Here is a 72,089-nt window from a genome sequence, read left to right as displayed (position 1 = left end):
TTTAACAAAAAAATGAAAAAAATAAATAATTAAACTCTTTTAGATTTCATCAAATAGACTTAAATACCCTTTAAAATAAATAAAACATATCCATACTTTTGATAATTATCTTATACGATTAAATTTAAAAATATTTTAACAGTTATGAATTTTTTATTGTAAACAATCATATCAACAGATGTTATAATATGTTATTCTTCATCTACAAAAATAATATATATTTAGAGAAAGTTACTAAACTAATTTAGACCCATAATGATTTAGCCAATTGTAGGAAAAAAATACACATTTATCTCAAAATAACCCACGAAACAGTAGATAATTACGATTGTCTACGGTCAAACACAGTTTGACTACAATCAACGGAAAATTTTGAAGTTTGACTACTGTTTCGGGCAATAGGCTACTCTTTCATGGCCTGTCTACTCTTTCAGGGCCCCACGGCTCATAATATATAATTGTTTATTTTCAGATCAGGTTATTTTACCTACTTTTTTCTTGGTTTTATCTATTATTTTCTCTCAATGGAACATTCAAAGAACAACGAGGTATCTATCGGTTTTTGCCCAAATTTTAATGTATTCTTCATTAGGATTGGTTTTTATACATATAGTTTCTTTTTATGAAAAAAAAAACCCCCGAAAAAATATGAAACTATAGGCTTCGTACGAAACCTACGTTGTACAAATATACAATGCACAGATTGTGCATTGTGTACTTGTACACCATAGGTTTCGTATGAAGCCTACATTTTTTAGTTTTTTTATTCGATTTTCGATTTAATTTGCTTGTAAGTTGTATATAAATGTATTATGGTTCACATTTGATGCTTTTTTTTAAAACAATAATAACAAACAAAAAGGAAACCATAGCCCAACCGAGAGAATATCGTAGGTAAAATAATACCTACGGTTTTAGTCCAAAAAAAATTATTGTAAACCCGAAACAGTAGACGAAAATGTGAAACAGTATGCGAAAAGATGAAACAGTAGACAAGTCTAAAAGTCTACAGTTTTAGGGGCTATTTTGGTCCATTGCTAATTTTTTGTTAAAAATTGATAAGTAATTAGCATTTTTGGCTAGTTTAGTAATTTTCTTATATATTTATTATATGAACTTATAAACCAAACCTATTACTATACAATAATATTGTTTCTTTTAAAACGTCAAGACACTTGTAAGATGTAAAAAAAATGTTTGATCTTGGTTCTTACAAATTTGAAAAGTCTTATTTACTTTATTAGTGAAAAAAATTCACAATTTACTAATATGTATAAGAAAACGTTTTTACCCATTAAGAACCTTAACTGGTGTATTTGATATTAAATCTAGATCGTTTTTAACTTTTGATAATTATAATTTAGAAAAATTAATTTATCGTCGCTATATTCCAATTTTAGTTTATATACATATGTTTTTTTATATAAATTTATATATGTTAAAAGCTTTCAACTATTTGTGGTGAACACTTTTATACAAATAAAAAGTTAAGTTTCCAACTACCAGTTATCAGTTTTCAATATCCTGCTACTAGCTAACAACTACCAACTTACAATCAGGGCGGTCCAAACATATATGGGGCCCGGGGCGAAAAGAAAAAAAGGCCCTTCAAAGACAAATATAATAAAGATTAAAAAATATTATTTATTATTCGGTTAGACGTGTTCAATTAGCAATAACAAACAAGTCAAATTGTTTATCTTTTGAGCTAATTTGAGTTTGAATCAACTTTACGCCCTAAAAATCATTTAAGTAATATATATATATATATATATATATATATATATATATATATATATATATATATATATATATATATATATATATATATATATATATATATATATATCCCATAAATTTTGAACCCCTGGAGACGTGGGCCCTCGGCGGTCGCCCGGGTTGCCCACTGTCTGGACCGGCCCTGCTTCCAACTTTCAACTTTTGATTATTTTTGGCAGAGACGTTCTATATCTAAAATAATTGTTTCACTATACAAAGACATCTCTATTGCTAAATAAATAATTATTGTATGTTATAACTCATAAAAATCATATTTTATTAATTGTAACCTCCCCATATGTGATCATTTTTGGATTTATAATATCATCAAGTTTAATAAATAAGTTTGTTGGTAAGGAATGAATTGGAAGTTGGGGTAAAAAGAAAGTGGGTCCAAGCTTTTGCCACATGAAGAGAAAAGGCCTATCCGACGTGTCAAAGCCGGAAGAGCTGGTGGTATGATGGTGGGGTCCAGTGTTTCTTTTCCTTTTCATCAATCCATCTTTTGGTGCTTTTCCCCTTTTATGAGTTTTATGTTTTCTTCGTATTCCTAACCGCATCACCACTGTATGTATTTTCACACACAAACACATAAAACACATATACATACACACAAACACATATAGCATAAAAATTGCTAATATTCTTCCATTTGCCTCCACATGATAGCTTTTGGATGGACTTGATGTAGATCGTTTAGATTCAAGTTATCAAAATTTAATTTTTCACATTGAAGTCTGAAGATCATAAACAAGAATAATTATGGAAATCGGGGATAATAATAGTAATTGTTGGTGCAACAAATCACTTATAGCATTCATAATGTATGGCTGAATGAAACTATTCAATATGTTGAAACTTGAAATACCTAACTCATTTAAAATAGATTAAATTCTACCATAATACCGAGTCCACAACCAAAGAATTTGAAGGTCAAGTCATGGATTTGTATTTAGAGTTCACTTCAAAAAAAAAAAAAAAAAAAAAAAAAAAAAAAAAAAGCCCACATTCTTCATTATATATTTTGAAAATATGTGATATTGAAATCTTTAAAGTTAAATAGATTATATAAATTTAAAAAAAATTATAAAAAAACTAATAAAATAATAAAACAATAATACGGAAAACAGAGTGTTGATATTACAAAACATAACAGAAATTAATAATTTAAACTTAACAGAAATTAATAAAGTTCAATGTATAATAAATAACTTTTTGTATAAATATAACTAAATTGTTAATTGGATTTCTTTTTATTAATTCAACAAAGCTTTTTATTAGATTTTTATATTCGTTATTGACTAATTCAAGTTTTGGTCCATGTGGTTTAGTCTGATTTTAAAAATTTTGATAAAATGGATCTATATAGTTTTAAAAAATTACATTGCACATTCCTAATTCATAAAAAAAAATTAATTATTTCAAATATTTTTTTTTGTATGTTTTTATTTTAGTTTTCAAGTTTTTTTATGAAACTGAGTTCTCAAAAGATCATAAATAAATAAATAAATAAATAAATATATATATATATATATATATATATATATATATATATATATATATATATATATATATATATGCTGAATATTTTTTAATAAAAAAGAAATTCATTTTTAAAAAAAAAATCAACGAATTCCTATAAAAATGAGCCACTTTTACGTTTCCAAAGTTAAAAAAATTAGATATCTTAAGGCATTTTTATTTTTATGTTTTTAAGTTAATTCTCGAGTTTTCATTATTGGAGTTCCCAAAAGGTAATACTCATATATATATATATATATATATATATATATATATATATATATATATATATATATATATATATATATATATATATATATATATATATATATATATATATATATATCAATGCTCTAAATAACGTTAGCTATGACTTAATGGAAATATCAAGCCTTAAGATTTTACGAGTTGGTGCATGCTGTGTCGTTTGTAATTAATAATTATGTATATATTTTTTCTATTACTATTTATTTTTTTATACATATATGACTTATGATGACATTTTGTTAAATCTTGGCGTCAAATACAAGCATTGGAATGATACGAGCTTTTTAAAACATTGACATATATATATATATATATATATATATATATATATATATATATATATATATATATATATATATATATATATAACTCGTAAACAAACAAAACTTCCAAAAAGACTGAACTCGAAAACATTAACACCTGTTTTCGAGTTATACATATTCTGATTAGCCAGTGTATAACTTGTCACTCGTTTCGAATTTCGGTTGGCTTATATATTAATGATATTAAAATATATAAGTTTATTCCTAATCTATGTTAATCATATTCACACTTAACAAACTTTTTAATATATTTTTTTACAAAAAGTATTTATAAACAGCTTTACAAAAATAATAACAAACAAAACCTCAAAAAATATTAAATATGTATCCAAACAAAACCTCAAAGAAACTAGAAAAAATCATTCAAACAAAACATAAAAAAAAAATATATAAGCAAACAAAATGTAAAAATACGTTAAACAATATATGCTAACAAAACATTATAAAAGATCTAAATCATAAAAAATATAATGAAACAAAATAAAATTTAAGTTAACAAAATTGAATATATATATATATATATATATATATATATATATATATATATATATATATATATATATATATATATATATATATATATATATATATATATATATAAAAGACAAAATGATAAAAATAATAGTAAAATAGTTTTTAAAATAGACCAAAGATGTATAATGTAATTTTTTTAAATCATAAGGATACATGTTATCAAGTTTCACAAATTTGGTAAAAATCTGATCAAACTGAAGGAACCAAAACTTTAACTTACCCATTTATTATTTTATACAAAAGCTTGTAGGAAAGCATAATTCTATAACTTATGGATGAGAAAAAGAAATTAAAAGATAAACGTGTGGGAACAAACAAATGCAAACGTAAATACGTAACACTGATTGATTACTTATTATAATAATTCAGAAAGCCAATCATTAAATGAGATATAGTTAATAAATTAAAAGATATAATGTTTTTAAATGAATAAACTAAATAAGAAGAAAACAATAGTTTTCGTTGATTCATTGCCGAAAGATTGTCGGCCCTATGTTTCTCTTCTGCTTATAAAATCAAGATCAACTGAATCTTTGCCCACAAGAAGAATAAAGTTGAGATTTTAAAGTATTCAGATAGAATAAGATAAAGTAATCGTGAAACAATTTTAATATTATAAGATAATAAAAAAAGGTAAACAATTCTAGATTACATCCATTGATACAATTCTATATTAGTACATAACATTTTGTTTTATACATAAGAATTTAAGTTTTATATGATTGTAAACTATAACTTTTTGAAACATAAATTGTTACACGTAGATCGGCTCCAATTCTATAAAACAAAGAAAAACTCATTTTTTTATCCACCAAAATTTTGTCATATCGTTATTTTTGTGTAACGTCATCATAGTTTGACAAAATTAGTAGTTACTTAAAATAACAACAAAATGATATCTCGTTGCCATACTAATCAATTACACTCTTTATTGAAGATTGGTTATTTGGTTAAAAGTTTTATACGGAGTGTTAGATTTTCCAACAATTAGGAGTTGTGAGATATTAACTCAATTATCTAAAACTAGTTTAATTACTTATAACAGCTCAATTAATAAGTTTAAACTTAAAAAATTATCAAAAATTCAAAATGGAACAAATTGGTTAACTTGGTTAAATTGATCATATGAATTAACATAACATGAATTAAAAGTAGACCTAGCAATTTGATATATGATACGACTTTCATGACACGGGTTTACCGTATATGAGTTTTATAGAAATTCTTGTTACGTGTCTATTCGTGTCGACACTAATAGATTGCAATAATCTTGCTTGCCTTTCTCACCCATATGTACACAAACATATATACATAACATAATTATAATTGGGCTTATGCAATACAATAATGGGCTAATCATTAATATACACTAATACACTCTTGGTGTTCGAGGGGTAGATAAAGATCAAGCACTGAGACTGGATCTGCAATCAGAAAATAGTGAATATGGAAGTGATACGGAATAGTAATATGGGGTTTCTATAGTGGGATTATTGCCTGCAATCGAGCCCTAGAACACAAGAGACAAACTCGGCAGCAGTTCTCCCGGAGGACGCTCCGACTATTAAGTAAGTATCCGAGGGAGGTATTGTGAGAGTATTAGCCTTAGGGAACTTACCATTGAGAGTGTGGTTGTTGGCTTATATAGTGATGCATGAGCAATGACTCCACTTTCGGGAGACATGAGCATCAATCCTGATAGGAGACAATGACGCTCATTGATGGAAGTGTCCTCTGCTCCCTGTCCTGGATTATGATTGGTTCAGGGAGGATGTTGGTAGTAGTGCGTGCAACACTAAAGTTATCGACTAAAACCTCTTTGTCGCCAAGCAACTTTCCCACCATAAGCCCGCCTGGAGAGAGTGTTGGAAAGCTACCACTATGGGCGTTTCTTTCCATGTAACGCGTGGTTCATTGTGCATTCCGGTTTAGACCCTGAGGGGGTGTATTGTATTGCAATTTGGTCTTTAAGGTAGTACGTGGGGCGTACCATTGGGTACGCTTAGCGTACTAGCTGAGAAACCGGTACGCGGGGCGTACCACATGGTACGCTTAGTGTACTAAGGAGGGATGATCACGGATATGAGGCCTCATACGCAGGGCATACGAGGGGTTTATGGAAACCCTAATTTGGGGTGTCGCACCCTATATAAGCTCCTTAAGTTCCTAGGGCCGACCTCTTTATCTGCCTCCATTGTCCTAAAACCCTAATAGCATCTTTGAGTGTTCTTGAGCCTTGGTCTTGATTTTGGTGGTTTATTCTCCTTGAAGTGATAGAGAAAGAAGTTGGAAGACTCATTCATTAAGGGGGGGAGCTAAGAGATCCAGATTTAGCTCCACATTTTGGTGACTTTTGAGGTGTAAAGTTTATACCTTGGCTACTCTTTGTTTTGGTCTCTTCATGTTATGGTTTTATGCTTCTTTGTCCCTTTTTGGTTGGTCTTGATGGGTTATGTCCATTTTAGAAGCTAAATCTTGTAGATATGGATGTTTGAAGAGCTCCTTAAGCTTAAAGGTGCAAAATTTATGGTGTTTATGGCCTCATGCATGCATTAAGTCATCTATTAAGTCGTTTTGAGATTTAAGAGTTTCATTAAGCCATATATGCACGTAAAGTTGGCAAGTTTACATGGTAAACCACCTCAAGGATGTCAGATCTAAGTTTTGGAGTGAGTCTTAATCAATTAAGAGTTGGATGATGCAAGTTGGCCAAATGAAGGAGTACGTTGGGCGTACAAGCAGGTACACTTAGCGTACAAGCCCTAAAGCGAGTACTTTACCCGTACGTGCTAAGTATGCCCCACGTACTCAGCCAGTTTGGGCTTCGGTGTTATGGGCTTCTCGGTTATGGGCCATGTTGGATTTTGGTTGCTTTGGGCCTTATTAGGCCATCCGAATTCAAGTGTTTGGGCTAGGAATATTTTTGGACCTTGGATTAAGGCCCATGAAAGGTTTTGGGCCCAATTTGGAAAAGTGGGCCATATTTGGACCTTGGGTGTTTATTTGGAATTTGGGCCTCTGGATTGTTGGTTTTGGCCCTGGCTTTGGACCAAGTTGGGCAAAAGGTAAAAGGGTCTTTTACCCTAGTTTAGACTCTTAGTATGAGTTGAGATTCAATTATTAACATGATGTTATTATAATTAATAGCTCGGGGACTTGTCGGACCAACATCCATAGATTTATCAGTATGATTCAGCAGTTCGAGGTGAGTTTCCTCACTGTACTTAATGGGTCGAAGGAACCAATGTCGGCCCATGGTTTGTTATGTAGGATGCTAGATGTATGCATGACTCTTATAGGTGTATGTGCTTGTATGCTTACTGGGAAGGGCCCCAATGGTTATTCTATATGCTAGTATTTGGTTATGCATATATGATTTGTATGTGGGCAGGGCCTGTTATGCGAGTTTGGGTGGGGCCCGTTATACTCCGTGGTCGGGGACCGATGACTGTATAGTATGCTATTATCTTTGTGATTTTCGCATGTGTTTTTACGTTTATATAATTATATGTTTTATATGTTTACTGGGCGGGGTTCGATGGTTATTCTACATGCTAGTATCTTGTTATGCTTATATGATTTGTATGTGGGCGGGGCCCATTATATGAGTATGGGCGGGGCCTGTAATACTCAGTGGGTGGGGACCGTTATATGAGTTTGGGTGGGGACCGTTATACTCAGTGGGTGGGGCCCATTATATTTAGCGGGCAGGGTTCGTTATGCGAGTGTGGGTAGGGCCCGATATACTCATTGGGAGGGGCCCGTTATGTGTTTAGATATGTATGGTATGTGGTATTTTGGGGAAATCACTAAGTGTTATTCTTACGGTTTTCAGTTTATGTTTCAGGTACTTCTGTTTTCGAAGGGAAGAGCTCGGGATGATTGCAGGGCACACACCACTCGACTTTGCATTATGTAATTTACTTTGATAATGATGATGTATTAATAAAACTTTGATTACCTTGTATTTATGAAATGATATGATTTAATGGTTTATTAACTTAAAAATAAAAATTTTCAGGTCTTATTTTTCGGACGTTACATTCCAAGTTGGCGCGAGATCGTTCCTGCCCAGTCTCCAACGTATGTTCTAAGTCATCGCCACCTGGCATGGTTTGGTGTGGCCCTATGGGCCGTTATCAAGTCTCTCTAGTCTTAGCCATTATGGTGTATACTTTCTTAATCATGATAGGTAGGCTAGTATGTGCAGGTGTCATTAGATGGTTGAGTTCCCATCTGGCGGTTTTCCAAGACATGACTGTTTTTCAGGGTGACTTCGGTTGTGATCATTATTTAGCGTTATCCCACCTCCTTTTAATAGCCATTATATTAGCCCATCATTCCTTCTTTGTTACCCTTTCGTTCATGTTCCCTCTTCGCATGCTCTCTTGGTACGATTTCTTGTTCAAGTTTTTCATGGAGTCTCCAGTCGGTATCTTGCCTACTCCTGACCAATTCAATGGGTTTCAGATTGTTATGGGTTTCAGCCTGATGACAACGTTATGATTCCAGTAGAGGGTTCCATCATGATTGCTCCTACGCCTGGTAAATTCGGGATTTACATCATGTACTTCGACGTCAGCTATTGTTTTCCATCTTCTGACTTTCTCTTAGAACTTTTGAATCATCTTAAGATCCATATTGATTCTCTTGTTCCCTTTCGAGATGTTATATTGGTGTAACGGGAAAGTGTCTGATCTCTAGGTATTCGGATATTTTTTCACCTATCTACTTTATCTATTGGTGGTAACTATAATTTTTGTGTGAGGAAGTGTATTCAGATCCTGGTAACAGATCGGAAAGGTTCTCCCAAGAACTAGCAAAATCATTGTCTATGGGTTACAATGAGCGGGTTGGTTGCATGAGCCGTCGTTTTAAATCTTCATCTGATATTGTGATCGATATGTTCCCTAAGAAGGAGAATGTTGCTAAAGTTCTGAGGAGCTTCAAGGTTGTTGCGGATGATTTCCCCAAGTATGTCATGGTTGGGGCGGGTATGAGTACATCCTAGCGTCTTCATGGGAAGATGCCTGAATTCTACATTATTGACACTGGTGCATTGCTTCCTTTTGGTTCTTTTTTCTTGGCTTCTATTCTTCGCTTCTCATATTTTGTTCCTCCCCCCCCCCTTTAGAAGAAAGAATCATATGGAAATTGTCTGGTACTTTGTTGTTTAGGGAAATTGCTTTGGTGGATAAGGTGCGTCCTTCTTTTTACTTTCAAACTGAGCAGTTTATTGTGCGGGCTACTGTTCTTCAGGAGGCTGAACGTTTGGTTGTCGTGGTGTCATGTACTAATGCTCTGGAGTCCATTCTTTAAGAGGTTTTTGTGGAAGGTGCTTCTAAATCTGAGTCCGTTGAGGATAGTAAAGAGGGTGTATTAACTATGGCTAGTAAGAGAAAACGTATGTGGCTGGGCACTTGGTGTCAGATGGATTTTTCTAGGATGGTGTGTCATCTCCATCCCCACAAATGGCATTTTGGAATTGGATGTAGTTCTAGGCAGGCAGGGGTGGGGACGTAGCCATTGATTTGTCATATGATCCACCTATGGGGGTGATGATGATGTTACCAGGGGTAATGTGGATGAGCCGGATTTGACTAAGAATGTTGTGTTGGTTTCAGTATTGGGTGAAGCTAATGTGGATAATGTGTCTAGTGATGATCGAGGGAAGAGCATCGAGGTTGCCAGGGGAAAGTTCAAGTTGATGAGTGGTTTTTTGGAAGTTGTGGTCTTGTTTCTCTTGGTCTCATGGGGATGAGTGTTGCTGGTGGTTTGAACCCATTTGGTGAGGGTGGTTTTTGGAAGGGGCTCGTTTTTTTTCCTACAATGGAGTTTGGGTGACAGTTCTATGTTTTTTGTGTGCTATGTTGTGGCGCAAAGTTCTTGTTTTTCAGCTGAGGCAGCTAGGCGACCCTACGAATTTGTTAAGGTGGATGTGGAGTGTACGCAGCTTCGTAAAGAGTTACAAAATTATGTTACAGAACATGGTAAGAAGCATGCTGCGAAGAGTGGATTACGTGTGAAGTTGACTTCTCTATAGTCTGATTCTCGAAAATTTGCATTGAAAACAGAGGTCACTGCTGCAGACAAGGCTAATATGGAGGAAAGGGTGGCATTTTTGGAACAGGAAAATACCTATGTGAAGGAGTTAGCTAAGAAGATAAGGAGAGAAAATGAGGGTTTGGTTCTCCAACTTGAAAGTGTTGAGAGAGATATCGTAGAGCATGATCACCTTATAGTTGAGAAAATTATTACCTTAGAGGAGGCTCTTTGGGATCGACAATGGTTGTTAACAGGAATTGTTAATGTCATTGACAAGGTTTTGGATAGTCTTGAATTTATGTTTGAAGTGAATCGTTTTCAGGGTGCTTGTTTAGCTACGGGTCGCCAGGATGGGCAAAGAGCTTATCAAGAGGCACTGATTAGAAATGTGAATATGGAGGATGAGAATTTGGAAGTTGATTTCTCGGATGATATGATCAGGGTGGTGGAGCTAGTTTCTACTACTGGTTTCGCCTCCTTATTCTGCCTAGGTCCTAAGCTATCAGTTGCGCGCTATAGCGGTGCTATAGCGGCGCTATAGCGTTTTGCGGAGGTCAGGAACCGCTATTTTCAACTTAGCGTTTTCATTTCGTGGTACCGCTATTAGCGGCGCTATTCACCGCTATTTACCGCTATTTCAATAACCGCTATAGCGGCGCTACGGGCGCTATTCCATTTTCGTTCACATTTGGGTCATTTGGTTACTTTGTCAATGAAAAACTAGTTTTAATGATCTCACTACACTTTCATTTTAAAATGCCCAAACAACTAACATAACTAAAAGCATTCAAAGCAACTACGTCTACCGACAACTCTCTTTCTCATCTCTTTCTGTACTCACGACAACTTGAACTGCTATGGTCGGACTCCATTAATGCTTTTTGTAAATCAAACCACACCTATGAGGCTACGACTTGGGACTTAACTCTTTATATCAACCATGACCTACTAATACGATATTAAACACGAACAATACAATTAAGCTCTATTTGACACTTTGACACTACCTAGTTTCCATATTACCATAATAGAATATTATGTTATGTTTTTATATGATTTTTTAGGTTTATGATATTAATTCTATATAGACTTATAGTATTAATACTCAAATATATATATATATATATATATATATATATATATATATATATATATATATATATATAACTTTTATATAAATATAATATAAAATTATAAATTATACATAATATTAAAAAACCACTATATCACCGCTATACCACCGCGATAACCGCGATCTCAAATAGCGGCATGTGACCGCTATTGAAATTTTGACCGCGATAACTGCATAGCCTAGGTCAACTTAGGTTGGAGGAGCTGAAGCAATTTGTTCATCTATCCAATGAATAAGTCCTCCTTTTGCTATTTTTTCAAAACATTGTTTATGGGTTGTGGGCCGGTTTGTCCGCTTGAACAATTATCTTTTGATTTTGATGGGTTGTAGGTTGTTTTGGCCATGGAACAATTATTTTTGTATGTTTGGTAGTCTTTTGGATGTTTTCTTGTATGACTTTTTGGTTGTTTGCTTCTTTGTTTCATGTTTGCTTGTTATTGATGATATGTTTCAAAATTTGCATAATTGTTGTATTGTTTCCGACCTCCACATCAAGAGCTATTTGGGCTTTTTTCATCGACCAGGATTGGGGATTTCACATCCTTAATTGATTTTTCAATGCTAGGACCTGGGGTTACTAGGATTTTCTTTGAAGGTTAGGACCAAGTGTTGTGTTAACTGAATTGGTTTTCTAGTACTAGGACCAGGGGTCACTAGGTTTTCCATCGAAGGTTAGAACTAGGGGTCGCGTAACCTGAATTATTTTCTAGCACAAGGACCAGGAGTTGCTAGGCTTTTCGTCAAAGGTTAGGACCAAGGGTCGCGTAACCTGAATTGTTTTCTAGCACTAGGACTACGGTTCACTAGTCTTTTTGTCGAAGGTTAGCACCAAGGGTCGCGTAACCTAAATTGTTTTTCTAGCACTAAGACAAGGGTCGCTAAGATTTTCATAAAATGATAGGACCAAGGGTCACGTAACCTGAATTGTTTTCTATCACTAGGACAAGAGGCTTTTATTCAAAGGTTAGGACCAAGAGTCGTGTAACCTGAATTGTTTTTCTAGCACTGGAACCATGGGTTGCTAGGATTTTTGTCGAAGGTTAGGACCAAGGGTCACGTAACCTGAATTGTTTTCTAGCACTAGGACCACAGGTCGCTAGGCTTTTAGTCGAAGGTTAAGACTAAGGGTCACGTAACCTGAATTGCTTTCTAACACTAGGACTAGGGTTTGCTAGGGTTTTCAACGAAGGTTAGAAACAAGGGTCGTGTAACCTAAATTGTTTTCTAGCACTAGGACTAGGAGTCGTTAAGCTTTTCGTCGAAGGTTAGGACCAAGGGACACGTAACCTGAATTATTTTTTTAGCACTGGATTGTGGGCATGAGGCCTATATGACCGTCTGACCACTTTCTTCGGTTCCATTCCCATAAATATGTTGATATAATATATGAAAAAGGTGGAAAAGAAATTTTTTTGTATTAAATATTAATAATAAAACTTCAAAATTGAATGTGTGGTTGGGAGATCAGTGCAACCATGTAGTACATGTTTTTAGGAAATGAATATATATATATATATATATATATATATATATATATATATATATATATATATAATAGATAAGTAAATTACTGAAGGTTGTTGTGGGATATCGGTTGTATGAATTGCTTTACACTTGTCGATTAGTAATAGAAACGTCTTAGGTTTTGGACATTCCAACTCCTTTGGATTGGCCTTCTTTTTGGAGTTTCCATGATATAAGAACCTTTGTGGAGTACTTCAACAATACAATAGGGGCCTTCCCATGTTTATCCTAGTTTGTTACTCAGTTCTTGTCTGTTGGCTTCTTCTTTCCTCAGCACCCAATCTCCTACTTCAAAAGCTCGACCAACAGTGCGTCGATTGTAATATTTTGTTGTAGCCACTTTGTATGATGTTTGTCATAAGGTTGTCATTTCTGTTTTCTCGTCGAGTATGACTAGGTTTTGACATAGACCCTCTGCATTCCGTTTCACGTCAAGGTTATCATGACTTTAGGGGAAGTACCATTTCTTGCCCATATGTCCGACTGAAAGGCTTTTTGTTTGTGCTCGTACGAGTGGTTTTACGATATGATCATAACACTACGGGGAGTTCTTTGACCCAACACCCTTTAGCTTTTCCCAATTTCTTTTTTAAACCTGCTACAATGGTACGATTTGATACTTTTGTTTGTCCACTTGCCTGGGTGTGGGCCACAGATGTGAAGTGTTGTTCCATCTGTTGTTCTTTGCACCAATCTTTGAACGGATTCTCTATGAACTATGAATAGTTGTCGATGATCAGTGTATTTGGTGTGCCGAACCTTGTGAGGATATTTTCCCTTATGAATTTGATCATGTTCCTCATAGTGACTAAAGTTATTGCTTCCGCTTCAATTCATTTCATGAAATAATATACTATCACGATAAGAAATTTAACGCATCCTGGTGCTTCTGGAAATGGGCCTACAATGTCTATTCCCCACTGGTGGAAAACTCAAGATGAAATAATGTTGGTTAGTGTTGTCGTTCGTATGTGGTGTAAGGGAGCATACATCTGGCATTGGCTACATTTGCAAGTTCTTTCGGTGGCGTCCTCGTGTACCTCTGACCAATATATGCCCATACATAGTACTTTCCCTGTGAGTGCTATAACGCCTTCATGCCTGTCTGTCTCGCTTGCATGGACTTCTTTCAGGAGGTCCTTGCCTTCCTAGCATGGGCCACAATGGTACGATTTGATACTTTTGTTTGTTCATTTGCCTAGGTGTAGGCCACAGATGTGAAGTGTTGATTGATCTATTGTTCTTTGCACCAATCTTTGAATGGAATCTCTGTGAGCTGTGCATAGTTGTAGATTGTGACATCCCCATTTTCACGGCCAGAAAAGACCAATTTTTTGTTTATGCTTTATAAAAACCAGAGTACCTCTTTTAATAAAAATGTTGCGGAATTTGTTCCCAGTAAAACATGATAAATACGTTATCAAAGCATTTCTGAAGAAATGTATTTTTATTCATTTTAAAACATTTGGGATGTCATCGTCAATACAGAAACATAAGCATAAATAGAACTTACATTCATTATCACTAATGATTTACATCTCCTTAATTTCTCAGTGTAATGTGACATCATAACAACACCTGTGACATAAATAAACTGAGTGGGTCAGGCTGGGAAACCTGGTGAGTACATAGGGTTTTCAACCCACAATAATATAATTATTATATTTAAACAATCAAGCAATCAACCCAATTACCCATCCCCATTATCTTCTTTACTCTTAAGGATCTATCCTAAGAGTCATCTATCCTGCATTCGTTTATTCCGAGGTCCCTTGCTTCCAGGGTTATAGGGCTGGCACTAAATCCATAGCTGCCAATTCTCGTTCGTAAATCACTAATTCCATAGCTGATATAGTTTACTCATCGGGTACTAAATCCATAGCTACCAGTGTTTATCTAATAGGTACTAAGTCCATAACTATCAATTCCTAACAGGTACTAAGTTCATAGCTACCGGTGTTTGTCCAATAGGCACTAAGTCTATAGCTGACAATGTTTACTCACATCATCTTTTATCTCTCATCATTCATCTACCCATGTCATACCCAACATATTTGTATATATAAAATACGTATACAGTTTAAATCATTTAAAACATGTATAAAAAAACGTTCATCCAACATAGACAGCAAGTATTCAGATAATATGTACACACAGCATGTAGTTTATATAAAATACTTTATATCTATGTGTAAGATGAAAGTAACTATGCACTCACTTGATACAGTGGTGACTCGGTACTCGGACAGCACTTCGTTACTCTTAGAACAATTTCTCTTGACAAAACCTAGTATCATTACCACTAGGGTTTAGTTCAGTATTTACCGAGACTAATTTAATAGTCTAGTTGTTATTATTATTATTATATAAGCGTTAAACAACACTATATAACTCATAATAATAGCCCAAATAATTATTTTAAGGACCTAATAACATTACTATAATTATTTAAAAGCTATATTAAAAATAGCGTAGGCGTAGCTCACTTACAGCGGATTTTGAAGAAAACCAGGCTTTGCTCGGAGCAACGTTTCGAAACCGAAAGACCCTTTTTCTCGGGACTCCGGGAGCCTCGGGGCTTCCTTTGGGTGCTAGGGGTTTTATCTAGGGTTTAAGAAGGTTTAGGGGAGTTAGAGAGAGAAAGAAACTAGAGAGAGAAGTGAGAAATGTGTGAAAAATCAGCTGCCCTCGCTGGCTTTTTATAGCCTGCGAGGCCTCGGACTATGCTGGGCGTAGTCCTGGCTACGCAGGGCGTAAGGCTCGGATAAGGGCAACAGGTGGCGCTCCTCAGATGGGTCATCGTGGCATGCTCCGGAACCGCTCAACCGAAGACCGCTGGGCGTAACCTTCTTCCGACGCGGGGCGTACTCGGACACATGGCGTTTCTCTTGTACGCGAGGCGTAGCAAGGCCAGGTGTCCGAATCCGAAGACCAGACTGTGATAAGCAAGCTACGGCCCTGATCGAGCCACGTCATCACCCTCGCACCAGTTTCGCAAATTCGAGTTCCAACTTCAAAAATTCATATCTTCCTCATACGAGCTCCGTTTTCGACGTTCTTTATATCCACGCGAAGGCGGGAACATACCCTACAACTTTCATTGAGACTTCGTCGGCTAATTTTAACTTTATTTTAAAATTTATATTAGTAACAGGTCGGGACAGGATTGGTCCGTTAAAGATTCATAACTTCTTCATCCGACATCCGTTTTCGTCTGTCTTTTTATCGATACACTACAAATAACGAGATATTCGATTCTCGTTTAGTTTGTGTCGGCTAAAAACCGCTCGATCTAATATTCAAATTTCGGGTTGTACACTGCTGAGCCGAAACTTCGAAAAATCATAACTTCCTCATACGAAGTCAGATTTGGGCGTTCTTTTTATGGATGCTCTCGGTTTAACGTATTCTATGACTTTCGTTTAGATTTCTAAGGCTAAAAGTCTCTCTATCATAAATTCACTATTTACGCTTTCCGGTGCCGTGCTGGTTTTGCCGTAAAACTTCGACGGGCCATAACTTCTTCGTTATAACTCGAATTTCGTTCTTCTTTATATGTACGGAAACCTTGTGACATATTCTACAACTTGGTTAAGATTATTAATTATAAATAATATTTTGTCGAAAAGTCATATTCGGCCCCTATTATCTCTAAATTGACTAGCTCGGATCTACGGGCGTTACATAGATGATCAGTGTTTTTGGTGTGCCAAACCTTGTGAAGATATTTCCCATATGAATTTGATCATGTTCCTCCTAGTGACTGAGGCTACTGCTTCCGCTTCAATCCATTTCATGAAATATCTACTATCACGATCAGAATTTCAACGCATCTTGGTGCTTCTGGAAATAGTCCTAAAATATCTATTCCCCACTGGTGGAAAAGCCAAGGGGAAATAATGTTGCTTAGTTTTGCCATTGGTATGTGGTGTAGGGGTGCATGCATTTGACATTGGCTGCATTTGCGAGTTGTTTCGGTAGTATCTTGGTATGCCTCTGGCCAATATACGCCCATACATAGTACTTTCCCTGTGAGTGCTATGGCGCCTTCATGCGTGTCTGTCTCGCCTGCGTGGACTTCTTTCAGAAGGTCCTTGCCTTCCTGGCATGTTATGCATTTGAGACACGGTGCAATGTGGCTTTTCCAGTAGTGGGTGTCCTCAGTATGGCGAATTGTGGTGCTTTTATCCGAATTTTCCTGGCTTCATGGTAGTCTCCTGGCAAAACTATGTGTTGTATGAAGTCATAATATGGTTTCATCCAATTGGGTGTCTCTTCTTCCAGATTCGCTGTCTCCTTTATGTATATACTTATGGATGGCAAGACTTCTACGAGGTCCTTTTTTGACAGGTGATCAAAATTCATGGAGGCGAGCTTGCTAATTGCATCCGCTTGTCTGTTCTCTAACCCTGGTATTTGGGTCACTTCAAAAGCTATGAAGGTGTTTTCTAATTTGTGTATTGTTGCTACGTATCATTGCATCCTCTGGTCTTTGACATCGTAAATACCATTAAAGTTGATTTGTGATCAAGAGAGATTCGCTTAGGGCTTTCACATGTTGTGCTCCCACCTCTTTGGCTAACCTCATCTCTGCTTGTAGCACTTCGTATTCTGGCTGATTGTTAGATGTGTTGAAATCAAAACGAAAGGTGTATGTGATCTCCTCGCCCTCTGGGCTTTTTAGCATTAATCCTGTGCTGGAACCATCCTTATTGGATCTATCCGTGTGAAGTGTCCAAAGATTTTATGGAGGTAAGTCTTTATCCACGTTGGCTATCTTGTTGCATGTCACTTTTAGCTCTCCATCTGGTATTTTTGTCAGGAAGTCTTCCACGGCTTGTGCTTTGATGCTCGTTTGTGGTCTGCAATCAATGTCGTGTTCGCCAAGTTTGATTGCCCATTTGGCAAGACCACCTGACTTCTTCGAATTTTTCAATATCTTTCGGATTGGTTGGTTTGACAGTACTTCTATATGGTGTTCCTGGAAATAATATCGGAGGGCCTTGTCGCATATATACATGCCAATACGAGTTTATCAAGGATAAAATAGTTTAGCTCTGGCCCTTGAAGAGATCTGCTTACGAAATACACATGTATCCGTCACGTGGTTCTCTCCACCTCCACATCTGCGTTGATTGCCTTTGTAGACCCTGCTAAGTATCTCGTTAGCGTCTCTCCAGGCAGTGGACAGGCCAATGTTGGGAGTTGTTGGATGTATTTTCTTAGCTCTTTTAATGCTTTGTATGGCTCTGACATCCATCAAAAATTACTTTTGTCAATGTATGTGTTTTGAAGAGCGATAATTCTTGTAGGGAGGACTTTGCTATGAATCTCCCAACAACTTACCATTGAGGCCTTGCATCTCTCTTAGTTTTGTTGGTGTTTTGCTTTCCACATTGTCTTTGATTTTTTTCATGGATCAATTGGATTCCATGCTTAGTAATGTAGTACCCTAGGAACTTGCCTTCTTCTGCTCCAAAAGTTCACTTAGGCGGATTCAACTTCATTTTGTTTTTTTTTTCAGAGAAATAAACATTTCTTCAACATCTGAGAGCAAGGTGTCGTCGTTCCTGCTCTTGATCACCATGTCGTCCACATAGACTTCTACATTGCGATCAATCTGGTCCTTAAAGATGTTATCCATGAGGCGTTGGTATGTCACCCCTGTATTTTTGAGTCCGAAAGTCATTTTCTTGTAGCAGAATGTACCATGGTCCATGTAGAATGCAATTTTCTCCTCACAAGATTTGATGGTAACCCTTGTATGCGTCTAGGAAGCATTTCCATTTGAAACCTTCCATAGATTCCACTTTCTGGTCTAATTCTGAAAATGGGTAACAATCTTTCAGACAAGCTTTATTTAGGTTGGTGTAGTCAATACACATTCGCCAGGAACCATCTTGTATTTTTACCATGATTGGGTTAGAAATCCATGATGGGAAGATTGCTTCCCAAAGGTTACATGCATGGATGAGTTTGCCACATCATTGTTGATGGCTCTGTTCCGTTCACCTACTTGCCCACATCGTTTTTGTTTCACTGCAGCCTGGCAAGTTAAATATGGAGGGTATGCTCAATAATTTCCATGTCGACTCCTTCCATGTCCATTGGCTCCTATACATAGACATGTTTGTACTTCTTCAGGAGTACTATGAGTTTTCATCTGGTTGTCTCCCCAAAATTTTTGCCAATACGGATTGTTTGTTCTGGGAATTTGTTGTTTACTTTCTTCTCTGTAGGCTCTGCTTCTCTCAAACACTTTTTCCCTCTGGTGATTTCTTATGGCTTGAGGAACTGGTTGCATTCTGTTTTTTTGTGGTATTGTCACTATTATGGTTGTGATTCCTTCTCTTGTTTGTAACTTCATTAGGTCGTGGATTGTAGATATGATCGCTCCGTATTGTAGTATTATCTTTTGCCCAAGTATGATATTATGTTCTGAGGGTGATCGAATGACCATGAATTCTAGCAAGGTTGTTTTCTTTATAGTATTGTGGTTATCTTATATGGTGAGTGGTATATGGAGTATTCTAATTGTCCAAAAGCTATGGACTGCAATTCCTTATAATCTTCTCGACGTTGGCTTGAGTCCTTCATTCCAGTTGTATGGAAGTTGTTGAAAATAATGCTTGAACTTTATCTTTGTTCTGTTGCCATTGTCAATATACACCCTGTGTATTTTTATGTCACTAATGTAAGCTTGAATCATCAGGGGATTATCTCCCTCCCAGTTCGGTGGTATGTTATCTTCTGGAGAGAAGTATAGTTTGTTTTCTACTGCTTTGTGGACTCTTGATCATTGGATTATTGATTTTGTTCTTTAATAACATGGTGTCTGTATGCTGAGGATTTCTATGACCTTGCCTTTGTCGTTCTGGCCTTCTGTCTTCACTTTTTGGGGCAGGGTGGCTTCATTGTTTGGCCAGATACTTCTGGCAATTTCTAAGAGTTTTCATTTGATTATTCATTCTTCCAACTCTTTTTTAGGATGGCACAGTCTGCTATGTGATGTCCTTGTTTTCGGTGATACTCGCAGTATTTGTTTGTGTTTGGGAATTGGTGCATGTTGTTGCAATGCGGTTGTGGTTTTTCATATATATCCAGTATGTTTGGACATCGTACCGTTAATTGTCGCGTGTGTATGGTTGGAATTTTATGTTCTTTTGGTGTGTGTCCGTGTTGTTTCTTTGTGGTCTTTGGGGAATGTGTGCAATTCCCTATGGTTGTTTGTTGACTTTGTGGCGCATAAGAACGCTTCTTTAGCTGTCATGCCTTCCTCTTTTTGTAAGTAGCATTCTACTTTTTCTTTTAGTTCATGTCTCATTGTTGGTTTTTTCCAGAGAAACTTCCATGAAAGTAGTCCAGAGAGTAGGTTGTATGCGATCGCTCCAATAACTAGTTTGTCGTCCTGGCCTTATATGTTGAGTTTTGTCTCATCAAATCTTTTGAAATAATATTTTATGCACTCTACTTCTTTTTGTTTTCATCGCAAAATTTCTTAAACATATCCCGATACGTTTTGAGCTACATGAAATTGGTTAGGAATAATTCTTTGAGTTGAGCGAAGTTGTTGATATTGTTTGGGGTGAGAATTTTAAACCATGCTCACGCGTTTCTGTCGAGAGTTATAGGGAAGTGTGTACACAACAACCGTTTGTCTAGCTTAAGATATTTCATGTTCCATTCATAGGTGGCTATGTGGCTGTCAGGGTATGTTGTGTTGTGGTATACTTTAAGGTTAAGTAGTCTTGTTGTGCTTGGTATGTCGTAGTTAAGGAGTTTCAGTATTAAAGGTGAGGCAACGCCTAAGATGGATGTTGATGCTCATGTTGTGGACGCCTGAAAGAGGGTTGTTGACAGCGACTGTCACGACTGTGGCTGTGGCGATTGTCATGAGGCAGTCCTTGGTTATTGTTGTTGTGGTTTGGAGCACGGGTAAGGTTCCCTAGAGTTAAGATTGGAACCTGTCACATCCCCAAAATCACGGCCAGAAAAGACCGATTTTCATTTATGCTTTTAAAATAATTTCAGAGTAAATCCTTTTGATTTTAAAGAGTTGCGGAATTTGTTCCAAAAAACAAAGTATGATAAAATAATATTTACCAAATCATTTCATAAAGAAATGTATTTTCATATAAAGACTTGTAAACAAAACAACTTGATGATTCATCCATCTTATACCCTTGCGCCACTTCCTGTAATACAAATAAAACTTAGTGGGTCAAGCTTGGGAGCCTGGTGAGCATATAGGGTTTTCAACCCGCAATAAATAATTATATTTACTTTTACCAACCAACAATAACTCGATTACCCATTCCCGTTATCCTCACTTTACGTCCCCAAAACAACATCTATCTCAAGGGACCTAATCTAGGATTTTTCATCGGGACGGACATTACTGCAAGGGGTTTCCTCCACAGTAGATGTCCTAAAGGTAACCATGAGGGGGATAGAGTACACCGGTGAACACATCGTTCACAACACCTACGGGTTATGAGCCTGCTAGCGTTCCACAGAACTGTCTAGAAAGAGTCTGTGGTCGTTATCCATACTCCGCTGAATAACTATATCAACAATAACAACATCGAGGCCTTTCATCTGTTTATCACACATCAACTATCTACCAATGTTCTACCCAACATATTAGTAGATAAAAATATATATTTTTATACATAGTTTAAAACATGTATAGCATTCTCATTCAATATAGATTCTAAACAACAGATGAGACACACACACATAACACGTATTTCATAGAGAATAAATCATATCTATGAGATAGAAGAAAGTGAATATACATTCACACATATAACAACAAAATATACACATAACACGTATTTCATATAAAATACTTCATAATTATGCGTTAGAAGAAGGTAACTACACACTCACTTGATCAGAAGATGATCGGACAGCACTACGACTTGTAAAAGTAGTATTCTTCGGTAGATCTAGAAGATCTTTACAAAAACCGGGCTCCTCGCGGGCAGAGCTCCGGCTCGGAAATATCACTTCTCGGGATCTTCGGGACTTCAGAACTTGCTTCGGGACTCGGGAATGATACTGGGGCTTCGAGATAATTCTGGCATGCAAAATGATGCAAAACGGGAGAAAGAGAGGAGAAAAAGAGCAAAAAGATCGGCTGCTCTCGCATACTATTTATAGAGGCTGAGCTTCGGGGTTACGTTGGGCGTAACTTCGGAGTACGTTGGGCGTACGTGACCCAAAAACGTCACTGCTTACGTCTTCGGAGCACTCGAGTGCGAGGCTGGTCATGCTTCGCTGTACGCTGGGCGTATAGCCTTATGCTGGGCGTAACCCGGATAAGTCCTATGACTCCTCTTCGGATAAGTCCGAAATTATTAAATAAAATTTAAAAATTCATATCTTCCTTGTACGAACTCCGTTTTTGACGTTCTTTATATCCCCGCGTAGGTGAGACTACGCTCTACAACTTTTGTTTAGACTCCGTCGGCTAATTATGATTTATTTTTATTATTTATTTTTAGTAGGCCGGGACAGGAAAATTCCGTTATAAATTCATAACTTCTTTATCCGACGTCCGTTTTTGCCTCTCTTTTTATCGTTGGACTACTATCAACGAGATCTTCGATTCTCGTTTTGATTGTTTCGGCTAAAAATCGCTCGATCTCAATTCGAGTATTCGGGCTGCATACTGCTAAGTCGAAACTTCGGAAAATTATAACTTCCTCATACGAAGTCAGATTGGGGCATTTTTTTATGCATGCTCTTGGTTCAACATTATCTACGTCTTTCGTGTTGATCACTAAGGCTAAATATCGCTCTAACGTAAATTCACTTTTTACGTCATTCAACGTCGTGCCGGTTGTGTTGCGAAACTTCGACAGGTCATAACTTCTTCGTTATAACTCGGATTTCGGCATTGTTTATATATTCGAAAACCTCGTCTCAACTACTACAACATTATCCATAGATATCGGCTTTATCTAATATTTCATTTTGATGCTTATTTTTATTCTTAATTCAATCAAGACACACAATTAAGCACAAAACACATAATACTCGAATAATACACTTCTTTTATTTCGAAATGGGTTACAAGGGTTAACCTAGACTATTACATTGCTTTTAATGACAAGCCCAGAAACACAGACGTTACAGAACCCATCAAAATTGGTATGGAGAACTTGAGAGGCTGATGACTGATCCGAGTGAATGGATTGAGATAGACTGGTCCGGTCAAATTGTTGTTCTTTAAGAACAATCATGGAACGGTCTTAAAGAAAGATTGAAAGAGGCTCACGATGGCGGATGAGAGTGTCGATATTGTCAAACTTGGGACCCAAGACATCGAGGAGATGGGTGACCAAAGTTTTCCTAGGAACTAGAGACCCGATGACAGATAATAACTTCGTGACAACATTCATCTTTTGACAAAACTCCACAATGGATAAATCCCCATGAACCGTAGATCACAACTCGTTTTCAAGCTCAATTGACCGTACATCATTGTTTTCTCGAAACAAATCTTCAAGAACTTTCCAAACGTCCCGAGCCTTGTAGCCATTTTCAAGAACCATAATGACAAGAGGTTAAGTGAGGGTGCCATAAACCCACACGGAAAAAAAAGAATTAAGGTTGTGTCATGCCTCGTCTTTGTCGTCTTTTGGATTGGAGGTGCCATCAAGATTATCATAAACATCGTAGGCTTTGCAGTTAGTATAGAAAAGAACTCTCCATGCATCTGAATTTAATTGATTCAAGTCAATAATCAATGGAACAACAACTTTAATATTAGTGATTCTATGGGGTTTAAGATTGTTGTGAGCCATGAGAATGGAGGAGGAGAAGAAAATCGATCACAATAGAGACGGAGAAGGAGGGAGATGGCAAGTAGGGTTAGGAGGATCAATGCTCTGATACCATAATATATTGAAATAATCTTGCTTGCCTTTCTCATTCACACATACACAAACATATATACATAATACAATTACAATTGGGCCTAAGGAATACAACAATGTTCTAATAAGTAATTGGGCTAATACCTAATGTCCACTAATAGTCTAATATACAAGAATTCTAAACTCGTGTTGCGCATATTACACATGTCAAGCACAAATTTATTTATTTAATCACGTATACGACGCAAATTAAATTCCTGTGAAATGTGACACACACACACACACACACACACACACACACACACACACACATATATATATATATATATATATATATATATATATATATATATATATATATATATATATGGTCGTGCCAATGGGAAGGGGGCAACATGGGCGATGGACCAGGGCTTAGGTCCCCATTTTTTTGTATTTGTTACCATATTTATATATTATACATTTATAAAAAAAAAATCAATCCTTGATATAGGTGTTAGTATAGATTTATACCAAAGAAAAAAAACTTTTATGCCTTAGAAGGATTCAAGGAGGCAACAAAAGGAATTATAATTTGTAAATAGCCAAATTATTGGAGCCAAAAAAGGGAGAATTATAAGGGACGTTTTTTCAAAAAACTAGAATAAGGTTTAACTTCCTATCAACAACAATAAAAAATTGCAATCGATCTTTTTTCCTCTTTCTCCAATTCTTCGCGCTTCTTGGTCTCGTACATAGACGCAGTCGCACCACTCACTTCAGTTGCTCATAGTGGTTAATTGTTTACAAGTTGTTCATCTGATAATCTGAATCTCTTATTAAAAATTGTTTTTACCTAGTTCGCCAAGATGCCAATGAAAACAAAAACTGGAATAAGTAATGTAAGTGATTTTTAATTTATGAATGAATAAGATTTGTGAATCGTGATTGAAAAATGATTTTTGATTTCATAATAAAAATTGATTTCCAATTCTTTGAATTAAAATTGATTTTTGATTTTTGATTTTGATTTATGAATGAAAAATATTGTTGAATAAAAATTGATTTTTTTATTCTGATTTTGATTTCTAAATAAAAACTTATTTATGATTTCTTATTCTGAAAATAAATATCAGATTTCTAGATTTAAAAGTATTTCTAATTTTAAATTTCTGGATTGGATTATGATTAACAGATGTCTGATTCCTGGATTGAATTTTTTTTTTTGATATTGAGCTTCTAAATTCTAATTAACTGATATCTAATTTCTGGATTGAAAAAGATTTATGTTTAACTTTTCTGATTTCTGATTAACTGATTTCAGGATTGATGAAAACTAATTTCTAATTTTACTGAATTTTTTATTTATATGTGTTTATTTTTGTAAGTTATAGATAAATTGAAAGACGGTAAAGTAATTTTGTTGGATATTAGGTTGTTAGCATTTTTGTTGAATTCATAATCAACATCAGAACATCATAACGAGGTGTTTTCATTTGTCTACTTCTTTTTCTCATTATCATTGCTTTATTTAAGATTAAAATAGCAACATGTTTCCTAAAAAACATTTATTTGGAAGTGAAAAAAATGAACAATAAACATTACATCAAAACAGGATCTATGTATAAATTTGTAAAAAGATTGATACTTGTAATGCAAATAGTACAAACGAGAATGAAAATGTAATGAATGAAACAAATGATTTCATTAATGAAATTGAGAATGATTCTAACAAAAATGAGAATGTTTCTAATGAAAATGAGAATATGAGGAATAGTAATGTATCACTAATGAAAATGATAACGTGATGAATGAAGATTGTCATCAATGTGTTCTCCTTTAGACATTTATGATACACGTAATTTGGATATTATTGACAATAAATTACAAGATCTTTTAGTTGAAAAATGACCAATTAGAGAATTAAATAAAGTGTTTCCAAAAGAAATATTAAATGGTTTGGTCATATTATGCATAGAGAAAGATATATTGGACACTAATGACCTTGATATCATTATTATTGACTTTGCATCAAAAAAAGCTTGTTAATGTAATTTTGTAGTTGATAGGTTGTTTGGCTCCTCACAAGGGCTTTTTTCTTTCCATATATGGGGACTCTCAAATATGCTATTGTATTATATTTTTTATACTAATAAAATTTATCGGAAATGTTGTTCTCTTTTACTAAAAGTAATTTACTGTCAAGGACCTTATTTTTAAAAATTTTCCGGAGGTGTTGTTCTCTTTTACAACATTATTATTTTATTGGTCAAAATAATTAAGTTATTACCTCGGATATATATATATATATATATATATATATATATATATATATATATATATATATATATATATATATATATATATATAGAGAGAGAGAGAGAGAGAGAGAGAGAGAGAGAGAGAGAGAGAGATAGATAGAGGGGGAGAAGGAGAGGGAGAAGGAGAGGGAGAGAGAGAGAGAAAAAGAGAGCTAGACTCAAGTATTCTAACTAATTATTGTGCGGATATCGTATGCTATAAGAATTACTAAGAAAATAAGTTGTTTAGCAATGAAAATACGTTCAACCTTATAAAAATATCGTCATTTTCATGCATTCTCGCTTATTATTATTTATTTTTATTCTCACACATCGTTTTTCACTCATTTTCATTTTGACAAAATACGACCCAATAAATATTCTGACAGAAATGAAAATAATAATAATAAATGTATAATAACCTTATAGACGATTTAATTAGTGAGAATGTGTGTTAATGACAATAGTTATGTAAGATTGAACGTATTTATAATATCAAACAACATATTTTCTTTATCATTCTCATATCATACGATATTAAATGCATGGCTTCCTAGCTTAAAGAACAGTATTAGACAATGCATGTATAAATTCGTGTATAAGTTCGTGTAAATCCGTATTTTTGTGTAACACGGTTAAAAACATGTTTATTTGTGTTGTGTCATGTGTCAATGACACATGATTAATTATTTGTCGTGTTCATGTTTGATATCAACACATGTTTTACAATTCGTGTTGTTGTGTTTCACAAGTTAATGTTTAATACATATACACGACACTAAAACATGAATTATCAGACAAAACACAGAGCAAAATAAAACTTTTTAGACCATTGGTACTAATTAAAGTCTGTTTGACCCAAAATGACGATTTTGGATAGTTTCGCTCGTTATTATGTATTTTTGGACTAGTGGATCCATGAAATTAGTTTTTTTTTTTTTTTTTTTTCTGTCACTAATTGTATTTTTTGTATAGTTTCGCTCATTATTATGTTATCATTTCGAAATTATATATATATATATATATATATATATATATATATATATATATATATATATATATATATATATATATATATATATATATATATATATATATATATAGAGGTTTTATGGGAAACAAAAAACTCTAAAAATCATAAAAGCATAAAAAAAAATACTTACAGACCCCAAATCTTTTTTTTTTTTTTTGACCTTTTATATAGAAAAATCGCTACTTCTACTTTAATTTCGCTGAAAAAATTTGTAAAAAAACCAAGAAAAAAAACGATTTTTTTTCAGCGATTTTATAAAAATACCTGCGATTTTTTCATTAAAAAAATTCAAAAAAAAAGTTGTGGTCTTTAAATATTTTTTTTTATGCATTTATAAGGAAGGGTTATATGGAAAACAAAAAACCCCTAAAAATACATAAAAAAATACCTAGACATCACAAAATCGCTGAAAACTTTTTTGAAATTTTTTTTATAAAAAAAAAAGAAAAAAATTTTGATTTTTTATTTTGTTTAGCGAAATTCTAAAAAAAAGATGCGATTTTTTGATGTGTAAAGTCAAAAAAAAAAAAAAAAAAAACCCACTTCGTCCACTTTCCTTAGAGATCAGCGTTGATATATAAAAAATATTTTTTTTAAAAAAACCCCCCACTTCGTTTTATTGTTATTTTTCAATATTTAAGTTTATTTTTATCCAAAAAAAAAAAAAAAACTAATATACCAAAAATTTTAATTTTTTGTCCTCATTAATTGACATCAACATCAATAAAAAAAAACCTCGATTCATAATATTAATCTAACTTACTATTGAAATTTATATATTAATATGGATTAAAAAAAACTCTATTCATAGTATGAATCTGCTTAGATTCACAATGTGAATCTATATTGAATTTTTTATTTTTTCTACATAAGTATGAATTTATGTTTAAAGAATACCAAAAAATATAAATTTTGATACATTTATTGAAATTTTTCGTTAAAGAATAAGCCTTAACTTTTCAAAAAACAAAGAAATTAAGTGTGATTTTTTTTTTGAAAAAAAAAATCATATTTTTATATTAATATGGATCTCTATGAAAATGGAACAAAAATTAATGAACAATGGTATATTCGACTTTTTTTTTTTGATAAAAACAAGACTAAAAAAGTCAAACGAAAAAAAACAAAATGAGTTTTGTTATAATCCGTTGCATTTGCGTACATTGTAAAAGTCTACACCTCTTCTTTTTTTCGTTAATCGTTTTAAATTTCGATACCTTAGATTAGTTCATTGGATCCTTGATATATATATATATATATATATATATATATATATATATATATATATATATATATATATATATATATATATATATATATATATATATATATATATATATATATATATATATATATATATATATATATATATATATATATATATATATATATTTTCTCGATATGGGGCAACATTTTGGATGGGCTCAAATTAAATAGCTTTAGTTAACCCAATTGTCTTGAGTTTCATGGGTTACCAGCTTGGTATTCCCGAATCCAAAGTCCAAACTACAGTTTACGAGCTTTGGTTATTCCATGAAATCGTTAGTGGTTTCTTAAAATTTCATAAGAAATTACTAAATAAAGTTATTTATTATTTTGCTTTAGAGATTGTGATTTGTTATATTTGATCAAATTAGTTCATGTAATTTGAATAAATCATCAGTTTTCATGTAGTTGACAACTTTTGCTTTTTTAACTAACAAACAAGATAATCCTAAAAAAATGATAGCACTTGAGGTAATAGTAGAAATAGTCATCGAAATAGATTGTTAGGAAAATATAACCCAAAACTGTATGAAAGAACAAAACCCTAAAAATTATTGACTGAGGCCAGTGTTTAACACAGTTTCCTTAAAACAAATTCGCCCTATATGAGTTTTTGTTTCCCAATATACAACAGTAGAAAGCATTTTTTCTAGATTGTTGGAACCCCCACTTGGCCCGGATTATATATTGGTTGTAGCAAGAAAGAAAAGATTAAGCAGAAGCGCAAGAGAGGAAGAGAGTGATTTTGTTTCATTCGGTGTATCGAATCAATCACACAGGCGTTGTATATATATACTACCCAATGTAACCGATGTAATTAAAACGAAATTGTAACTGTCACAATTAAATAAGAAAATTAATCAAGAAATCAAAACCGAAATCTATGATTAATAGCTCTTAATTCGTTTTTGTAACTGTTAACCAAAAGGAAAAAATGCAAAAAGATCCTTGAACTTTTCTGGTCGACTGGTGGTGCATTTGTGCCCGCACACAAGTTTAGTGGCTCGAAGCCAATTTAACTCACACTTGTACCCCCTTGCATGGGCGCGCAAGAGAGAGCCTTGGTTCGAATAAGTCTTACAAAGGTAGCTAGTCTTTGTAGTTATAAACCAATTTCTTTTTCATTCTCCCACCAATGTAGGATGAGTTTTAAAACCCACTTAACTCCTTTATTTTCTCTTCCAATTTCCCTACTTTGACAAGTAATTTCTCATTCATTTTTAATCTGTTTTGGACGTGTGATATATCGAAACGAAGATATCACGAAGGAGAACACATATATGTAATTCATAACTCATTTTGATTATATTTAGAGTCCAAATTTTGTGCTAAAAAATGGAGAAAATCCATTTTTGGAAATTAATAAAATTAATTTTCCAACAATCCCCCGCATGAATGAAAATTGCTTCAGCATCCCCAGTTCCATGTTGCTTTAGGTAAAATCCAGCAGTTGAATCATACACAGGATATGAAGGTTTGACCCTTTGACCTTCCCTTCAGATACATATTTATTTTACTAGCGGACCAGTAAACTAGATGTCCTTGAACTGTTCTGCCATTTTTGTAAATGATCAATACATGTCTCACATGATTCTCCCTGACATAGTTAGGTTCTTATTGATGTGTCCGTTTTGGTGTATCACCGTAAATTTTCAAACAAAATTTTCATTTTTAAATCACCTAAAACTCATTATCACATTTTCTCAAAAACCACAATGTATCATTTGTCAAAACACAACTCAATGAAATAACTAATAATATCCCAGAATCCTCATTAATTCTCTCAAACAGGTGTGTACAATCGAGCCTTTGCCTTCCCGAAATCTACAGAAGTACCTAAAACACATATTACACAACACGGTAAGCACAAATCTTAGTGAGTTCGCCAAAATACCACACGCACAAATAGTTAGCCTCTCATGGCTATGTCTCGATAAGGACCCTCTGGCCATGTGTCTCAGTGAAGACCCTCCGGTCCCACAGCTTGGGTCGGACCCTCCAGTCCTGGTATTTCAGTGAGGACCCTTCGGCCTCACAACTCGGTTTGGACCTTCCGGTCCTAACTCAATAGAAGCATAGAACAACATATCGCATAAATCATAAAGACATAATGCATAATATCACAATACTCAATAATAACATACAAGACCATCCGGTCACACAAATTACCACTCAAGGTAAGTATAGTGAGAAGACTCACGTCGCAGAGTAAAGAAATGTATCCCACACTCGAGCTGCTGGTCAAATCTCCGCCCCTCCATAGCCTCCAAAATCCACAGTTGACCAAAACCCTAAAGTTAACAACAGTCAATAGTCAAAACTGATCCAACTCTAAAAGTTAACAGAAGTCCACACCCAATTCAACAATCCATGTTGACTCAACTCACCGAGTACAACTCATGAACTCGTCGAGTCCCTCGGAACTCAGTAATTCGCAAAAACCCGACTCTACTCGCCGAGTTTCTAGCCAACTCGTCGAGTTTATGCAACGTCCAAAGATCAAGAAAATCCTACCTACTCTTCGAGTTGTCTCATAAACTCGTCGAGTCCACTCTAAATCCAAAGACGGGTAAAACCCTCTCAACTCGTTGAGTTGTCTCATCAACTCGTTGAGTCTTCCGTGCGTCCAAACCATCAGGTAAACCCTAACCGACTCATTGAGTCTATTCATTTTATTTCTTCATTCAGACGATTTTGGACAGAAATAAGGTCTCATCCTCTGGATCTAGCCTCCTAAGGCTGATTCGTCACGTAAAGCTGCAACCTTTACGTTCATGCATGACATATAGGGCTTAAGATACCAAAACAAGCTCCATAAAGGTCTTTGTGCTTGCAGACTTGCCCAAAGCTTGATAAAGCTCGAATCTTTGGGCTCATAGGGACTCATATAACTCAGATCTGTAATCTCAACTTCCATGACCAGCTCAACAACTCCAAACCAAAAGACGGATGGGATAAAGCCCTAAAACTCTCTAGAATAAGATCTAACAAAAGGAATGATCAAGGAGATAGATTTTTAACTCCAATTGAAAGCTAGCACAGAAAGAACACTAGATCCAAAGATTATTATCGTTCTAAACCTTCTTGCTCTTCAACCATCTTCTAAAAATTCACTTAAACACAAGATCTTTAGCCTTTCTTTCTCTCTCTCTCTCTCTCTCTCACACACACACACACACACACACACACAACGACCACAGCTCGTCTAGGGTTTCTCTCAGTGTGTCAAAATGGACAGGGAGGCGGAAATGAGGGCTTAAGGGCCTTTAAATAGGGTGCAAGCCCTAAAATTAGGGTTTTCTCATTACAGACTCAACTTGCCGAGTCCAACCCTTCGACTCGACGAGTAGACTTCATAACCCGCGTGGCCAGCTCAGCCCCTACAGAACGAGTCGAGACCAATCAACTCGTCGAGTAGGTCCTCCAAAGTGCATTATAATTCTTAAATTTCTCATCCAGGATTCGGGGTGTTACATTTGGTCGTGGACACTTGGATGGTTCTGTAAGAGCTCTTAGGAACTTGCCCATTCAATTCTCTTTGAAGCGACCCCACTTCTCTCTCACATAGGTAATTATATCGTAATCATTATGTAACGACCCAATTTTCACGACCAAAAATTTTGTTTTAAAACATTACTTTAGAAAATATTAATAACTAAAAACATTGTTGATCAAACCATAACACAACGTGAACCATGTCTAAATGCCAAATCATACAACCAATCAAAATATCAGAGTACAAATCCCAGTGAAGCTCGTAAATGTGGAAACCAGAGAGTGTGTGTGTGACATGCTGCTACCGCGCCGACTCCTTTCCCCTAGCTGAGGAGGTACCTGAAACCAAAACTGAAAACCGTAAGCACAAAGCTTAGTGAGTTCCCCCATCGTACCACATACCATACAAACACATAACATACATACTGCCAAGCCATTCTGGGGTGCCGACTACCCGGTACGGCCATTCTGGGGTGTCGTCCTACCCGTGTCAAGCCATTCTGGGGTGCTGACTACCCATCGGTCCTAACAACCGATCCTCGGGGACTAGTCCCCTCTTACTACCTTTATCGCATATAACATAACAAGCCAGCATGCAAACATATCATCACGTACTGTCAGACATATCTGGGGTGTCTGACCTACCCTTCGGTCCTAACAACCGAACTCTACAACTATCACATATACATATCATGCCAGCATATAACATATCAGGTAGTAGCAAACCTAGATGATATCATAAAGACAATCATCTAACATACAACTCCTACTGGTGGGCCGGCATTGTGGTCGTAGACCCACCGCTACTGGAAGGTAACTCACCTCGAAGTAGCTGCTGATCTGATCGGGAACTGACTGTCTACTGCTGCTGCTCCGGAAATCCTCCGGCTGCAATTCCCACAACGTACCCAATCAAACACTGCTAACTGTCCTTTGGGTAAAATGACCATTTTACCCCCGATCATGCCCTAAGTCACAGACAGACTCAACTTTCAGTTGACCCGACTCGCCGAGTTGGCTTTCCAACTCGCCGAGTCCCTACCCAAACGATTGTCCTGGATCCCGTTTCTACTCGTCGAGTTAGGCGACGACTTGACGAGTTCTCCTTCTAAACTGATATTTAAGTCCTTCATCCTACTCGCCGAGTTGTATGAACAACTCGTCGAGTTCATCTTCATCCGATGAACACTTATGCTAAGACTCGCCGAGTTGTATGAACAACTCGCCGAGTTTGTTCTTGGTCTAAGGAGATTGCCTTGAACTCGCCGAGTCAGGGCATTGACTCACCGAGTACCTCCAAAGATGAGTTCAGCTTCCGATTCACTGAGTCACACCCCATGACTCACTGCTCACTCGACACTACAAAAAGGGGACAAACTCGGAGACTCGCGAACAGACTTGCCGAGTCACATGAACGACTCGCCGAGTCGTTGCCATGCACCCATTAAATACACAGATTTGCTCGATTCCAGTCCATGCCATTCACAGATCTGGACTTCTAGGACACGAATCACACGTAAAGTTTCCAACTTTACGTGTAGATATTCACCAATATGGATTTTAGGGCTCAAAATGCCTCAAAAGGGTAGATCTAGGGTGGACAAGCAACATGGGGCCATAAAGCTAACAGATCTGAGCTCCTGGAGCTCAATCTTGCCTAGATCTAGAGGCCAATCGACTTATTGCAAACCCTCAAGCATGCATAATCTTGGAAATGGCTCAAAAAGGAATTTAATGGATCTATAAGGGACAATAAGCTTAAAAACAGAGGGGAAACGAGCTATACCTTAGGGGAAACGTTGGAATGACACAGAGATGCTTGGCCTCCTTCTCCTCTTCTTGATTCCCTCTTCTTTTCCTTCAAAGAAACTTCAAGAACACCACAAAACACTTCAAACTCACAAGGAAGCAAGGCTAGAGAGAGATACAGGGCTCTGAGGGTGAATGGGGGCGAGGTTGGGGCGGATAATTCATTTAAATAGGGTGCAAACCCCTGAAACTTAGGGTTTCATCCAACAGCTGTGACTCGCCGAGTCCAGGATATGGACTCGTCGAGTCGCCAACTTAAACGTGTCCCGGGTCCCGCATCCACTCGGCGAGTCGGACCTATGACTCGCCGAGTCCAAGGCTAAAAGAAGGGAAATACTCAAATAAGATTTACGTACCAGGAACCGGGTGCTACACATTAAAAGCTAAAAGTTGATGATTTCCAACTTATCACCAACTACTATAAGCTTCACTTGCATCACTGTTATTTATAGGTGTTATTTATAGGAATGGGTTGGGGTTTACCCCCACAGTGATCCAGATATGTTATATGCAAGTAGGTTGTCCCATTAAACCTAGATCTCGGGTTCTCCAGTCAACTAGGTTGGGTTTTCCTTCAAAATAACTTATTCGTTCATGGGTTTTAATCCCATTCCTTTTGACGATTTTGCAACTAACTCCCTGTTGAACCCTTGGTTAGCGGATCTGCATTGTTATCCTTGGACCTTATGTAGCCAATTGAGATAACTCCAGTTGAGAGTAGTTGTCGAATGGTGTTGTGTCTTCGACGGATGTGTCGAGACTTACCATTATACAAAGCACTTTGCACCCGTCTAATTTTTGATTGACTATCGCAATCGATTGAGATTACAGAAACTGGTTTAGGCCATCCCGATATATCTTCAAAAAATTATCTTAGCCATTCAACTTCTTCTCCACTTTTATCAAGTGCTCTAAATTCAGATTCCATGGTGGATCTAGCTATAACTGTTTGTTTTGAAGATTTCCATGATATAGCTTCACCTCCAAGTGTGAACAAAAACCCGTTAGTTGACTTGGAGTCTTTAATGTCAGATATTCAATTTGCATCACTATACCCTACTATCACCTCGGGATATCTTGTATAGTGCAACCCATAATTGCGAGTGTCCCTTAAGTATTGTGATAATCTTTTAATACTCTTATAATGTTCATCACTCGGATTACTAGTATATCTACTTAGTTTACTTATTGCAAAAGCTAAGTCAGGTCTGGTATAACTCATAAGGTACATCAGACTACCAATAATTCTTGCATATTCGACTTGTGCAACTCCTTCACCTCTATACTTAGATGATGGCTTGTATCAATTGGTGTCCTAGCTACAATAGTATTGTAACACCCATAAAAATCATGTCAAATTTTAACTTTTTAAAACATTTAAAAGCGAATAGTTATTACAATTTTGTTTTCAAAATATTCTATATCATAGTCTCCCAGAAACAAAGTCATAAAAGATGAGGAGTTGTACGATCACGCCTTTGCCTTATCGCGACCCCCTGATGCACCTAAAACAATTAACTGAAACAGTAAACTTGAGAGCTTGGTGAGTTCCCCCAAAATACCCATACACACAATAATACACATACTATGAGTCCAGTCAACCATCGAGTTGGAATATCCCAGGCCCTTAACCATCTGGTCGGAATGCCAACATACTATGGGTCCAATCATCCTCGGGATGGAATACCCCAGGCCCAAAACCAACAGGTTGGAATGCCCACATACTATGAGTCCAATCATCCTAGGGATGGAATACTCACGGCCTACAACCAAAAAGATGGAATGCCTAGGTCTATTGGCTTTCGCACAAAGCATATAAGCCTCAACCGCCAAACAACATGTGCACATATAACAGATAATCACATAACAGTCTATAGACAAACAAACCGATCTAACGGATCATACCATCCTATCTACCAGGATACCGATCTAGCAGATCATACTAGCATAACATATCCAGATAACAATCCAAAGGGTCGGCCTTGGTGCCTTAGACCCTTTTAGTATAGTGAGGATAACTCACCTCACAAGTAGTGTCGAAGTACTGAAAATTTCTGATTGTTATCTCACCGGAAATCCCGAACTATAACACAATAGATACTAATTCAACACACAAAATAACAGTCTTGACTACAGTCCACACAATTCATCATGTCCTTTCTCTCTATTGGGCCAAGGCTCAATGCCAAATCCAAAATCTTGAAAGTCCTTATGTTAAGCCCATTATTGGCCCAATTTTACCAAATTGGGCCCAACTCCCTAATTGGGCCTAATCCCAAGATCCATTGTCAAAATTTGGCCCAAAACATCTTATTCATAAAGTGCAACAAAGGTCTAAATTCAATTAGTCCATAAACAACCCAAACCCGAAGTCCAAATGTCAAAGGTCAAACAGAGGATGTACGCGGGGCGTACTCGTCTAGATGTTTGACCACCATCAGGGTGGTTGACCCAGTACGCTGGGCGTACGCAGTGGTTTGCCAAAATCTTATTAATTGCTTAATGGCTTAAGCACTTAATCCCAAACTTCAGATCCAGTGACCGACTCAGATCGATGCCTGTCGGTGTAGCTCTTCTGCCGACTCTGAGCGGTCTGCAGTTGCTGTCTAATCTGCTGAATCTCCTCGATAGTCTACAAGACTACCTCCGTCCGTCCCATCACCCTGTGTCCAACCTCACCCCAAAAAACCGGGGTGCGACATCTCTGCCCATACAACAGCTCGAAACGCGGGGTGTCAATGCTGGAATGATAGGTGTTGTTGTAGGTGAACTCTACAAGGGGTAAGTGGGAATCCCAACTCCCTCCGAAGTCAGTGACACACACCCTCAACATATCCTCGAGGGTCTTAATGGTCCGCTCACTCTGACCGTCTGTCTGTGGATTAAATGTTGTGCTAAAGTGCAGTCGCGTGCCCAGTTCCTCGTAGAACTTCTGCCAGAAACGGGAGGTAAATCTAACATCTCTGTCGGAAACAATGGAGACTGGAACCCCGTGGCGAGTGATGATATCGCGGACATACACATCGGCCTACTTCTCGGCCGATGAACTCTTCCGTATAGCCAAGAAATAGGCACTCTTGGTCAATCGATCCACGATGACCCATATAGCATCAAACCCCTTCGCCGTCCTTGGCAACTTGGTAATAAAGTCCATCGTGATATCTTTTCATTTCCACATGGGAATCTCCAGGGGATGCAGTTGTTCATGCAGCCTCTGATGCTCAGCCTTGACCATCCTACAGGTCAAACACCTCTCGACGTACCAAGCAATTTCTCGTTTCATGCACGACCACCAGTAACTCTAACTCAAGTCCCGATACATCTTGGTGTCCCTGGGTGAATAGAAAAGTGAGACTTGTGAGCCTCCTCCATAACTGTCTGTCTGACCCTACTAGACTTCGGAATCAATACTTGACCACATCAGGTCAATAATCCCCAACTATCCTGCACAAACCGGGCGTTCTCGCCCCTAATCCTCTCTAGTTTCCAATTCTCTGGTTGCATGCCCTCAACCTGGGCATCTCTAATCAAACTCACAAGTGGAGAATCCACCGCTATCCTTATACATATCGTTGGGATGGAAGACTCAGCTGACTTGCGGCTCAGAGCGTCCGCCGCCACATTCGCTTTACCAATATATCATCAATAAAAACGATTATCGAGCGGTCAAGCATCGGTCTGCAAACCTGATTAATCAGGTCCATAAATATTGTTGGCGCGTTGGTAAGCCCAAACAGCATCACCACGAACTCGTAATGTTCATAACGAGTCTGAAATGCGGTCTTCTCCACGTCCTCTTTTCTGACCCGAACCTGATGATATCCCAACCTCAAGTCTATCTTGGAAAACTAAGATGTGCCCTGTAACTGATCAAAGAGATCATCTATCATCGGGAGTGGATAATGGTTCTTCACCGTCAACTTGTTCAACTCCCTATAATCAATGCACATCCGGTACAAACTGTCCTTCTTCCTGACGAAGAGGATCGGTGCTCCCCATGGGGAACTGCTCGGTCGAATGAACTGCTTGCCCAGTAGTTCCTGCAGCTGTGACGACAGCTCCTACATCTCAGGTAGCACTAGTCGGTACGGTGCCTTGGCGTTAGGGGCCGCACCCGGCACCAGGTCGATCTAGAACTCGACCTGCCTCTCCGGAGGTATCCCTGGTAGCTCCTCCAGGAACACGTCAGCAAACTCTCTAACCACTGGAACCTCTGAAATTGGAGTCTGATCTCTGACCCGCGTATCGACCACATACGCTAGTTAACCCGAACACCCGTGCTGATCCCTGGCAGCTGAACAAAATCCTGATCCAACTTTAGTGCCCTCGACATATACAATCAGTTCTCCCCCACTTGGGGTTCGAACTACCACCCGCTGACCCTCACAATTAATCATGGCACCGAATCGACTAAGCCAGTCCATCCCCACAATCACGCACACCTCCCCCATGGGAATCGGAATCAAGTCTATCAGAGAGGATACCTCGAAGATCTCCAACTCACATCCTCGGTAGACCGAAGAAGCGGAAACCCCATGTTCGTTGGCGATGGAGACTCGTAACAGACACTCTAGCTCGCCTACTGGCACACTGAACTCCCTACTGAATGTATGAGATAAAAACGACCGAATCACCCCCAAGTCAAATAAAACCAATATAGGCAAAGAGTTCACTAAAAACGTACCTAATCACAGGTACAACAGATAAGCATAAAACAAATATAATAAAAGAAATAGAGAGTAGAAACATACCAACAACCATGTATGATTCTGCTCTGGCATCCTCGGCTGTAAGCTGGAAGGCACGCCCCTGAGCTTTCGGAGGCTCTACTTTAACTGGCCTCCCATCCGAAATCCTCAATGTAGTTGGCGCTGGAGCCTGCGCCGACTTGGCGGCTAGTAGATTACATTGAACCTTCATATGGCCCACCTACTCACAATGATAACAAAGTCTGACTCCGGGAGTCGAAGTCTGCTGCCTGCAATCCCTGGCCAGATGGCCCGGCTTGCCACATCGGTGGCACCCACTCCCTGATCGGCACATCCCTGAATGATCCTTTCCGCATTTCCCACAAGTGCAGCATGGTTGTCCCCCAGTCCTGGTATCAGCGGTCTTAGACCGCTTCGGCATCGGTTGCGACTATGTCGTGGCCTGTCGCTGCTCCCTCAACTGCAGCTCAATCTCCAACTCATGTCGCCTCGCAGCCTCCTGCAACTCCAGAAGAGTAGCACATCGTTGGGTAGACACAAATTGTCAGATGTCAGTCTTGAGCATGCTCAGATAACGTATCATCTGGGTAGAACATCACCCTCTGTGTGAACATGTGGGTGATCTCTATCACCGACTCCCCGTCCTGTCTCAAACTCAAAAACTCTTGAGCCAATCGTTCCCTCTCAACCCGTGGAATGTAGCGAGTACGGAACATATCCCTAAATTGCTCCCAAGTAACAGCAGCTCTCTACTCATCAGTGTACGACCCAGTCGTCAATCTCCACCAGTCCTTGGCCCCGGACCTCAGCAGGTTTAAGGCACACGTGACCTGTTGGTCAGTAGGACACAAGCAAGTAAAGAAACACCCCTCCACATCAGAAACCCGCCTCATGGCCTTGATGGGGTCCTGAGTCCCATCAAAAGTAGGGGTTTTTGTGTTATCGAATTCCCTGTACTGGAAGCCCCGATTGGCTCCTACTCCTCCTCCTATCGTTGTTACACCGATGTAACTGCAGCGGCAGCCGTCTCTGCAAGGGTTGCGTATCTGTCATCGAAGTACTTCATCATAGCGATCTTGATAGACCTAAACAACTCCGGAATCAGACCCTGGACAATCTCGACCACCTCCTCGCGGATGATGTCACTAACACGATCCTCTTTCAACACTGGCCCCTCCTGGCCGATAACCTCAGGCGCTGTCGGGGCCTCCTGATCGCCCTGTCTTGATCCCGATCCGGATCCAGTCACAAAACGCCTCGTAACCACCATACTGAAAAATATAACAGGAAGATATAGACAATCTGCATAAATAACTGGGAACCAACTCCCGACTAAACCCTAGGGGTTGTGACTTCCTTGCTGTGCATATGGGTCCTGTGCTTTCAGTAGGACGGACCTATACTACCTTCCACTCCTACCCATAGTGGTCTCAAGTATCACCACAACACCCTAACAATATACATACACATGGTGGTCGCTCAACCCCACTCCTAGAGGAAGGCTAACTGTCTCGCAACTGACCTACCGGCCTCACACAACCCACCCATCCATGAAACTTCCACTAACCCTACAGCACTAGTGTATGCTAGCCATACATAACGCTGGACCCTAAGCCCCCTATAAGACAAGAACAAAACATAAGGCCAAACCAAAAATTCTCAGGCTATAAGATCTTAATTATGTACACCTTTGATGCATACATGAGTAACTACAGTAATGATGTCAATATCATATAAGGAAAACGCTAGGCTAGAAGGCATCATGTAATCAGGCAATTCTATCATGAAATTCCAGAAGATCCCTAGCCTAGTACTAGCATGTTGCTCTAATATATGATAATATCAAATAACCGTATGGTATTTTGGGGTCTACTTACTGGCTCCGGCTGATCGTACACCCTGCATCCTCCTTTTCTCATTTTGAAAACCAATTTAAAATTATTCTGAAAATTCTTCCTTGATTTGAGACTAGATTCACACGAATGTTCCTCCAATTCACTCAAACTGAGGCTCTAATACCAACTTGTAACACCCATAAAAATCATGGAAAATTTAAACTTTTTAAAATATTTAAAAGCCAATAGTAATTACAAATTTGCTTTCAAAGTAGTCTATATCAGAGTCTCCCATAAACAAAGTCATAAAAGATGAGGAGCTGTAAGATCACGTCTTTGCCTTGTCGCGATCCCCTGATGTACCTGAAATAATAAACTGAAACTGTAAGCCCGAGAGCTTAGTGAGTTCCCCCAAAATACCCATACACACAATAATATACATATAATCATAAACAACATACTATGGGTCCCGTCAACCATCGGGTTGGAATACCCCAGGTCCTCAACCATCTGGTTGGAGTGCCAACATACTATGGGTCCAATCATCCTCTGGATGGAATACCCCAGGACCACAACCAATAGGTTGGAATGCCCACATACTATGAGTCCAATCATCCTCGGGATGGAATACTCACGACCCACAACCAATAGGTTGGAATGCCCAGGTCTATTGGCTTTCGCACAAAGCAGATAAGCCTCAACCGCCAAACAGGATCTGCACATATAACAAATAATCACATAACAGTCTATAGATAAACAAACCGATCTAAGGGATCATACCACACAATACCATCCTATCTACCAGGATACCAATCTAGCAGATCATACTAGCATAACATATCCAGATAACAATCCAAAGGGTCGGCCTTGGTGCGTTAGACCCTTCAATATAGTGAGGATAACTTACCTCCCAAGTAGTGTCGAAGTACTGAAAATCTCTGATTGCTATTTCACCGAAAATCCCGAACTATAACAGAATAGATACTAAGTCAATACACAAAATAACAGTCTTGACTGTAGTCCACACAATCCATCATGTCCTTTCTCTCTATTGGGCCAAAACCCAATGCCAAATCCAAAATCTTGAAAGTCCTTATGTAAAGCCCATTATTGGCCCAATTTTACCAAATTGGGCCCAACTCCCTAATTGGGCCTAATCCCAAGATCCATTATCAAAATTTGGCCCAAATGATCTTTGTAACAACGTAAATTTCCAAAACAAATTTTCATTTTTAAAACACACTTTTATTCATAAGATAATATCAAAACATAATGTATCCACTGTTATCATAACAAAATCACATCCCAAAATCTCAAAACGTAAACTCTATGAGTGTGTACGGATCATGCCGGCGCCTTCCCGCGATCCTCGCTAGTACCCGAAACACATAGCACACCAACTGTAAGCATAAATGCTTAGTGAGTCCCCCAAAATACCACATACAACACATATGCCACTCGAGGCTACAGTACGACCCTCCGGTCGATGTGTCTCAGCGGGACCCTCCAGTCTCATAGCTTGTTGGACCCTCTGGCCCGGTCATAGCTCGTCGGACCCTTCGGCCCAATCTATATCGTTTAACCCTTCGGTCCAGTCTATATCGTTGGGCCCGCTGGCCCAGTCTATACAAGACATAGCATACATATAACAAAATGCACATAATCCTTATATACACATAGCATACAAGACCCTCCGGTCTACACATAAATACCGCTCTAGGTAATGTATAGTGAGAAGACTCACCTCGGGTATCTCGGATAATCTCGCACACGAAAACACTGATCTAGAACCCGCCTAATCACATAAACAGTATCCTCAAATAATTAATGGCTGTTAAAGGCTAGATTAAATCCCTTCCTACAATCCCACAGAAGGGTAAAAGACCATTTTACCCCTCCCCAACCCAAAAGTCCAAATGTTGACCAAAACCCTAAAAGTCAATGAAAGTCAACATGGGGCAGTACGCGGCGCGTACTATCTCTGTACACAAGGCGTAAGCCGACGATCCAGAATCGGGGTCTCAACCCCTTACGCTACACGTTCTGAGAGTTACGCCTAGTGTAGGTCTCGGTTTCAATCTTTCTTGGATTTTGGTCTTAAATGGTTAAGACATAAACTCAAACTCCAGATCTGACTTCTCTAAGTCCATTTAATCCATAAAGTCAAGATCTTTAAGCCTTTGCATTGCTGTAAAGGTCCCTAATCACTCCAACTCCTTTGCTCTTTCCTCATAAAGTCTAGATCTCATGCATGGCTCAATGTTCACGTCCAAGATTGGATTTTTATGAACATACAACTCATATTACCCTGAAATATGGCAGATCTAGGCTTATGGAGACCATTTGCTCATAAATTCTCCACCTTGGGACCCACAACCCTAGAAATTGGTCCAAGAAGCATACATAAAAAATGACAAGGAAAGTTTTGAGCTTTTTACCTCAGAAAGAAGCTCCAACCTCTGTAGAACTCGGATCTACTCTTGTCCACCAACTTCTAGCTCCTATAATAGCCTCCTCTTCTCCTTCACCACCTTGAAATGGTACTTTCAAGCTTAGAACACACACACAAGCTAGGAACGAAGGGTAGCTCTCTATTAGGGTTTCACTCTCTGAAATGGTGGCTAAGGATAAGGCCTTAACATTCCTTTTATAGTGCACAAGCCACAATTAGGGTTTGCATATGGTCCCGCTACGTCCAGCGTAACCCTGGGTACGCCCAGCGTACCTAGGCGAGTCCGTTTCCAACTTAAGCGTATGAGTACGCACAACATACTCTTCAGTACACCCAGCGTACTAATTTTCCACATTATTTATTTTAAGGGTTAAACATGACAACTTGGAAAAGAAGAAGGGTTAAAGAGACATACCTGAATTTCAGGATGTTACATTCTTATTCATAAAGTCCAACAAAGTTCCAAATCCAATTAGTCCATAAACAGCCCAAATGTCAAAGGTCCAACAGAGGACGTACGCGAGGCATACTCCTCTGGTACGCGGGGTGTACTCGTCTAGATTTTTGACCACCATTGGGGTGGTTGACCCAGTACGCTGGGTGTACTGGATTTATGTTGGGCGTACACAGTGGTTTGCCAAAATCTTATTAAGTGATTAATGGCTTAAGCACTTAAGGCCAAACTTCAGATCCAGTGACCTAACGTGCTTAGGACCCATAATGTCACGAACTTTATCACTTTGGACGTCCAAAAAGCTCTTAATACTTGGCCTTAATCCATTAAGACCTTCTTACTCCATGCATGGGACACATTCAGCTATTGGGACCTCATTTTTATCACTCAAATCCCCTTCAATAGTCTAGAAGGACAGTTCTTTTTTTCCAAGTCACACCATGCACCATCTTGGGACTTTTTAGGACAAAAAATGGTTCTTTAAAGCAAAATGGCAAGATCTATACATATATGCATAAAGTTTGAATCTTTTTACCTTCTGGAGCTTCTAGGGCACAACCCAACTTCAGATTTACAAGCTTGATCTTCTTTTCTAACTCCTCAATGTAACACTTTCTTCTTAAAACACTCAAGAAAATGGCTATGGTTTGGGGAAAACAACTCTAAGCAGTGGAGGCTGGGGTAAGGGAAGGTTAGGTGGTCATAATATTGCTTATATAGCCCCTAAACCTTAAATATTTGGGTTTCATCCTGACATTAGTACGCCCAACGTACACAAGTTTACGCCCAACGTACTAAGGCGGACCTTTGTATGTTAGCGTACTCTTATGTATGTGCAGCTTACTCCTTCTTGGCCCAAGGTTGCAACTTTGGCCCTTAAACTTATCTTGACTCTGCACTTCCAACCCCAAGGACTATAAATGACAAGGTAATGATAGAGGAAGGGTTCAGAAATACCTGCAAAAATCTCGGGATGTTACATGTATCATCGGAGTTGAACTTCTCAAGAATTTTATCCAAATAATGGGTTTGATTTAAATTAAGTCCATTTACAGTCCTTGTGATCTTCACACCAAGGATGACGTCTTCCAAACCCTATCTTTCATGTCGAATCTTGCCTTTAGCATGTCATTTGTTGATTGAACCATTTTATTGTTGCTACCAACAATAAGCATATCGTCAACATAAACGCACAAGATAACATAACCCTCACTTGTGTTTTTAACATAAACACACTTGTCACATTCATTAATCTTGTATCCATTTTCCAACATCACATGGTTAAACTTTTGATGTCATTGTTTTTGGGGCTTGTTTCAACCCATATAATGACTTCACTAGTTTGCAAACCTTTGATTCTTGTCTTAGGGCAACATACCTTTCTGGTTGTTCCATGTAGATTTCTTCTACTAAATCCCCGTTTAGAAAAGTTGTTTTAACATCCATTTGATGTACTTAAAGACTTCTTATAGAAGTGAATGCAAGTACCAATCTAATGGATGTAATACGTGTGACAGGAGAGTATATATCAAAGTAATTAAGGCCACTTTTCTGTCTATAGCCTTTTATTACTAGTCTTGCCTTGTACTTGTCAATGGTTTCATTCGCTTTCATTTTCTTCTTGAAAATCCATTTATAGCCTAGTGGTTTGCAACCTTCAGGTAAATCTACTAGCTCCCATGTATGGTTTTGCAAGATGGAATACATTTTCGCTTTTAGTTTCTTCTTTCCATTGAGGTCCTTCGGAAGAGGTGACTGCCTCTTTGAAAGTTTGAGGCTCTCTTTCAACCATGTAAGTGTAGAAATCATCTCCAAATAACTTCTCCACTCGTTCCCTTTTACTTCTATGGGTCTCTGTTTCTTCCTCTATTTCTTCTTCATAAGAGGATTCACTGTGCTAAATTGTCTTTGAAGCATTTATCTCAACCTTATGAAGACATGGAAACACATTCTCAAAGAATGATGCATTTCTTGACTCCATTATTGTGCCTTTATGAATTTCTAGATTTTTTTGAGTCATGCACAAGGAATCGATATGCACTACTATTTTGTGCATATCCAACAAATATGCAATCAACAGTCTTGGGTCCTATCTTAACCACGTTGGGTGCAGGTACCACAACCTTTGCAAGGCACCCCCATACTCGAAGGTATTTGTAGGACGGTTTTATACTTGACCATAACTCGTATGGTGTTTTATACGATTTCTTTTGTGGGACCTTATTTAAAAGGTAGTTTGTTAAAAGTATAGCTTCCCCCCACATTGAGGGTGGCAGCCCATAACTTAAAAACATGTCATTCATCATTTCCTTTAAGGTCCGATTTTTCCTTTCTGACATGCCATTTTGTTGTGGTGAATAAGGTGCAGTAAGCTCATGTATGATACCATGAGTTGCACAAAATTCCTCAAACGGTCATACATATTCACCTCCGCGATCACTTCTTAGTACTTTAATTTTCTTATTAAGTTGATTCTCAACTTCACTTTTATACACTTTAAACATCTCTATAGCCTCATCTTTACTTTTAAGTAAATAGACATACCATACTTTAGTGCAATCATCAATGAAAGTGATAAAGTATTTATTTCCACCTTTAGATGGAATTGATTTCATGTCACACACATCGGTGTGAATTAATCCAAGTGGTTCTGTTGTCCTTTGAATGGACTTCAAAGATTGTCATGTTAATTTTGATTCAACACAAGTGTTGTATTTGTATTTTGAGTCAATGTGAAAGTGTGGTATGTGATTGAGTTTAATTAACCGACGAAGAGTATCAAAATTAACATGTCCTAATCTAGCATGACATATATTTGAAGACTCAAGCAAGTAAGTAGAAGAGTTATTCATTTCATTATCATTGTCACTTGGCTTAAGAGCCATTACACAAAGTTTAAACAGACCCCTATCAACATACCCCTTACCCACATACTGTAACATCCATAAAATTCATAAAAATTTAAAGCTTTTTCAGCATCCAAAAACCATTACTTATTACAAAATAGTTTCATATCAAAGTATCCCATAAATCAAAATCATAAAATGCGAGGAGGTGCACAATCAAGACTTTGCCTTCCGGCGATCATCCGAAGTACATGAAACAAAATATAAAATTGTAAGCCCGAAGCTTAGTGAGTTCCCCCAAGACAACAACACAATAAAAACCTTAACCATATCATTACAAACAACATGCATATAGAGTCTATAATGTGATTGGACCGCCCTCACCGGGCCTTTAGTCTGTCTGGCCCGCTCTCAGAACCTTCAGCATGTTTGGTCCGTCCTACCGAGCCTTCATCCTGTCTAGACCGTTCTCCAATCCTTCGGCCTGACTAGTACACCCTATCGGGCCTTCAATTTATCCGAGCAACCCAGGGTATGTTGGCCTACAACACAAAGAAGATCTGCCTCAACCCACCCTCAAGCATACAATCAATACATAGATAACAAATGCTAACATATACAACCAGTCAGGCCGATCTAACAGATCACTAAGCATAACATCATCCTATATACCAGGATACTGACCTAACAGGTTACTAACATAGCATCATTATATATACCAGGATACCAACCTAACAGGTCATTAAGCATATCATCGTGCGATAACCAGGATAACAATTCAAAAGAAGGGCCAACATTGGTGCCTTCGACCCTGTTGATATAGTGAGAAGAACTCACCTCACAAGCAGTGCTGAATCAAGAAGATCAAACCCCAACTCTCGGCTCCAAACTAAACTGCCTATAATCACCATATAACTGATTCCATTAGAATCCCAAATTACCAAAATACCCTCAGAAGTCAAACTTGGTCAACCCTTAGTCAAAGTCAACATCAAGGTCAACAGTCCATACTGACCCAACTCGCCGAGTTCATCTACTGACTCATCGAGTTCCTTCAGAACTCAGAAACTGAAAACTCGAATCAACTCACCGAGTTACCTGAGTAACTCGTCGAGTTCTTCATTGTCCAGAAGACTGGGAAAACCCAAAATCAACTCGCCGAGTCATCTCACCCACTCGTCGAGTTCACTCAAAATCCAGAAGGCGGGTAAACCCTTTCTAACTCGTTGAGTTGGCTATGCAACTCGTCGAGTTCCTTCATCCCTTTTCTCATTCAGACGCTTTTATGTGAAACCAAGGCTCCAAATTGTAGATCTAGCCTCCTAGGGTGTAGCTACCACATAAAGTTGCGAATTTTACGTGCATGACAGGCCTCAAGATGTTAAAACACCCAAAATAGCCTTAGGAAGAGGTTTAGGGCATGGAGAAAGGCCAAAGCTTGCTAAAGTCAAGAACTTTATGTCCATGAGGGCCTAGAGGAGTCCAGATCTGAACTCCTCACTTCAAACCATGCTCAATACCAGAAATGCATCAAGAATAAGCTAGAAATGACCCAAAACTCTTGAATGGAGAGATCTAACAAGAAAATGATCAAGGTAATGACTTTTTACCTTCAAATGAATCCCAAAACGAAGTAGATGCTAGATCTACAAGATCCTTCTCGTTCCAACTTCCAAGCTTCTAAATCTTTAAGTCTCTTCAAGAAATGCACCAAACACACACTCTTTAGCCTCACACACACTCAAAATAGGAGGTTAGCTCGATTAGGGTTTGTTTCTGGACGTGAAGGTGGTAAGGGAGGATGGAGGGAGGACCTAACGTCCTTTAAATAGGGTGCAAACCCTAAAAATTTGGGTTTTCAAGCACAGCCTCAACTCGACGAGTTGGTCCTCCAACTTGTCCCTAAAGTTCACGCGGCCTGATCGGTTTCAACACGACGAGTTGGGGTATCCAACTCGTCGAGTAGGTCTAAATATATGAATATAAAAGCTTCAAAATTATGCCTGGGAGTCGGGATGTTACACATACACACCATTTTTGTTTAACACAAATTTATCTGAGTCAAACACCATGAGAAAACCATGCTTGTTCAACAACCAACCCGACACAAGATTCTTACGAATTTTGGGTACATACAACACATCATTCAACGTCAACTCTCTTCCCGACGTCATCTTCAACACAATCTTTCCAACACCTTGGATATCAGAAGTGGTTGAGTTTCCCATGAACATCTTGTTACCATTATCTACAACCTTGAAGTTTATGAACCCTTCTCTATTCAAGCAATCATGACGGGTAGCTCCCATATCAATCTACCACTCCCTTGGATTGGACTCCACAAGATTAACTTCAGAAATAACCGTTGCAAGATTGATGTCAGACACATCTTTGGTTATCTTCTCCACAACATTTGCCTCCTTAGCCTTCTTTGGAAGCTTGTAATTTGCAGCTCGATGACCCCGTTGATCACTGTTATGGCAATTTCCTTGAAACTTTTTCTTAAAAGTTCCAGCTTTGGTTCCCAAGTTTGAACCCTTTCCTTTCTTTTGGAATTTTCCCTTTCCAGATTTGTTCTTCACAGAAGTTTGAACATGCTCCACCACTTTAGCTTTCTCAGAAGTAGGGGTATAACTACTCTTTTGAGCTATCCTATTGTCCTCTTCAATTCGAAGGTCAACAATAACGTCCTAAATGGACATATCATTTCTCTTAGGTTTCAAGTAATTCTTGAAATCAACCCAACTAGGGGGTAGCTTCTCAATCATGGAAGCAACAGAAAATGACTCATTAAACCACATACCCTCGGCATGCATGTCATGTAGGAGGACTTGAAGTTCTTGGACGAGGGACATAACAGTTTTTCCATCCACCATTTTATAGTCAAGAAATCGGGCAACCACAAATTTTTTTGTCCCGACATCTTCAGTTTTATACTTTTTATCCAATGAGTCCCATAGTTCTTTGGTTGTCTTTGTTACACAATACACATTATAAAGTGAATCAACAAGGCCATTAAGAACATAATTCCTACACAAGAAATCAGAATGTTTCCAAGCATCAATAGCAGTTAAAGCTTGCACATCTCCTTCTCCTTCAAGCATCCAAGGAGCCTCTTTAGTTAAGAATCTAGCAAGATTCAATGTGGTAAGATAGAAGAGCATCTTCTACTGCTACCTTTTAAAGTTCAATCCAGAGAACTTCTCAGGTTTCTCAGCATGATTGAACGGCATGGTTATCATTGGAGCTCCTTGAGCATTAGGAGTACCATTACGCTTTGGTGGTTGGGAACCTTAACCAGTAGTCATGCCATAAAAGGAAGCAAATGTAAAACTGTCAAAGATTAAAATTCAATAACAACTAAACTGTTAAGTATTGTCTATTTCCAGAAAACATGTTCTGAAAAGCTGTGAAACAAAAGAAAGAATCTGAAAACTGTTTTAGAAAACAATTTATGAAAACAGTAACAGATTATGGATGCAATAAACTTAAACGGTTAGATACATGTAAATAGAAAAACAGAAAAAACAAACGATTTATGAAAACAGATTCTACAAGTGTGAGGGAGAAAAAAAATTCGTTTTAATAAGCACTGTAAGATGAAATAGGAACAATTTTTTTTTTCAAGTTCGTTTCACACAAACAATTTGTTTTAAGACTGTTAGGAAAATATAACACAAAACTGTATGAAAGAACAAAACACTAAAAATTATTGATTGAGGCATGTGTTTAACACAGTTTCCTTAAAACAAATCCACCTTATATGGGTGTTTGTTTCCCATGATACAACAATAGAAAGCAATTCTTCTAGATTAGCCGAACCCTCACTAGCTCGGATTATACCTTGGTTGCAGCAAGAGAGAAAAGATGAAGCAGAAGCCTAGAGGAAGATAGTGATTTCGTTTCATTCGGTGTATTAAATCATTCACATAGGTGTTGTATATATACAACCCAATGTAACCGATGTAATTAAAACGAAATCGTAACTGTCAAAATTAAATAAGAAAATTAATCAAGAAATCAAAACCAAAATCTATGATTAATAGCTCTTAATTCGTTTTTGTAACTATTAACCAAAAGGGAAAAAATGCAAAAAGGTCCTTGAACACATCCTCCCTATATGGGTGTTTGTTTCTCAGGATACAACAGTAGAAAACAATTCTTCTAGATTGTCCGAACCCTCACTTGGCCCAGATTATATCTTGGTTGCAGCAAGAGAGAAAATATGAAGCAAAAGCGTAAGAGAGAAAGAGAGTGATTTCATTTCATTTGGTGTATTGAATCAGTCACATAGGTGTTGTATATATACTACCGAATGTAACCCGATGTAATTAAAATGAAATCATAACCGTCACAATTAAATAAGAAAATTAATCAAGAGATCAAAACCAAAATCTATGATTAATAGCTCTTAATTTGTTTTTGTAACTTTTAACCAAAAGGGAAAAAATGCAAAAAGGTCCTTGAACTTTTCTGGTCGACCGGTGGTGCATTCGTGCGCGCAGGACACGCGCTTGCACACAAGTTCTATGGCCCGAAGCCAATTTGGCTCGCCTTTGCACCCCTTGCATGTGCGCGCAAGAGAGAGCCTTGGTTCTAATAAGTCTTACAAAGGTAGCTAGTCTTTGTAGTTATAAACCAATTTCCTATTCATTCTCCCACCAATGTGCGATGAGTTTTAAAACCCACTTAACTCCTTTATTTTCTCTTCCAATTGCCCTACTTTGACAAGTAATTTCTCATTCATTTTTAATCCGTTTTGGACGTGTGATATATTGAAACGAAGATATCACGGAGGAGAACACGAATATATAATAAATAACTCATTTTGATTATATTTAGAGTCCAAAATTTGTGATAAAAAATGGAGAAAATCCATTTTTGGAATTAATAAAAATAATTTTCCAACATAGATGTCATAGGGATAGGTATACCTTATACAGATGAGTCGTCAGTACAGGGTTTGTCGGAACTGATTTTCAAGAAAAAATAAAGTTTTATTATTTACTATTACTGACAATGACATGTCGTCGGGATAAGTGAAAAAAAAACCCAGAAGCTGCTTACCTGGTGGTCGTACTGTGGTATCCGGATCTAATGGTTGCCTGAATCTGCTGTGGAGCTCGGTCATCCTCCCGTGGTTGTTGGTAGTTACCAGAAAAACAACAACTCAACATCTATAATTAACTTAATCAAAGACAAAAGTGAAACAAATGCTAGAAACATTACATAGTGGTTCTCGGAATCTGTTACGGAGGTTAGCAGTCCTCCTTGGTGGCTGGTAATCGGTGGTCATTCGGTGACTACAAAATCAACAAAAATCAAACAAAAAGTGGTGAGAAACCACAAATTGATACACAATAAACTGTAAAATGAAAATGGAGAAGCAAACCGGACTCGAAGACGACTACTGTGGTGGCCAAAAAACTGGAAATTGAAACACAAACCACTCAAAATCGCACTCAAAATCGAGTGAAATCAGCAAAAGAATAAAGGAGAAAGAAATACCAGCGATCGGCGGTGAAAGGCCGCTCAAACGGAGGTGAAACATCGGACGACCGATCGTCGATCAAGATTATTTTTCTTTGTCTTTTTCGCTGTGAATGAAGGTTACAATATCTGGAAGGAGATGAAACCATGTCCCGACGACAAGTCGCCAGGATAGCCTTATCATAGTGTCACACGGATCAAACCACCTCTATACCGACGACAAGTCGTTGGAAAAATTCACACGGATCGACCCACCTCTATAAGACGACATGTCGTCGGCATAAAGGATCATAAAATGACACCGTTTTCTATTTTTCCTGCAAGGTAATAAAGAAAAGTGAAATTATTTTTTTCAACACCTATACCGACGACAAGTCGTCGGTATACATTTTCAGAAACCTGAGAATTATTTTTCATTTTGCGCCTTACCTATGCAGACGACATGTCATTTGGAAAGATTTTGAAGTCAACGTAATTGGTCAACTCAATGCTAAAGATAAGTTGCCTAGATAACCTTATTTTTACCGACGACACTTGTCGTGTGTCGTCGGCACAGACAGAATTCTTGTAATGAGTTAAGCATCCAACACTGTAATGAGTTAAGCATCCAACACGCACGCTACCTCTATTAAGACCAACCACATTATCCTAAACCATCCACATAATTTTTCTATCATCAACCCAGGCGCTAAATAATAAAACATATTGTAGACTCTAAAGGGTTTTTTAACACGACTACATGAGCTTTAAAAAGCGGGAAAAAAAGTCACCATGCTTCTGGTACATACTTCACCAAGGTAAGTCTACCACCAGGAGAGAGCATATTAACCTTCCAACTTGACAACTTACATTGAACCGCTTAATTAAAACTTCCCAGCCTCCCTTACGCGTCATGCTCCCACCTACAAGTAAACCGAGATACTTAAAAGGCAAGTTATCAGGTGCATTACCCCTAACTTGCGCCATAGATTTCACCCCTTCTTTCGTTACCCCAACACCATACATATTTGATTTCTTAAGATTCTAATTTAGACCTAAAGAATTGTAAAACTCTTGTAACACTTGTACAATACCTTCAACATCTCCGCGACTCCACTCTGTCAAAAATAGTGCATCGTATGGATAAAACACATCTGATATCTTAATCTCGCTACAACCGATACTCACTCCCTTGATGTTGGTGCGAGCCACAACATCTTCAATAGCAATGTGAAGTCCTTCCATCGCCAAAAATAAACAAGAAACGCGATAAGGGGTCACCTTATCGAAGACCTGGACATAACGAAAACTCCTTCGTAGGGCTCCCGTTAATCGATTCAGAAGCTATAGATGTGTAAAGACACAAGGCTATCCACCCTCTTAATGTTGCTCCAAAACTGAAAGCTATAAAAATATGATACATTTACTCCCAACTTAAAGAGTTATACGCCTTTTCAAAATCCTCCTTAAATATCATAAGTTTTTGCTTCTTTTTTTTTACAAAAATCCACAAGCTCGATAACCATCAAACGGATGTCAATACTTTGACGACCCTTCACGAACGTTGATTCCTTGCAATTTACTAGTATACCAACCACCTTTGCCAATCGAAGCGCCAAAATCTTGGCAATCACGTTGTATTGTAATCCAATGAGTGAAATAGGTCTAAAATCTCTCACGGAAATAAAATTCGAGACTTTCAAGATAAGTGTATAAAATGAAGCATTACACCCAACCGACAACATAGAAGACTCAAAAACTCCGATTTGTATCACTTTCAAAAAGTAACCAAAAGGTCTTGATAAATTGGAAAGTGAACGTGTCTGGACCTGACGGCTTATCACTGCCACATTGCCACACAATCATTTTCACTTCTTCAAATGAAATTGGACACTCTAACCCGTCCCTCTCATTATCTGAAAGTTGATGAAACCATGAGACAATAATTGAAGGAAAATTATGCACAGACGAAGCAAAATTTTCCATATAAAAAAAATCCAAAATCACTCTTTTAACATCTATAGGTTCGATACACCAAGTCTCATTTTACATCACACGTTGGATCGCTTGAATATGATGTCTCTATTTAAGATTTTCGTTAAATAATGTTGTGTTTTTGTCACCTTCCCCACCGGACCTTGGCCTTTTAACAACCATCCAATGTATCTCGATGTTCCAATTCGGACAATTCACAAAGCCATTTCACTCGTTGATCAATCTCATTAAAAGATACAAGACCGTCCAACCTCTTCTTTTCAATACTACTAATATTAATTTCTAAAAAGACACTTCGTATTTATTAAAAGCAATATGTTCTCCTTATGCGAATCTTGAATTTTCATTTTTATAAATTTAATCTTGTTCTTAAATAACACACAAGCCCTATCTTCTTCCCTAAGAAACTCGTTAGCAATCAGATTCACTAAATATCCGTTGTCTAAAAACTAGGAGTGTAATACTCATAACGCAATTGGACCATAATCAATTTTTGTTTGTATAAAAATAAAACAATGATCTTAAAACTAACTATCAAATGCATTAATAGATGAAGAGTCCTACCATTCAACTAACAACCACTCCGATACACACACACAAAAAAAAAGGTCCAACTTTCTCATCTTAGAACCAAGCTTATTCATACACATACAGACACACCAAAAAAAGGTCCAGCTTTCTCATCTTAAAACCAACCTTATTCATACACTTAAACTTATGTCCTCCCAAATTAAGCTCCACCAAACCTAACTCATCAATAAAATTGCAGCCACATCTTGAGGAGAAAACACAAAGCTGAACCTTTTTGTCTCATTCCTAACTTCATTGAAATTGCTAAAAACTACAAAAAGATATAGAGTAAATTACACAAATGGTCCCTGTGGTTTAGGGTAATTTATGTGTTTGGTCTCTAACTTACTTTTTAACTCGGAAGGTCCTTATTGTTTGTTTTTGTTACACGTTTGGTCCTTATCAGACATGAAATGACTATTTTGCCCTTTCTGATTTATTTATTAATTTATTAATGATTTGCTTTTCTTTTTATATTAAAGATTAAAATAGATTCACCCCAACCCACTAACTTCTAAAAGCATGATAGGTCTCTTCTCACCATATCTCTTCTCTGAATCTACTCTTCTCCAAGCAAAAGGAAGAACACAGACGGCATCGAACCCCCACAAATCGTCAAACGTTGTTCGTACGTCACCGATTGACACCATTGACCTTTTATTCCATTGATCTGCACCACCGCCTGACCACCGGAAACCACCAACAACACTCACCCGTTAATATATTGGATTATCTCTACATATCTCTCTTTCCCTCCCTCTTTCTTTTTCTCTTCTCTAAAATTGGAAGTTTGAAACCCTAAATCAGAACACCATGAAGCGTCGGAATGCTTCATCGGCGACGGCTTTGCTAAAAGAACCTCAGTTGCCGCCTTTCAACATCGTCGGCGCCCTTCAACTTCGTCGGAACCTTTCAATGAAAACCCTAAATCTTGCTTAAGATCTAAATCCTAGATCACTAACCACTAAAACAATGGAAGTCACCATCTTCTCTCACCTAGTTAGGATCTAAGCCCTAAATCGATGAAAATGACAACCACCCACAGTCGTCATCACATCTACTCCTCGAAATGTATTTTTGGGTAGATTTTGCTGCAAATGTAATTTTGGGTCAATTTCTAGTTTTTCATTTCTCTGGTTTTGATATCTACTTTAAAAGGTGAGTTTCTGGTTTGAATCAATTGATTTTAGGTTTGATTTTTTGTTTAAATTTCTCATTTGAATTCCTAGTTTTGATTTCTTGTTTGGATTTTTTATTTGATTTCTCGTTTGAATGGATTATGGTATCGAGGTTCATCTAGATTCTTTAATTTTTTTTCTAGTAGGAGAGATGGTGGTAATTTATACAGAGGTGGTGGTGATTTCCAATAGCATATGGGTGGTAGTTTCTAGGGCTGACAAAAATGTACCACGGAGAACCAACCAATATGTTACCAACCGAACCAATAAAATCGGTAGCCAACATGCTTGGTAGTCAATATATCTGGCCGGTAATACCATGCCAATTAAGTAGTCTTGGTACGATAACGGTACAAAATTTTGAATACCACGGTTGTACCATACCAACCAATATATATATATATATATATATATATATATATATATATATATATATATATATATATATATATATATATATATCAATCCTTACATTTTCAAGTTTTAGTTAGAAGTAACAACTAAAAAGTAATAGTCGGAGAACCAACCAATATGTTACCAACCGAACCAATAAAATCGGTAGCCAACATGCTTGGTAGCCAATATATCTGGCCGGTAATACCATGCCAATTAAGTAGTCTTGGTACGATAACGGTACAAAATTTTGAATACCACGGTTGTACCATACCAACCTATATATATATATATATATATATATATATATATATATATATATATATATATATATATATATATATATATATATATATATATATATATATATATATATATATATATATATATCAATCCTTACATTTTCAAGTTTTAGTTAGAAGTAACAACTAAAAAGTAATAGTCGGAGTTACTAATATAATTCAATTGATATTGATTCTTTTTTGAACAAAACATTATAGTAAAAGAAATTACGAACACAAGGTTAAGGAAGGTACATGACACTAAAAGGATTTACTAAAACAAGCGACGACCACAACTTCAACTCACATTCATATTTAGAAAATTTTCTAACCATTCAGTGATGATTATAATGTGAAGTCTTATATAAATTATAGTCTTAAACTCTTCAAGTATAGATATTATTTAAATATTTTGGTATATACCAATACCAATATGTACCAACCAAATTTGTTGGTAACCAACTAAGTTGGTACCAAGTATCATTGGTACGGTATTGGTAGCTAAAACTTTGTGTCAATTATAATTGGTACAGTACACGGTTTGGAGGAAAAAAACTTGGTACCGTACCAATTCCACCCCTAGTAGTTTCGTCCGGCAAGAAAGAAACCAAATCGGTGAAGGTTAAAGAATAATACATTTAACAATAAATAAATAAATAAATTAATAATAACAAATAACAAAAATATATAGAAATACATTTACCAATAAATAAATTAGAAAAAGAATCAGTAAGGGTAGTCATTTCACAAATAGCATGGACCAACAACGCACCAAAATTGAATGTTAGGGATGGTCTGAGCTAAAAGAAAGTTAGGGACCAAATGCGTAAATTACCTCAAACCATAGGGACCATTTGTGTAATTTACTCTTGTTTTTAATAAAAGCTATAATATTATCCCAAATTCTTCTCTTCATAGCAGCTCTTGAGGTGCATAAATATTAATCAAGAAACAATCATATGTTATTGAACCACTCACCTTGTAAAATTACATAATTTTCACCACATAACATACGACTTAGCGAAACAAGTTGTATCCCACGAGGAGAAAATCTCACCTAATAAACTCGAAGCTGAATTTCATGAAAAATCAAATCTATAACTTATCCATGTAGCTTTAAGTTTAAATAATTCCAACCTAGTCATCTTTGTCACTTGCAATCCAAAAAAATGTAACATCGTGCTTGAAAAACAATCCCCAAATCCATCTTCTTTTCTTTCCAGGCCCAGTCCCTCGAGTATTAACCAAAAGAATATTCATTGATCCACATTCACATCTCCCATTAACCACCTTAAATCTTGTTTACACATTCTCAACTTATATCCCCTTTCTCATGTTGCGTCTATTATTTTAGTAACCTTATCAAAAATTACACATCCCAACTTAGCATTTCTCTTATACTTAGAAAAATGGTAGTACGCCTCGGTTTTGAATATTAGAAACCTCATAATCAACCCCTTTCTCATTACATTTAGACTTAACAACATCTCCCCGACCAGCATGCTTCATGTGTTCGAATCCAGGTGGGCAACAACTGCTTTTCACTTTCACCTCCAGTTCGAATCCAGGTGGGTTGCCCGAAAGCTACCCTCTTCATAAATATTAGCCACCACATGAACCTCTTTCCTCAGGACCTCCTTAACCGGGTCATCAAAATCAACATCTCTTGATGTCACCTTTCATTTTCACCTTTGGTTCAGGACTACTCTCCATATTAGTGAATCGTCTATCAACTCTATTATATACTTGAGATTCTTTTTGTTTATTAATTAGTGTTATTCTCCTTTCCTCGTCTTCATTTTTCTCATAATGTTATTCTCCCTTTTTTTCAATCTTCTCTAACCAAATTTTCACCTCTCTAACCCGCACCATGTACCCTACTCCTTCCACCACTATCTGTACGGAAGCCACTCAGGAAGCCACTCCCTTGAATGTGTTTTAATCCTAAGAACATAGATGGATCCCGTTATGGACTTCCCTTATAACAACGCTGGCATAAGATATCGCTACACTTTTTCTCTTACAAATGTTATTCTTTATTTTCCCATCTTGTTTGTAGTAGATGATTATATTTTAGGATCTTATATATTTCAATGTATTGTTGTCAATATTTTCTGATATTATTTCCTATTATACCCCCTGTATATTTGGGGATCCATTTGTAATTATCCCTATATAAATAGGGCATTGTTAATCAATTCTAGGGAGAGATTCAGATCATATATTCGTTGTTACGGTATCAGAGCCATAAACCTTAAATTCGGCGGCTACCCTTTCATCCAAAGTTACAGCTTTGTCTCATCTATTTCACTGTTATCTATCAAAATCCCTTCTCTGTCATCGTCATGGGCAAAGATGATGCTAGTTCAATTGAAGTAAAGGCCACATCATTACATCCCGCATACACTGTAACGAACATACAAACCAAGATACGAACTCTAGATGGTGTCAAAGTCACGTAATCTTCATGGATGAAACCGTTTCGTCTTCATGCAAAAGCTCACAAAGTTCTTAATCATATCGATGGCACCCCAACACCAAAGGAAACATATCCCACTTATCTTCAATGGATGGAAATTGATGCCCTCATCTTGCGATGGATTTACAGTACATTGTTTGACGAACTCATGGTTTGAATTCTTGAAAACGACACTACTACTCAAGATGCATGGAACAAACTCAAAACAAACTTTCTTAACAATAAGGGATCATGTGTTGCTGCCCTTGAACAAGAATTTTCTAATCTCATTTTGGCTTCCTGTTCATCGATGGAAGCCTAGTGTCATTAAAAGATCTAGCAGACCAAATGGAAGATGTCGACAATCATGTCATTGAAGCAAGACTTGTTCTGTAGATGGTTCGCGGGTTACCACCAGAATTTGATGTCGTTGGGGCATATATCAATCAAAGCTCTCCATCATGGGAGAGGGCTCGTAGCATGCTGCAACTGGAACAACACCGACAAACAGCTAGGCAAAATCAAACTCACACAGTCCTTGATGCTTATTCTGCTGACCGATCATCTCAAAACTCCACACCCGGTCAACGTGGTCAGAATCCCACCTTCAACAACTACTCAGGTAGGGTGCAAGCAGTCGCGGTCGAGGTTCACCTAGTCGTGGCTGTGTCAGAAGTTTCCGGGGCCATGGAGGTCAAGGCCAACCAAATTGGAATCAAAGGAAACCAATGGCATCAACAACATTGGAACAACTCACTGCCATGGAATCAATCGCCATATTCATACCCCTCACATGGTCCGTGTCACACCCCCAAACCAAGGATGGTGGAAACGTCCGGGGGTGGAGGACTTCATGTAAAGTATCACAACAACGAGTATAATAGTGCTCAAAGTAAATAAAACCATCGTAAATATAATTGAAAAAGTTACACCAAATTATATGTTTACATGATTCAAATCAATTACATTATGATGACAAAATGAACTGTTTGACGATTTATCGTCCCATCCTCAAAATGATGTTGGTTTTCCTGTTTCACTGATTTCCTGAGAATACAAGTAGTTTTTAAAAAGTGTCAACAATTAAGTTGGTGAGTTCATAAGAGTTTTGTTTGAGGAAGAAACCGTTTTCCTTGTAAAAGCGATAAAGTATGATTTCCAGAAAATCCAATATTTTCTTAGTTAAGTGTGGAATGAATGTTCCTATGTTATGCGATAATGAACTCTAGAAGAACCCATAGATTCCTTCTATGATCACTCAACATATATAAGTTACATATAATTTGAGTTAAATGAACCGTTGAAGTCTAACAATTCTAGACGAGATGTAGTGTTAATAGAAATATGTTCCAAAGAAAATCCAATATTTTCCTTATAAAAGTTATGTAGTCCTAAATCCCAGGACCGAAATTAAACAAGTATTTTCCATACTTAAAGATATAAAGGTGATTTTAAATCGGCATAAAACCCTTTTTGATTTGAGAAAAATCCCGTAAATTTTATGTGTTATGAGTTGTCTTTAATCCTAAGACGGAAAGTGTACAAGTATTTTACCATACTTAAAGCAATTCATGAAAGTTTAAATCGACATAAACTCGTTTGATTTAGCAGTAAACCCCTTTTCAAGGTAAAAGTTTCCATGTAAACTTGAAAGATTGTTAACTACCTATGTGAGTTGCTATAACCATACTATGACGAGAAATAACATGCACAACGTTTTTCAAACATCAAGATACTATGACTCTTGTCACCCGTAGACCTGCAGGTCCCAATGTAGCTAGCAGCAATGTGTGGGGTGTCAAACCCAATATAGATCTATACACAATTATCACGCTCTCCCTACAAGATACTATGGTTATAACTTACAGGAATTGGGATCCATACTCAAACGTATGGGGAGAGAATTGCCTCACAACCTAAGGTAACTAGTTTACACATAGTTTGATATTAAAACCTCTTCCGTAGAGGAAGTAAAATCACCTTTTTTGAATAAATTAGTGATATGAAATCCTTAAACTATTACTATTATAATTTATCACGTAGGATATGAAAACCCATTTGTTTTGAGAGTAAAACCCTTTTCATGTAGTAAAATCCATAAACTATGCTTATTGGAGTTTATTATATGTGTTCGAAATGAATGAGTAAACCTTATCATGAATGACTAAATTTCAGTTTATGATGATAAACTAATAAGAAAATACATTCAATATTTAGAACTTATGGTTATACACTTTGCTCAACATGCTACAAAGTGTTATGAAAGTTGTAAGTTGTTAACTAGTTTTTAACCTTTCAGAACTGTTTTAGAAAAATCATAGAAAAATCATACGAAGTCAAAAACTGAATCCGTAAATTCTTGGAGTTCATAAAATGTGTCTAGTTTGTTCATAATTTTTATTATGAATTTTAGAAGTCTTTAACTTGTGTTAAACTGTTCATATTCACAGACTGGTCCGAATTCATTTTTGAAATGATAGGCAGTTTTGTAAAAATCACCATAAATCGTAGAAAAATCATATTGTGATGTGAAAGTAGTCATTTTAAAGGTATGAACCTGAACTATCTGCACCTAATACAGTTTTGAAAACTAAAATGTTTAAGTTGACCAAAACAGTCTGTGAATTAATGGAGTTAAGCTTTTCTAATTAAAGCTGTTGAAATAGTTTAATTGTGTTCTTGGTGTTTTAACTTGTATTCCACCCCCCCCCCCCCCTTAAAACTTAAGAAAAACATGAAAAGATAAGGGTATGAACTCACCTTATGTGATTTCAGTGGGTGGATGTTGAAGGAGAGAAGTGTTCAACTCAAGAACACTCGGAGGATTGCTTGAAGATTCGAGAATCTAACACAATTATGATAGAGTTTGTGTAAGAAATCAATGATTTAAGTAAAATGAAGTGTAATAACCATATGAAGGGTGATGATACTTACCAAATGTAGAAGGAAGCTTGAAAAATGCCTTGGAAATCTCGAAATTGTGAGAGAGAATTTGAGAGAAAAGATGTGTTTGATCTTTGGTGGAAATGAGAGAAATGAGAAGTGAGGAGAGATAGGAGTTTTCAGCCTTTGACCAAGAGTGTGGCTGGTCAAATGGTGGGGAAAGTACTCTTGAATGACCAGGTATGGTGGAAGGACAATGGCTGGTCATGGAGTGGCCATGGGGTGGTTGCTTGTGTCATACACTAAGGCAAAGTCAACACTCCACCACAAGATCTTACTTAATAGATTTTTTACTCTTAAATAAGGATTTCCCTAAAAATATTCTTAATTTATGAATATATGGATCATGGGGTCTTATATGTCAAAATATAAGTTTGGGTGAAAATCCCTCGTTAAAATAATTAAAAACGGGCTTAAAACGGAGTCGTGGTCGAAAATCGGGTGGAAATGGGAAATCCAAAGTCAGGGCGAGGGTTTCAGGCTTAGCAACCTTAGAACTGAAGTGGTGGCTTAGTTGGTGAATTAGATCTGAGGGGGAAGGGACTGCGGTCCAAGCAGGTACCGCAAGCGGACTCATCCGAAGGGACCGAATGCGGGGTTAGGTGTGGTGCTCCAGTTGCGGGTGCGGTTCAGCGCTGCGGTCTTCAGCAACCTCGGTCCTCAGTAGTTCCAGTCCTTAGTCATTGATGTTCGATGGTTGCAGTTCCTTAAGGGGACTTCGGTTTTGGTCCTTGGGGCTTCGGCTCAAGGAAGGTTTGGTCCTTATAGAGGGACTTCGGTCCTAAAAGGCTATTTTCTAAGGTATCATCCCGTTTCGAAAGGTTTTTCACCAAGTCAAGTGTCAGGTCGCCCCAAATGATTACGAAAAATTAAAAGAGGTTTTGAGAGAGATTTGGGAGAGATTTGACATACTTGGAGATATTTCTCATACAGAGAGAGATTTGACATACTTGGAGAGATTTCTCATACAGAGAGAGATTTGGGAGAGATTTCACATTCTTGGAGAGATTTGTCATACAGAGAGAGATTTGGGAGAGATTTCACATTCTTGGAAAGATTTCTCATACAGAGGGAGATTTGGGAGAGATTTCACATTCTTGGAGAGATTTCTCATACAAAGAGAGAGAGATTTGGGAGAGATTTTAAATAGGAAGAGATAGAGTGAAAGAGATTAGGGGAGGCTTCTTTTGTGACCTTTTTGAGTGCTTGGCTTCGCAACGCAAGGTACGTAAGCCCCGTTAAGCCATGTTTAAGGATCTTACACACTCCCGATGAGTATGCAACATTTTTTTATCGGTTTGGTTCATTACTTACCACAGTTTTAGGTTAAGGAAATCTAGATATACGAACTTTTCAATTGATGATTTCTCATTGGAATAGCGAGTTGTATAGTAATTACCTAATGTAAGCCCTAGTACACAAGGGTTAATTGAGTCGACCGGTTTGACTTGTTGATTTTAGTTGACTTTGACTTGACCGGAAATTGACGGTTGTCACAATCCAGCCCAGCCTACAAGTCATTGGCCTAATCACACATTCGGACCCAGCCTAGTAGTCGATCCAACATCACAATAGGGGCCCATTAGACCACCTCCGATGCGACCAACTGGTCCGATTGCTGCTCCCAGTCCCTAGTTTGTTGATTATTCTGACTATAGTCCATCAGATTAAGCACAAACAATGCAACAAATCCATCTCAACTCCAATGATTAGTCTTGGTACATGGACTCAGGCGCCTCGACCCATCTCACATCTGACCATGGTAAGATCTCAAGTCTTATGACTACTTCTCCTGTAACCTTGATTTTTGTTGAAATTGGTTCTAGTATTCCAATTCATGGGTCTGGACAATCTTCTTACACCACCCAATATCATTCATATGCCTTGAAAAATATTCTATTTACTCCCTCCATTATTAAAAACCTTTTATTTGTTCGTAAATTCACTATCGATAATCACACTTCTGTTGATTTTGACCCATCTGGTTTTTCTATAAAGGACCTCAAGACTAGAGCTCTTCTTTCTCGGCATGATAGCACGGGAAATCTTTACCCCTTCACGACACCATCCAATCTGCCTGCTCTCCTTGCATCCTCCCACGATTGCTGGCATGCTCGCTTGGGTCATCTAGGCGCTCCTGTTTTAGATTTACTTTGTTCTAAATTTTCAATTTCTTGTAATAAACCTACAACTTCAACTTTATGTAATACTTGCCAACTATATAAACATACTTGGTTACCTTTTATGATTCACAATCTATTACTTATGCATCCTTTGATATTATACATTGTGATCTTTGGACATCTCCAGTCTTAAGCAAATCTGGCTATAAATATTTTATGGTCCTCATCGATAATTTAACTCACTATGTATGGGTCTACCCTCTCAAATACAAATCTAACACCTTTCTTAATTTTACAAAATTTCATAAACTCATCCAAACTCAATTTAACCGAACCATTAAGTCTTTACAATGTGATCTCGGTGGTGAATTTGATAATAATGAATTTAAGTATTTTTCCCAAACTCATGGTCTTGTCTTTCGTTTCTCTTGCCCTCAAACATCCCAACAAAACGGAAGAGTCGAACGGATGATTCGTCGCCCCAATGACCTTCTCACTCATGCCTCTCTTCCTCAATCCTTTTGGGTAGAAGCTCTTCACACCACTACATACCTACATAACATCCTCCCTACCAAACGCCTCAACTTTTCTACTCCTGCCTTCTCTCTTTATGGTCGCCAACCATCATATGACCATCTTCGCACCTTCGGGTGCATTTGCTATCCCAACATCTCTTCCGCTCAATCTCATAAACTCCAACCACGATTCGTTAAATGTGTTTTCCTTAGATATCCAAAAAACTTTCAGGGTTACCGGTGCTTTGATCCATCCACCGGCAAAGTTTATCTAACTCGTCATGTTACATTTGACGAAACCTCTTTTCCATTTGCCAATAGCCCTCCCCCCTCCACCTCCTTCGAATTTTTTGATGACCACCCTCTTCACGTTTTTCCATACTCCACTCCAACACCATCTATCACCCTCACTAAACCATCAACAACACCATCACATACCCCATGCTTCCCTCAACCACCTATCTTGACCTACTCACGTCGCTCAAAACCAACCACCACCCATCCACCTACTCAATCAAGCTCTCTCCCTTCCAAAACACCTTCCACCACATCCATCCCACCTCAACCCCGCCCCTCCTCTTACTCATCCTATGACTACCCGTACACAAGCAGGTGTTACCAAAGCGATCATTAGTTTAAACCTTCATACCTCATCTACTCCACCCATCTCTCAAATTCCTAAGTTAATCTCTGCCACCATGTCTGACCCTAATTGGTTGCAAGCCATGGAAGATGAATTTCAAGCTTTACAAGTAAATAAAACATGGAAACCCGTTCCCCGACCGACTGACAACCTAGTTATACGGTGTATGTGGTTGTTTTCTCACAAGTTTAAAGCGGATAGATCGTTTAACCGCTATAAAGCACGCCTTGTGGTTAATGGGAAATCACAAACAGAGGGTATTGACTACCTAGAGACGCTTAGTCCAGTCATGAAACCAGCTACTATACGAACCGTTTTTAGTCTTGTAGTCTCGCAGGCATGACCGATACATCAGTTAGACGTCAAAAATGCATTTCTCCATGGCGATCTCCATGAGACAGTATTTATGCACCAGCCCCTAGGCTTTGTTGATGCCCGGTTTCCATCCCATGTTTGTTATTTATGAAAATATTTGTATGGTCTTAAGCAAGCCCTGCATGCATGGTATACTCATTTTGCTTCATTTATCACATCTTGGGGTTTTAGAAGTAGTATTTATGATTCATCGTTATTTATTTATCAAAATGTCTGCCATTGTGCTTACTTATTACTACATGTCGATGATATAACATTGACTACTTCTGACCCTACTGTTCTCCACAACATTATCACCTCTTTGTCTCAGGAATTTTCTATGACTGTCCGCTTCACCATTTTCTGGGTATCATGGCTACTCGCGATGAACATGGTCTTTTTCTGTCACAAGCCTCTTATACTCGTGATATCCTTCAACGAGCTGTTATGGCCTCTTGTAAACCATGTGCTACACCAGTGGATATGTCCACCAAACTTAGTGCTATTGATGGTGAACCTCTTGCTGATGGCACTCTCTACCGCACTCTTGTCAGTGCCCTCCAGTATCTAACTTTTACTCGACCAGACATTGCATATGATGTTCGAAAAGTTTTCCTCTTCATGCATGCCCCATGTGAGCCACATTTGCAGTTCATGAAGAAGATTTTTCATTATTTACAGGGTACGATTGACTATGGTCTACAGATAGTTCAATCTTCGTCCAACACACCAACTGCCTACTCCGATGCTGACTGGGGCAGATGTCCCGACTCGCGGAGATCTACTTCTCGATACTACGTATTTCTTGGCAATAATCTTATTTCCTAGTCTTCAAAGCACCAGCCCACTATCTCTTGTTCCAGTGTCGAGGCCAAATTTCATGGTGTTGCTAATGCAGTGTCTAATACCACTTGGTTATGAAATCTCCTTCTTGAGCTTTATGTTCCCCTTCACAAGGAAATGGTTATTGATTGCCATAATGTATATGATGTCTACTTGTCTCAGAATCCAATCCAACACCAGCCCACCAAACATGTGTAGATAAACATGCACTTTGTGTGAGAAAAGGTTCGTCTTGGCCATGTTCGGGCTCTTCACATTCCTGCCTCCTTGCAGTATGCAGACATCTTTACAAAAGGGCTACCTCATTTATTATATCATCAGTTTCGATATAGTTTGAGCGTTTGTCCTTCCCCGGATCAAAATTTCGGGATAATATTAGTCGATTATAGGATCTTATATATTTCAATGTATTGCTGTCAATATTTTCTGATAATATTTCCTATTATACCCCCTCTATATTTGGGGATCTATTTGTAATTATCCCTATATAAATAGGGTATTGTTAATCAATTCTAGGGAGAGATTCAGATCATATATTTTCTATTACTTTGGTCTTGTCTTTTTCTCGATTATACCAGGAAACGGGCACATAAACATGTATGTTATCAATTCATTCCTCTGAAAGCTTCTTTACAAAGTTAACCTCATTATTGATACCTATGAACCGAATAAAACCAAATCTCCTTCTTGCCTTTGATTGCTTCCTCGTAATATACATGTCGACCACTTTACCATGCAACATACACCACTTCTAAAACACCCTAGAATCCATGTGAGGTGGAAAATTTGTTATGTAAAATGAATATGCAAATGATCTACCTTACGCAAGTATGGATTGTAAATCGATTTACCAGAGCCACCCTTATACTTTAAACTTTGTACATGCTCCTCATCATTCCGCTGAGATAACGATTGTTTTCCAATTCGGCACATCCATCCATCCAATTCAGTCTTCTGTTTATACGCACCCACCTTCCCGTCGTTTAATCGCTAACACCTTCCATCCCTGCACTTTAAACGATTGATACATCAAAAAATTTAAATTGGCCCTAAAGTAAATAAATAGAGTAGACAACAGGCCTTTGGTGAATATATCAATGTATTAGGACGGTTACAATACATGTAAGAACGGAATCTGACCCATGTCAACTTTTTCACGAACAAAAATTGATAGGGATGAGCATTTGGACCGGGGAACCGGCCGGAACCGGAACCCAAACCCGATGGAACCAGTCGGGCCGGGACCGTGACGATATTCTTATGGATTTTTGGAACCGAGAACTGGAACTGGAAAAAAACAGAACCATATGTTGCTATTTCTCGATGATCGGTTCCAACATTGAAGACATAGCAAGAACCGGTATGAACCGGGAACCGATAAAACCAGCGGTCCGGTTCGGCTCTTAATTTAGGCTGACATCAATTCTCGGGTCGGGTCCAATTCCATCCGGTTCGATTCCTTTGCTCATCCCTAAAAATTGATCTCGATGTGTTTGGTTTGTTGATGTTAAACTAGATAGTTAGAGATATATACGGTGCTGACATTGTCAATTCAATTCACATAACAAGTTTCACAACCAACAAGTTTCGACCATGTCATTCGTTATACCTCGATATTCGGCTTCAGCAGATGGTGCCTTGTCACTTAGCCGACCAAGACAGTAAGTTATGTCCCTAAAAGACATAGGAAGTGAGTTGTCTCATGGTAGGACAATCAATCCAGTCAACATCAGAATAAGCAATAAGGCTATGAGATGACGAAACATAAAGTTGGAGACCATGAGAAATAGTGCCATATAATATATATATATATATATATATATATATATATATATATATATATATATATATATATATATATATATATATATATATTGTGACATCCCCAATATCTCGGCCAGAAAAGACCGATTTCATTTATGCTTTTTAAAATAATTTCAGAGTAAATCTTTTTGATTTAAAAGAGTTGCGGAATTTGTTCCCAAAACAAAATATGATAAAATAATATTTATCAAAGCATTTCATCAAGAGATGCATTTTCATTATATAATCAAAACTCGGGATGTCATGTTCCGATACAGACCATAAAGCATAAACGATAACATTACAAGTCATTCAACAAATATATACATATACAGACTTGTGAACAAAACAACTTGATGATTCAACCATCTTATGCCCTCGCGCCACTACCTGTAATACAATTAAAACTGAGTGGGTCAGGCTTGGGAGCCTGGTGAGCATATAGCGTTTTCAACCCACAATAAATAATTACATTTAATTTCACCAACCAACAACAACCCGATTACCCATTCTCGTTATCCTCACTTTACGTCCCTAAAACAACATCTATCTCAGGGGACCTAATCTAGGATTTTCATCGGGACGGACATTACTGCTAAGGGGTTTCCTCAACAATAGACGTCCTAAAGGCAACCATGAGGGGGATAGAGTACACTGGTGAACACATCGTTCACATCACCTACATGTTATGAACCTGCTAGCGTTCCACTGGACTGTCTAGAAAGATTCCATGGTCGTTATCCATACTCCGCTGAATAACTAGATCAACAACAACAACATCAAGGCCTCTCATCTGTTTATTACACACCAACCATCTACCCATGTTCTACCCAACATATTAGTAGATAAAAATATATATTTTTATACATAGTTTAAAACCTGTATAGCATTTTCATTCAATACATATTCCACATAACAGATGAGGCACACCCACATAACACGTATTTCATAGAAAATAAATCAGATCTATGAGATAGAAGAGAGTGAATATACATTCACGCACATAACAACAAAATTATACACATAACATGTATTTCGTATAAAATACTTCATAATTATGCGTTAGAAGAAAGTAACTACACACTCACTTGATCAGAAGATGATCGGGCAGCACTACGACTTGCAGAAGTAGTAATCCTCAGTAGATCTGGAAGATCTACACAAAAATCGAACTTCTCGCGGGCAGAGCTTCGGCTCGAGAATAACGCTCTTCGGGATTCTCGGGGCTTCGGATCTTGCTTCGGGGCTCGAGAATATTACCGGGGCTTCGGGGTATAAATGGCACGCTAAAAGATGCAAAACGGGAGAGAGAGAGAGAGAGAAGAGAAGGGAAAAAGAGCAAAAAAAACTCGGCAGCCTCGCATCCTATTTATAGGAGGCTGGAGCCTCGCAGTACGCTGGGCGTACAGAAGTACGCGGGGCGTACGCGTCCGAATTCGTCATTGCTTACGTATCCGAAGAACTCGAGTGCGAGGGACGTCACGTTTTGCTGTACGCTGGGCGTACTTCGGATGAGTCCGATGACTCCTCTTCGGATAATACCAAGATTTAGAATTAAATTTAAATATTAAATATTTAATAAACTTCGGAAATTCATATCTTCTTCATACGAACTCCGTTTTCGACGTTCTTTATATCCACGCGTAGGTGAGACTAGGCTCTACAACTTTCGTTTAGACTCCGTAGGCTAATTTAACTTTATTTTTATTATTTATTTTTAGTAGGCCGGGACAGAAAAACTTCGTTATAAATTTATAACTTCTTTGTTTGACGTCCGTTCTCGCCTAACTTTTCATCGTTTCGATACTAACAACGAGATCTTCAATTCTCGTTTAGATTGTTTCGGCTAAAAACCGCTTGATCTCAAATCGAGTATTCGGGCTGCACATCGCTAAGTCGAAACTTCAGAAAATCATAACTTCCTCATACGAAGTCAGATTTGGGCGTTCTTTATATATTCGGAAACCTCGTTTCAACTACTACAACATTATCCAAACATATAAACTTTATTTCACACTTAAATTTTGACTCTCATTTTATTCTTAATTAATCAAATCACATAATTAAGCAATCAAGCACAAAACACATAATACTCAAATAATACACTTCTATTATTTCAAAACGGGTTACAAAGGTTAATCTAGACTATTATATCAACATTAATGACAAGCCCAGAAACACAGGCGTTACAATTCTCTCCACCTTAGAATGATTCCGTCCCTGGAATCACACATCAACAAACAAATGCGGATAGCGACCCATCATGTCACTCTCCGTCTCCCAGGTGAGATTCGGCCCATTCGTGTGTTTCCATCGGACAAGAACTAACTCGACCATCTTGCGTCGCAACTTCTTTGTCTTTCGGTCAACGATTGCCTCTGGTTCTTCAATAAACCTTTTGTTCTCATCGATTCTCAACTCTGAAAGTGGAATCATGTCGGGAACTTCTCCCGTTAACTTCCTCAAATAACACACATGAAAAGTGTTATGAATTCCATTCAGTTCTTCTGGTAGTTCGAGCTTGTAAGCTTGGTTCCCAATCCTCTGAAGAACTTTAAACGGTCCAATAAACCTTGGACTTAATTTTACCCTTTTACCAAATCTTATAAGTCCCTTCCACGGCGAGACTTTAAGCAAAACCGAATCTCCAACTTCGAAAGTCATCGGTCTTCGCTTGTTGTCAGCATGGCTCTTTTGACAATCCTGAGCTGCTAACATTCTTTCCCTAATTATTTTCAACTTTTCAGCAGTTTTATGGACTATCTCCGGTCCCATAAACTACTTTTCCCCAACCTCAAGCCAACAAGATGGCGTACGACACTTCTGTCCATACAATGCTTGATAAGGTGTCATCTTTATGCTCGAGTGGAAACTATTATTGTAGGAAAATTCTACCAAAGGTAAATGTTCATCCCAATTACCTAGGAATTCCAGTGTACATGCTCTCAACATATCTTCAAGTGTTTGTATCGTCCGTTCACTCTGACCATCAGTTTGCGGATGGTAAGTTGTACTTAAACACAACTTGGTACCCAATTCTTCTTGTAGACTTTTCCAAAACCTCGAGGTGAAACGGCTATCACGATCCGATACAATCGTTAACGGAACACCGTGAAGCCTCACAATTTCCTTCACGTAAGAATTCGCAAGCTTATCCATAGACCATTTCTCCCTGGCCGCTATGAAATGCACACTCTTAGTGAATCGATCAACGACCACCCAAATCATGTCGTGACCATTCTTTGTTCTGGGCAGTTTAGTGACAAAATCCATAGCAATGTCTTCCCACTTATCCATAAGCACAGGAAATGGTTCTAAACTCTCGTACGGTTTCTGATGTTGTGTCTTGACTCTCGCACAAGTCACACACTCGGCCACATACTTTGCAACATCAAGCTTCATCGTTGGCCACCAGTAGTAGGGTTTCAGGTCCCTATACATTTTAGTGCTACCAGGATGAATCGATTACATGGTCTTGTGAGCTTCTTCCATCAGAAGATCTCTGACTCCTCCTATCTTAGGTATCCAAATCCGATCTTGGAACACCTTTAGTCCATGACTGTTTATACCGAACACCAAAGTTTTTCCCAAACGTTCCTCCTTTCGGTCATTCTTCTCAGAAGCTTCCTCTTGAGCTTTCTTTATACTTTCCACAATTGTCGAGACAACTTCAATTCTCAACGCTCTTGGCCTTTTCCTTTCAAGATTGACTTTCCGACTGAGAGCATCAGCAACAACATTAGCTTTATCGGGGTGGTAAAGTATCTCATAGTCGTAGTCGTTAAGTAACTCTAGCCAACGTCGTTGCCTCATATTAAATTCTTTCTGATTAAAGAGATATTGGAGACTCTTATGATCAGTAAAAAGTTTGCACTTCGTGCCATAGAGGTAATGCCTCCATATTTTCAGAGCGAAAACTACCGCTGCCAACTCCAAATCATGAGTCGGGTAGTTCTTTTCATGTTCTTTCAATTGTCGAGACGCATATGTGATCACCTTTTCTCGTTGGGTCAAAACACAACCCAATCCAACCCCAGACGCATCGCTATAAACAGCGAAGTCTTCAACTCCATCGGGTAGAGAAAGTATCGGTGCCTCACATAGTTTCTTCTTTAGCTTCTCGAATGTTTCTTTATGCTTATCACTCCAAGCATAAGTAGCTCCTTTGTGGGTCAAAGCTGTCAATGGACTAGCGATCGAAGAAAAGCCTTGGATAAACCTTCGGTAATATCCGGCTAATCCTAAAAAGCTTCAGATTTCTGTGGGACTTTTTGGTTGTTCCCACTTCATTACAGCTTCAATCTTTGCTGGATCAACCATTATACCTTCTTG

At 37.6% G+C, this 72,089-nt stretch overlaps 2 protein-coding genes across 2 annotated transcripts; one reads left to right on the top strand and one right to left on the bottom strand.

The window, feature by feature from the left end:
* Window positions 1–48,504: 48,504 nt before the first annotated feature.
* Window positions 48,505–49,353, bottom strand: LOC111915962 (uncharacterized). Its single transcript, XM_023911592.1, has 2 exons — window positions 48,931–49,353; window positions 48,505–48,879 (listed from the first exon to the last, which is right to left on the bottom strand). The coding sequence occupies exons 1-2, from the start codon at window positions 49,351–49,353 to the stop codon at window positions 48,505–48,507; spliced, it is 798 nt and encodes a 265-aa protein (XP_023767360.1).
* Window positions 49,354–65,483: 16,130 nt separating this feature from the next.
* LOC128132411 (uncharacterized mitochondrial protein AtMg00810-like) lies at window positions 65,484–65,939 on the top strand. Its single transcript, XM_052768965.1, has one exon. It carries the CDS (start codon window positions 65,484–65,486, stop codon window positions 65,937–65,939), a length of 456 nt encoding a protein of 151 aa, XP_052624925.1.
* Window positions 65,940–72,089: the final 6,150 nt, after the last annotated feature.

This window comes from Lactuca sativa, chromosome 2 (genome assembly GCF_002870075.4).
Source record: "Lactuca sativa cultivar Salinas chromosome 2, Lsat_Salinas_v11, whole genome shotgun sequence".
Taxonomy (NCBI): domain Eukaryota; kingdom Viridiplantae; phylum Streptophyta; class Magnoliopsida; order Asterales; family Asteraceae; genus Lactuca; species Lactuca sativa.
The sequence above is the reverse complement of the archived record's forward strand: the minus strand, read 5'-3'. Positions and strand labels throughout refer to the sequence as shown.

What these genes read in the sequence shown, in the direction of transcription:
- LOC128132411 (XM_052768965.1), top strand. Translation starts at nt 65,484, where the DNA reads ATGGCTACTCGCGATGAACATGGTCTTTTTCTGTCACAAGCCTCTTAT.
- LOC111915962 (XM_023911592.1), bottom strand. Translation starts at nt 49,353, where the DNA reads ATGCTCTTCTATCTTACCACATTGAATCTTGCTAGATTCTTAACTAAA. An exon ending in AGAAGCTACCCCCTAGTTGG is followed by an intron (nt 48,880 to 48,930) that starts GTTGATTTCAAG and finishes ATGTCCATTTAG; the next exon opens with GACGTTATTGTTGACCTTCG.